The 72,089-nt window shown below is 38.0% G+C and overlaps 4 protein-coding genes across 5 annotated transcripts; 1 reads left to right on the forward strand and 3 right to left on the reverse strand.

Moving 5' to 3' along the window:
- Positions 1 to 1,610: 1,610 nt before the first annotated feature.
- On the reverse strand, positions 1,611 to 2,594 carry LOC113350192. Its single transcript, XM_026594296.1, has 3 exons — positions 2,304 to 2,594; positions 1,827 to 2,189; positions 1,611 to 1,706 (listed from the first exon to the last, which is right to left on the reverse strand). The coding sequence occupies exons 1-3, from the start codon at positions 2,592 to 2,594 to the stop codon at positions 1,611 to 1,613; spliced, it is 750 nt and encodes a 249-aa protein (XP_026450081.1).
- A 17,948-nt stretch (positions 2,595 to 20,542) lies between these two features.
- Positions 20,543 to 22,268, forward strand: LOC113332470. Its single transcript, XM_026579007.1, has 6 exons — positions 20,543 to 20,693; positions 20,785 to 20,878; positions 20,995 to 21,112; positions 21,205 to 21,265; positions 21,849 to 21,912; positions 22,038 to 22,268. The coding sequence occupies exons 1-6, from the start codon at positions 20,622 to 20,624 to the stop codon at positions 22,076 to 22,078; spliced, it is 450 nt and encodes a 149-aa protein (XP_026434792.1). The 5' UTR covers positions 20,543 to 20,621; the 3' UTR covers positions 22,079 to 22,268.
- Positions 22,269 to 22,905: 637 nt separating this feature from the next.
- On the reverse strand, positions 22,906 to 25,172 carry LOC113299156. 2 transcript variants are annotated; one of them, XM_026548132.1, is made up of 3 exons: positions 25,145 to 25,172; positions 24,741 to 24,977; positions 22,906 to 23,361 (listed from the first exon to the last, which is right to left on the reverse strand). In XM_026548132.1, the coding sequence occupies exons 2-3, from the start codon at positions 24,918 to 24,920 to the stop codon at positions 23,188 to 23,190; spliced, it is 354 nt and encodes a 117-aa protein (XP_026403917.1). In that variant the 5' UTR covers positions 24,921 to 24,977; positions 25,145 to 25,172; the 3' UTR covers positions 22,906 to 23,187. The 2 variants fall into 2 exon arrangements, with proteins under 2 accessions (XP_026403917.1, XP_026403908.1); XM_026548123.1 differs by lacking the exon at positions 25,145 to 25,172 and having other exon boundaries at positions 24,741 to 25,129.
- A 14,351-nt stretch (positions 25,173 to 39,523) lies between these two features.
- Positions 39,524 to 42,393, reverse strand: LOC113350204. The gene is made up of 5 exons (XM_026594314.1): positions 42,241 to 42,393; positions 40,812 to 42,069; positions 40,472 to 40,696; positions 40,082 to 40,227; positions 39,524 to 39,973 (listed from the first exon to the last, which is right to left on the reverse strand). Exons 1-5 carry the CDS (start codon positions 42,391 to 42,393, stop codon positions 39,524 to 39,526), a joined length of 2,232 nt encoding a protein of 743 aa, XP_026450099.1.
- Positions 42,394 to 72,089: the final 29,696 nt, after the last annotated feature.

A 72,089-nucleotide genomic window follows, 5' to 3' on the forward strand; every position in this document is an offset into this window, starting at 1 on the left:
TATCAAATGGCTTTACCCTTTTCAGGATGTCAGCGCATTAAATTTGGTTTTACAATTTTAGCCCTGAACTAAAATCCACCATCAATATTAAGTCCCTGCCTAGCACGTAATAGTTGCACTATTGCGGCCTAGGCATTAGATGGTGACAGTTTGAATATTAGAACGATTAAGCTAAAGTAAATAAATATTTTCCGTAGAGATGAACACCACCCTACGCCTCAAACGTCTCGGAGCTGGTCAAATCATTCCTTTTTAGATATCTAGTGGCTTTTCCGACCTTGATTAGGGTTTGAAAGAAAGCACAACTTGGTCGGTGTTGAATCCTTATTCTAAACCTCGCCGCAGTCGATTTGGTCTTCCTTTACGGTTTCCTCGACATATATGTACATGTAGGGATTTAGAACCACCCTTTACCGTTTCGTGATAGGGTTTTCTTGCAGAAACTCCATCTTTTCATCATGTCCAACAACAGTGGATCGTCTTCTTCATACCAACCAGGCTCTTCTGCTAAGAGTACACGGCTTGCATCTGAGGAATGATTCCGAGCCATCTCTTGATTTTAAAGACGCTATTTTTTTCCTTTATTTTACTTCTGTTACTTTTATTTCAGTGTGAACGAATCCCTGAGCTTCGCGATGGCTCCCCTGCTCGTATCCTCCGAGTTAAGAAGATCATGTCGGTTCGTTCTTCTTTTCTCTTTCCTTTCCGAACAATTGTTTGTTCTTCATGATCAGGTGAATAAACCCCCCTTTTCGCAGAGATATCCTACTGGAACATGTGTGACAGTGATCGATGATGACGACTTAACCAGTGCTCTTCCTTCAAACTCAAACACGCCTACCCCCAGGGACCTTGAAGATGCTGATCTGGGTATCTCATCTTATGAATATCCCAACGCAGGCCTTTCATTCGATATCCACATGAGATGTTTATCTTCCAGTTACCAAACTGTCGGTGGATTATTAGTGTGGAAGGAGTTTGTGCCTTTATACACAAAAGTATGGAGAAAGTATGGCCATATCGCAACCAGGAATGTAGTTCGACACTGTTCATTTGCTTTGGTTACCACAGTAAACTTCCTTCTTCCCATGATTGCTGAGATGGAGAATATCTCTATCCGCAACGTTGCTGAATCAAACCTCGAAAAGTGTGAGAACATGGAGTCTACCTGCGAATCCATGAAGTTCAACGTGGGCTGGTTGCGGCAGCGTCTTGACATCATCAAGGTTGATCGAGCTGGTATCCTCGTGAATGTAGTTCCTGCTGCGAAAGCTATCTTGGAGGAGGAGAAGGCTCTGGCTGCGGAATCAGAGAAGGTGGAGCAGGAAATTCAAAATTTGAAGAATAAGACAGAGATACCAAACTAGGTTGAAGATGATACTCTCAAGGAACTATAATATGCTGGATGGCCTCTTCTAAGCTGCACTCTCTTATTGTCAATGGTGCTCACGTCATATGTTTTTTTGAACATTCTTGAGAAATGAATTGCATTGGTTTTTGGTAGGTGGAAGGAGTTTTTCATTAATGTATCTTTGAATAAATTGATAATTCAGACGTGTAATGAAAAAATGCATGTATTTCCATGTCATGAGACAGCGGCGGGACAATGATCAAGCATGATATGCCTTGAGCCATTTTCCAATGATGACTGCTTCTAACTTGCCTCCATCCACCTTAATGATCTTGTAGTAGCCGTTACCGTAAGCCTTGGTAATCGCATAGGGACCTTCCCATTTTGGAGAGAACTTTGGTGCAGACATGTCTTGTTTAATGTGCTTGGCCGTCTTTAAGACCAAATCTCCTACTTCAAAAACACGTGGCCTTACAGTCTTGTCATATGCCCTGGAGATCCTATTTCTGTACGCCTGAGTATGTTCCTCTGCTTTACCTCTTCTGGAGTCTAGAGTGTCTAAATCGGCGATTCTGGAGTTCGATGCTTCAACTTCATTCCAGTGGACCCCACTTGCTGCTGCAATCCTGGCTGACGGGATCTTGATTTCTGCTGGGAGGATCGCATATGCGCCGTAAACGAGCGAATATGGAGAAACTCCAATAGAGCTTCTAGGTGTTGTCTGATACGCCCATTGCGCCATCGGCAGCTGTTCGTGACATTCTCTAGGATTGTCATACACTGTTCGACTGAAAATCCGAATTAGTGTTTTGTTGGTGCTCTCATCTTGTCCGTTTCCCTGGGGGTAATAAATGGTGGAGAAGACTTGTTTAATTCAATATCCCTCAAGCAACTCTCGTCCTTGTTTGTTGGCGAAGGGAGTGTCGTTATCAGTGACGATATGCTTAGGTACGCCAAACCGACAAATGATGTACTCTTTAATGAAAGCTGCAATCGTTGCTCTTGTAGTCCCTCGTAGAGGAATGGATTCAATCCATTTGGTAAAATATTCTGTCGCAGTTATGATATACTCGTGATGCTTTGATGACGGCGGATTGATCTTCCCAATAATGTCAAGTCCCCAGCTATAAAATGGCCATGAACTGCTTATCGAGTGTAAAGGAGTGGAAGGTGCATGAACGAGGTTTCCATGAATTTGACATTTGTCGCAGCTTTGAACAAATGCAACCTCATCATCCTCCATGGTCGGCCAATAGTATTTCTCGTGTATCTGGAGAAACAGTTTCCTCTTCCCTTGATGTTCCTCTTCATGCATTTATTTCAACATAATTGGAATCTCTACCTCAGCCAGGCACCGTAACAGATCGCCTCCAAAGCTTTTGCGATACAGGATCCCTTCGTGAAATACGAATCGCTTCGCCTTTTGCTTCATCTTGACAGCATCCTTTTGATTAGAAGGAGTTACCCCATCATGGAGATAACTAATATACGGTTCTCTCCATTCCCTAGCATGACTTATGTTGAAAACCTCCAATTGATGTGGCGACACTTGACAATTAGAGCAAGACTTTTGGAGTAAACGAGATTGAGTTTCCATTTCTGGCCAGTAATAGCCCAGGCGTTGAAGACGACGATAGAGTGTTACCACCAATGTTTGTCCGCAAATTTCATCGTGAACGCGGTTAAGCTGCAGCTGTGCTTCTTCATATCCGAGACATCTTGATAGGGAACCATCCGGGTTTCGATGATATAGCATACCGTGAAGCATGAAGAAGTTCCGTAGGGTTTTGAGACTTACCTTTCCTTGAGAAAGCGAGTTGTCGAGCTCTTGAATGATCGGAGTTCGCCAATCGCAGGTTCCAGTGTCTTTGCATTGTGAAAGCCATGTTGATTCTACCGTTCTCCTCTTCACCGTCAGGGTTTCTTCCAAACCTTCAAACTGCAATTTGGATGCCAGCGTGGCTAAACAATCGGCGTATCTGTTGTTGTTGCGACCAACATGGGTTATGGTTTCATCAACAAAGTAGTTTAGTAACCTTTGCGCCTCTGATCGATACGGGGCCAGTGTTACCTCCTTCAACGCATATACTCCATTCATTTGATTAACTAGTAACTCAGAGTCACCTCTTATTTCCAGGCGTGTGGCCCCTTCTTGTTTGGATAATGACGGTCCTATGAGGAAGGCTTCATACTCTGCTGAATTGTTGGTACATTGAAAGTCCAGCTTGAAGGAGTGCAAGAAGACTTCACCAGTTGGAGACACTAGGACCACGCCTGCCCCTCCAGTGTTATTGCTAGGGGTGGCAGAGCCATCAAAATATAACAGCCACGCTTCTTCTTCGACAACGGAGATGTCTGGAAATTCTCCAGGAAGGTCTTCCGTAATGCAGCAGTGCCTTCCCCGGGGAATGCTGCTAGTAAATCTATAACTGCTTGTCCTTTGATAGATCTTGGTGATGCACACGTTAAGTCTAACTCGGACATTTGGAGAAGCCACTTGGCCGACCTTCCCATTAAGGCCAGTTTTGAAAGCAAAAACTTCGCATGATCAGATTTAGATACAAGTACCTAGAGGTGTAAATTGGGATGTGCCAGCACGAGCACAGCCCAACACAACACGCTAAAATATGAGCACAACCCAGCACAACACGTGACTCATCCCAGCACGGCACAACACGTTAGTTAAATGGGATGGGATGGGCTGGGTTTGACTAATTGGCACAGTAGCGCAGCACAACACACGGCACGGATTAGCACGTGGCCCAGTCCAGCACAACACGTTAAGAAAGCACGTCATAACATGCACAAGTACACCATATAACAAGGAATAATACATCACATTTTGTGTATATTTCACAAAAGAGTCACTATTCTCGCTAGTTTTTGACATTTTATGTTGGCTTATTTTTATAACGACACATATAATACCTAAATATTTGTAAAATATATTTCAATATCGTTTTTATAATGTCGTTACCTATATTTGACTAGAACATCATTAGTACAAAAAAAGGTTTGGATAAGTTTGCCTTTGTTAGTGGTGGTCAGGATTTGTCCTGCAAAGATAAATCAAGGTTTGTGGTTCTCCTGACCACCCCCTACAACTCGCACGCGTGGCATTAGTTCCAATATTATGAATGAAAAATGAATAATAAAGTCAAGATATGGATTTTCAAAAATTATAACGAAGAGGTTCGAACTCATGACCTATTGTATCATGAGAGTGGCCTCTAACCAGTGTTCCACCTTGATTGGAATTAATAGAAAAGATAAATCAACGGTGGTGGTTTGTTCAACTTAAATATCATAATTGCTTTATTAATTAGTGTTTCACTAATTGGACATAATAAATAATCTATTTATTATAAAGTGTTCTTTAATTAGTGTTTCACTAATTACTCATAATAAATGACTAATTATTTTTTAATTATAAATGTTTTTTAATTAATTATAATATTTATTTCTATTAATAAGTAATTTTGATAAATAATATCAATAAACATTTTTGGCGACAATGAGTAGTAGAAGAGGTGGAGGCCGAAAGATTAGTGGTGGTTAAGGGCGGAGCCAAGCACAATTATATTTATTTTGTTCTTTTATCGTAAAATGGGATACAAAGTCCATTTTTCACATGTATCTAACTTTCCAAGAATTTTTTCTCCCTCTTTCCTCAAAATCCTGGCTCCGTCCTGATTTGTGGTGGAAGAAGTAGTGACGGTGAGTGCTGGTGAGTAGTGATGGACAATATTAATTTTATGTTGTCGTTACAACATCATAACATCGTAGTGTGGAAGATGTGGTTGGTTGTTTTTAACACTTTTGATAAATGAAGGTATCATATATTTCATGGATGATATCATACAAGACAATATTTTCATGATCGTAGTTGGATCACCCAAACGGTACCCCCGTTATCTTTGGTACTATATCGTATAAATCATGATTTTTTAATGTTAAAATAAAATTGATTGCAATACAAAAAAGAATATATACACGGAAAAAAATAATGAAACTAATCAATTGACGACATTTTGTTCAATCTAAACCTCATACATGGCATTTGTGATTGAAAACTAGAATTGCATCCAACAACCTACATGAGGTGGGCGGCAGTGATGGTGGAAGTAGTGGAGTCAAAAATTGACATTGAGGAGGCTTACTTTTAAAAAAATAAAAATGTAAACTTTGGTGGACTAAACCATAAATATATATGGACAAAGTACTATTTATAAAATAAACTAAAAAATTTATGTAGTTGTTAAAAATGTAAGGGGTTAGAGCCAGGTTAGTCAACTCTTGGCTCTGCCACTAGGTGGTGGTGGATAAAAAAATGGATTCATATGGTTTTATGGTGGTGGCGAGTATTGGTGAACAAAAACATATTATGCTAATTTCGTAACGCCAATATGTAACACTATATTATAAAGTATAACACGTGGTTGATCATTCTAATGTTAAAATAAACTCGATAAAACACATGTCCATTTTAAAAAATTGATGCAATCAATTGCCATGTTATGTAATAACTAAACGAACGACACGAATCAAGATCAGAACATATGGAATTATTTATTATCGATTTGTCTATGTAAAGAGTGGTCGGGATTTGTCCTTGGAAAAGATAAATTTACTACTGGGGTTTGTTCAACTTAACCATTTTTTAGATGTTTAATTTTATTAATTAGTGTCTCATTGATTGTTCATAATGATTAATTAAATTTCTATTATAAATGTCCCTTTAATAATCTAACATAAATACATGATTTTATTAATAAATAATTTTACTAAAAACTATATTAATTCTAACGGTGGAGGGTGTGTGTGAATGGTGGAGGTGGTAACATTACTATTGGTGGAAGAAATAGCGGCGGCGGATGGTTTTTATGGTGGTGGGTGTTGGTAATAGTAGTGGATAATAATAATTTTTGCTTTTTAGTGAGTTTTATTGACCGAGTAAAAAAAAAAACTTCACAAAACATGCGACATTGTATTGTGAAAGATGTAATTGGTTGTTTTTAGCATGATTGATAAGCAGAAAAACTAAATATTTCGAGGATGATACCGGAACGTATAAGACAATATGATCATGACTGTTGGATCACCGAGACAGTATCCGTACTATATAAAGGCAATTGGTGTACCCGCGTAAGAGAGCATTATCACTCTCTCAAGTACTATTATATTCTTTTTCCTGAAAGACCATAATGTCGAGTTGTTTCGCGACAACTACCTACAAAGACAACAACGTACTTTCACTCAATTCCCAATATAAAACCTTATTGACCGGGAAAATGTATTTGCATTCTAAAATATTTGTTTGAAAATCATGTTTGTTCATCAAAATCATCATAAAAAACTCTAAATCATATATCTAAATTTTGCCTCCGATGTTTATATAATATTTTTTATATTTTACATTCTCAAATCATGCGACCTCTTGATTAAAAATCAACAATATCAAATTACGGGTCAATCGTTCACTGGGTTAGAAGGTATAGTAGATACAGATGGGTAGATCACACAAAGCAGAAAATGACTGAGAATAGTTCAATAATTTGGTCAAGAAATAAGGTCAAAAATTTAAGATTAACTTTCTATAGGACTAATTAGATCGGCTTCGATGGGAGCCGATTAAAATATGAATTAATAATAATTTTCACGTAAGACAATTGCAAAACATAGTTTGGCTAACTCTGCCTCAATTGCTATGTAAAGAGTGGTCAAGATTTGTCCTTCCTCAATTGCTATGTTATGTGAGAAGAAGGTGATATCTAAGATTGAGGTACAATTCAAATCTATTAGATTCATACCATTTACAGCTGGACGCCTTAAACTGACGTGTTGTTATTATTATTACAGTTAAGGGATACATTGACCACACTTGCGCAAATAGCTCACTTCGCAAATGATTGGTGTTGCATGTACTGTCAAATTAATTAAGGAAATAAATATAGTTTCCTTAGTTACAACATATTTTCCATATTCTATTACAATTTTAAAGCCCTTATCATCTAAAACACCACAAGAAAAAATATTTTTGCAGATGTCCGGAACATGAAGAGATTCATTCAAAGTGAGAGTCTTTCCAGAAGTGAGCTTGAGACCAACTTTGCTTTTTCCTACCCGAAGCTGCAGATGAGTTACCCATATAGAGTTTCTCGCCTTCCCCCACCTTATTATGAGAGGTGAACATATCACTGTTTCCACAGACATGTTTGGTAGCACCGGAGTCTACCCACCAATCTCTCACATTTGTTACCAAATTTACTTCAGACACCGTGCCAGAAAATTCATCCTTGTTGTTTTCAACCAAATTAACATTATTTTTCTTTTAAGGTCCTTACGGTTTCTACAGTGAACCACCATATGTCCAAGATTTCCGCAAGCATAGAAATCATCCTTAAGGCCAGAAGCAGTGCCCGGAGTACTTTGGATATAGTAACTTAGACGCGATGTAAGACTTATATATATTTTTTTTTTTGGTTTTTCCACAATCTATTTATTTAAGAAAAATGAACATTGCAAATACATAACATCAGCAAAAATTGGACAGATTGCGTTTGACAATAATGGCTACTGATGGTCCGGAAACGGCAAAAGAAATGAATTGTTGGGATATACAACGGATTACTTGATACGAATGAAAGAGGTATAACTATTTCGATTCTGAAATCACATAAAGTTCACAGTAGAAGATAACATCAAGTTTAAAGTTAGTAACAAACATAATATGGCTAACTAAAATGTTAAAAACAAACATGATATATAAACTTAGAAAGCCGTGGGACTTGAAGAGGCCAATTTTGAAAACTAAAATCTTAGAAAGCAACGATCCACAATACCATTTTTTTTTTATAAATATTCAACGTAGAAGATGTCAACTTTTGGTAAAGGATCTATTGGCAACCTATTAATTTGAAATAGGATCAGGGAGTACAATATGTGTTCAAGGTTCTTTATGAGGTAATGTGTCACCAGATTGTATTCCAAGTAAAGGTAGGAACATATAGAAGTGACAAAATGTCCAAGACTTTTGAAGTTACCAAAGCCTTCGTTAAGACGAACTACTGGGCACAATACTTTGTTGAAGATTTAATGGCAGAGGTTCGCATATATACAATCCCTTCAAAAAGGTAATGGGTACACATTTTAAACATTGTCATCTAATGGATGTTGAAAAATTACAGGAAAATCATGTCACATTGGAGAGTTTGTATCATCTGTTCGATGCAAAAAAATACTATTCTATGCCTATTTGGAGGATCGACAACATGACCGTGATAGATGAGTCAGCTGGAGCGAAATAGGAGCACGGGGAGACTTTATGGACGATATTAGTTAGTTGATTTCACTGAGATGAGTGTTGCTGACGATATATTTCCAAAAAATATTTAAACTTCCATGTTCACGTAGAGCATTATCTCATTATAAGCAATGAACCTAAATAAAAAAGTGTCTGGAAGTTAAGATTATATTTCTTTCGTTTGAGAAAATCTCCGGCGGTAAAATATTAAAGGAAGAAAACAAGAAAAAAAGTGAGGAAAATCCCAACTATTTTTATGACAAACCCATATTAAATCATAAGGAGTTCATAAGTATTCGGGACACAAATTACACAATATATTAAAAATGAACCAACATCATGGCCCGTGCCGTTTCGGCACGGGTTAAGGGCTAGTTAATTTACATGGCAATGATCCAATTTTATATATTTGATGAGTTATTTCTTTTTATTGAATAAACTTTTTAATTTTATTTGAAACAATTTCAAATGATATGTTGTCTATTTAAATTCTTGTGATAATGTCTAACTTAATATATAATTTAAGTGATTTCAAATTGTTTATAGAACGTGTGCCAGCACGGCACAACGCGTTTATTCGTTTGATGTGCCCGTGGGATGTGTTGTGCCTAACTTTTAACTAGTAAAGCACAACACGACACAGCACGTCTAAATCATTGGCACAACAAAACACGACACATGGCACGTGAAGCACGTGATTTCGTGTGCCGGGTCGGCACGTTTTACACATCTACAAGTACCACCTTGTTGGATAGCAGATAATGTCTGAACTTCTGAATGGAATGAATTAGGGCTAAGCATGCCTTTTCTGCCTTGGGATATATGAGTTCAGCATCTCTCAATATTCGACTGAAATAGTATACAGGATGTTCGATTCCCTCGTCATCTTCTTGAGCCAGCAAAGCCCCGACGGCGGTATCACTGAAGGCAGTGTAGAGACATAGCGGTCTTCCTTGGACGGGAGACTTCATGATGGCTGGAGACGACAATATTCGTTGAATCTTCCGAAACGCTTCCTGTTGTAGTGCAGTCCAGACGAAAGTTGCTCCTTTCTTCAGCAAGGGGGTGAATGAAGCAAAAAGCTGGGATAAACCATGTATAAAACGTCAAATGTAGTTCACTTTGCCCATGAAGCTTTGGAGCTCCTTCGCAGTTCGCGGTGGCGGAATCGTGAGGATAGCTTGAGTCTTGGATGGGTCCACTTTGATCCCATCAGCAGTTACCTGGAATCCCAGAAATTTTCCTGAAGAAACGCCAAAAGCGCATTTTAAAGGATTCATCTTCAATTTGTATTCACGACACCTTTCGAACACTTGTCGTAGGACTCATGCGTGGTCCTCCCGAGCTTTTAATTTGAATACTATATCATCCACGTAGTCTTCAACTTGCTTATGCATCATGTCGTGGAAGATTTCCGTCATAGCGCGTTGATACGTTGCACCGGCGTTCTTTAAACCAAATGGCATTACAGTATAGTAAAAATTTCCGAGAGGAGTTTGAAAAGCTGTCTTACTTGCGTCATGCTCATACATACTTATCTGATTGTAGCCCCTATATCCATCCATGAAGGAGAACATGCAGTGTCCGCTGGCAGCATCTACTAGCATGTCGATGTTAGGTAGAGGAAAATCGTCTTTGGGGCAGCATCTGTTCAAGTCTCTGAAATCTACGCAGCACCTGATATGTCCGTTTTTTTTTTCACCGGAACCACATTAGCCAACCAGGTCGAATGATGAATGGGTTTAATGAATCCAGCAGCTAGCAACTTCTGAATCTCAGTCTTGATTTGCTCTTCTACCTCGTGCCTGAATTGCCTCGGAGATTGTTTGACCGACTTGGATCCAGATATGACATGTAGATGATGGGTGACCAATTTTTCATCTAAACCGGGCATTTCTTCGTACGTCCAAGCGAATATGTCCTGGTATTCTTTGAGAAGTTCCTCGAGCTTCGTGCGTTCATCCGTACACAAGGTTGAGCTGATGGAGATAGGCCTAGGAGATTCCTCATTCCCTATGCTAACGATTTATAGCTCATCAGTTGTGGAGTTGGTGCCATCCTGCAACTATCGTGGAGCATCTGGCACTTCTTCTTGTGGCCCGTCATTGTTGTAGCATTCCGTTGGGCGGAGAGACTGGGTAACATTCTCCCCTGCTAATTGGTAACAACGTCCTCGGCACACGGTTTTCCCTTTCTGGTCACGGCTTGCCACAAAAGTTCGTTCCCTCTAGTGTGAGCGTGGGTCGCGGCTTCGCATGATGAAGAAGAATTGGGACGCCTTGTCATCAAAGATGCATCGTGGGGCTTAGCCTTCAATGATGCAAGTCGGTACTCCTCCTGGATTGACGCCCACGTAGGGAGTGGGATGCAATGAACTTTGTACAATTCTTCACGCGGAGCTTCTCTTGGTTCAAACAATTCCACTCCACATATTGGTGCGTTAGGAGACAATGATGCAGGAATACAAACGACTTCTTTATTCAGCATAGTCTTCAGGCATTGGTGATATGTCGAGGGGACGATTCTATTGTCATGAAGCCATGGTCTCCCCAGTATCATATGGTAATACGGCTCATATTCTATGACTTCGAATTTCACCTTTGATTGGATGGGCCCTATAGATAAATTCAGATTGACATACCCGTACGTGTTGGTTTGGTTTCCTTCAAAGTATGTCATCTTGGTAGGCTGTCGCACGATCTTTCTTGGGCGAACCTTGGCCGTCTTGAGTGTATTGAGAGTAATCACATTCGAAGACGCTCCCGTGTTGATGAGGGCCCTCTTGAACTATGAATCCTTGATGCGTGCAGTAACGTGTAGGGCCCGATTGTGACCTTCTTCCGCCATCATGTCTTCTTATGTAAATGTAACATTATTCACAGACATCTCTGGTGTTTTTGAGGCTTCTGGATGCAAAGGAGTTAAATGCACATCCAGGGCTATCCGGTTGATTGCAGCAAACGTCTCCGCCCACTGATTCTTCGAAAGGTGAAAGTTCGCATAAACTTTCCACTAGAGAAGCTGCTTCCTGATCCACCGGCCTATGGTTCATAGTGAAACTATTGACTTGAGGAAGATCGTTGCGAGGATCAGTCCCCAGTGTAGAAATCTCAGTGACAGGAGAACCGCTCATATATGATGTCATCTTGATGAGGAGATCGATTATGCCGTTTATTGTTTATTTGATCAGGTCCATGTTCTTCGTGTGAATCTCTTTCACCCATGCTAACTCGATCAATGTTGGGATTATTTCAGTTACACCATCAGATATACCATTGGGAAAAGGAGTATCTTCATTGGGGGAACTTCGACCGGGATTTGAAATTGTTGGGGGAGTCCTAAGACCAACCATCTTGAAATCAACCAAATGGGATTGGATATTGAAGAAATTGACTTTAAAAATGAGAGATTAATCTCCCACTGTTGTCGCCAATTGTTTATGGGTAAAAATTATTTCTGCTGGTTTTGGTAAATTTGGGTGTGTGTGGATGATAAACGAATCTAAACCCAAAACAAATGCACTGCACGGGAGTGCTTTTTTATTCGAGAGATCAATCTATACAATTCTGGCCTAAACCAAGAAATGGCCGTTCCAGACTTGCTTCGGTCACAAAGTGAAGGAGATGGGGTTGATCTTAGGGAGGGAAGCGAAGAAGGTGTTGAGATTATGAAGGTGTTGGTTGTTTATGACTTGTATCAGAATGATGAACTGGCTTGCACAATGAAATCTATCAGTTCTGGGTGTTCTCTGGATACTGAGGACAACACTTGGTTTTTTCTGTGTTGTGTTAAAAATAGATTGAATAACCTATTTATACAAGTCATTTGAGCGCAAACCTCATCTCGTAGGAAGTGGAGGAAGTTGAGTGATGGAGTAGTGGGGTCGTGTAGGTGATTGTCACACGATCACGCCTTTGCCCACTTCCCTCATCATCGTTAATTGTTCATGCCTCCTGACACGTTCTCGTAATGGGCGCGTTGCACGCCGCACGCTTTAAACCGCCAGACTAATACCCCAGTAAGTATCCCCAGTTTGTGACATGTTTGATGTCTCGAATGAGTGGGTCGAGTCGTGGGACCCGCCGCAAGAAATATCATATGGTGCTATTAGGTTAAATAACTAAGTTATTTAAGGATTTGATATTCATGAAATATCGTGCATGCTCATGCATCGTTTTAAAGCAACCATCTCAAAACAATCGATATGCGTAAAGCATCGCTATTTTAAAGCTTGATCGAGTAAGTCGCGGATTAAGCATCTTAATAAGACAGCACGTCCAACCATCTTCGAGTGATCGTTTGGAGGCCGCGTAGGCGGGCCACCATCTGGTCGATCACTCCCTGTGGTGGAGTGGCCGACGGTAATCATTGAGGCGCTTCATTGATCGCCTAACTTTTAATTCAAGCCGTCCGGCCAAGCTGGCAAAGTTGGACGGACGAGATGATTTACGGCACATATTTGCTGCCGTTGATGGATTTTAAGGTTTTTTTAGAGGTGCACAAACATCCCCTCTTTGGCTTGATCGAATTCAAGCATGGGCGCTAATTTTGGTGGGACCGACCGGGAATGCGTGGAGACGGCCCGCTGGCGTGCATGCCTACATCTCTCGGTCCCACAAAGATTCGATCTAGGCCATTCAATTTGACCGACAAAGATGAGTGGTCGTGATCGATTTGTGACAGAAATTCATTGCCGCAAAGGGTTTGAAAGCCGTGTGGCATACCGCTTTTGGGCGTGCGTTTTGAGGCGTCGGGCCCTAATCTGCATAGGATGGTCACACGAAAATGTGGGCCCATGGTAATCACGTTGACATCCTTGGGACCTCTTGAGTCTATATCTACACCCTCCGTTTAGGCTGGCGAAGATGGACGGTCATGATCGAACTACGACAAATATGCATTGTCGCAAACCCTAATTAGGGTATTAATCAGTCACGCATACGTGACTTTGGCCAAGCGGTTTGGCATGTCGTGATACTCCTTTGGAGAGATCGATCATGTGGGACCATGTTGGGCTGACGGTGAACGCATGTGCACCTTCCTGACGGTCCTAAATGCGATCTAAACCATCCAAATAGGCTGGCTAAGTTGGATGGTTGTGATCGATTTAAGACACTAGTGGAATTCCGCGATCCTTAGAAGCATTACGCCTGCCATGGTTTGAGCAATCGTTTCATTGCTCCATGGCCTCGCCGTGAGAAAACCGATCGGGTGAAGGAGAAGTGGGCCCGCCAACGTGTGCGTTAGCGCTTCCCTGATCATTCATGGGATGATCTAATCCGTCCAACCAGGCTGGCGAAGTTGGACAGTTGTGATGGCTTTAAGACTGTCCTGAACAGTCTTGCTCGTTCGAGCCTCTCCCAAAACAGCGCGGCCACCCTTTTGAGTTGGCATTTGACGGCGCTGGGGAGTATGGTGTGATGTTCGACCAACTAGGGCATAAGTGGTCCCGCCGGTGGTCATCACAGCAATTGCCTATTTTTTCCATGATTTGGCTAGGCTTGTTAAATTGCGCGGACAACTTGCGTGGCCGCGATCGTTTCTGAGACTGATATGGACAATCCAGATTTCCCTTAAGGAAATTAAGCATGCTCGATCGGGCTAACCAAAGCGCGTCGATGTGGGATTCTCTTTAGAGAGTGATGTAACCTATATGGGTATTTTGTGCACATCTCAATATTGGCACTTTGGGAGATTCATGTTACTCTGCTGAGAGTAAACACTCAGTCGTCATGTCATGTCAATAATGAGAGTTCGGCTGAGAACAACACAGAAAATACTAGGCAAATCATGCACTAATTAATAATGCTAAAAAAAAATCACAAAATATTTGGGATTGTTGTTGCATGCACCATTCTGGGTGAATTTTGTGTATTTATTGAATTGCTTCGAATAAATAAAGTGAAGAGGTTTTCTGCACTCATCACTTATCAAACGGCTTTACCCTTTGCAGGATGTCATCGCATTAAATTTGGTTTTATAATTTTATCCCTGAACTAAAATCCACCATCAACAGTTACTTTGGTAATAAAGCATTCAATATTCATCGTTAGATGAAAACCTGATTAGATTCAAGCTAATATCTTTCAATCGTTAGATTGAACTTAGCTTGTTACACACAAACGAAATGTTCCTTCATTTAGATATAGGTAACTGTACCTAAATGTGTACACTTGGTTGGATCAACAATAGTTAACCGAAGTTAGCCATATGAACACTTTCATATCAACCTTGTACATCTTAATCACAACCAGTTCAAATGACTCAAATGAAACTTGTTATAGAGTTGTTCAATTCTCATAGAAGTATATAAGATACAATTGAAGCAAAATCGATTTTGATTCACTCGAATCAATTCATGAACATTATAGTCACGGTTTTCAAAGATTGCATTCCTTATTATATAAATGTATTTGTTCACAAATAAACCGATTTTAATTAACCTGCTCAAGTATGCAAACGGGTACACAAACCTAGAGTTCCGGACTTGGTCTGTCCGCCCGTATGTGAACGGGTACGCATACTGTCGTTCACGATCAACATCAGTTGAATTAGTATGCGAACGAGTACGTATACTAAATTCCGGGACTTGAACTGTTAAGCGAGTACGTATACGGGTATGCATACTAAGTTCCCGGACTTCAACTGTTAAACCAGTACGCATACGAGTATGCATACTATGGTTCTCGGACTTGGAATAACTTGCAACAGTTAGCATACAAGTACGCATACTGTGATGTATCCAATCAATGGTTAATCGTTCTAAACTCCATTTTAATCATTGAAACATTCTTAGAAGATGGGAATATCTTTCTCACACAAACTATTAGCTTCAAAGGAATTTTCAAGTGATCAATAGATCAATACGAAATATTCCGAGTCTACATCAAATGACTGTCTCACACAAATCATGTAAGATGTTACCAGGCGATTTTCACATGACCATCTTTTGACTTTCGTCAAGAATAAAAGATGAACATGGTTAAAGATAAATCTTACCAACACATATTTCGAGAAATATGTAAGCGAGTTAAACTCAGCTCGAAATATCAAATGTGTATCAAGTAAATTCTATATAGCTATACGAATTTTGTCTCAATAGGAGATAAAATAGAATTAGACTTCTAAGTGATAGATGATTTCAAGTTTTCACATACATTTTGTTGATAAAGTTCCACAAGCTCCCCTTAGTAGTTCTTCATCTTCAATCGATGAATGTCGTGAAGTCTAAAGCTCAACTACACATTATATCCCAACCCGAGACATAGCTATAAGTAGACTAGAAATCAAGACTTATAGTTTTGACAACTAAACTTGACAAACAAGCTTGAGATAGCAACGCTTGCGAGTTCGACCGGGCAGTGCTCTAACAGTTGCCAACTCTTGGTCTGTTAATGTTGTGGGTTCTCCGGCTTTTAAACTAAGAGATAAACTTTTGAGCACCAAGAAAGGAATTAGAGACTGGAATAGATACTCATTTGGTAATATTCAAACTAATATATCTACCACTAGAGATGATCTAGCTGAAATTTAAACTTCTGATCCTACTAACTCCGACTCCATCTTTAGACTGTCTTATTTGTATAATTTGGAGGAGTTATATTGGTAGGATAAATCTATGAAAGTTTGGTTCATGGAAGGAGATAGAAATACTCCCTATTTCTATAGAGTTATTATGTTCAGAAGAAAGATAAATGTTATAAGTTGGATAAAAGATTCCTCTGGAACTACCCTAACTAATAGAGATAGTGTTGGAGACTCTTTTGTGGAGTATTTTGAAAACCTCTATACTTACCATCCAAACAATTTCAGCATGAAATCCCTGTGAAGTTTTCTGCAGAAAATAATGAACATTTTAATACTCAACTCACTGCAAAGGAGATTAAGAATGTTGTGTTCAAAATTGGGGTTGGGGTTGGGGGGGAGCTCCAAGACCTGATGGGTTCACTGGATTATTTTACCACAAGCACTGAGATATTGTGGGAGTAGATGTGGTTGATATGACACGGACTAATTTATTTACTGTTCATATGGAAAAAGTTTTTAATCATACTAATATTGCTTTGATCCCAAAAGTCCCTATGGCTTAGTTTGGTGCGCAATATAGACCCATTGGTTTATGTAATTTTGTTTATAAATTCCTGCCTAAAAACTTAGCCAACAGATTAAAACCTCATATAGATATCTTAATTTCCCAAAACCAGTGTGCTTTTATCCCTAAGAGAAGTATTTCTGATAATATTCTTCTTGTTAATGAAGTTATCTATACAGTTAACCATCTTAAAGGAAGACAGGGTTTGGCTGTCATTAAATTGGATATGTCTAAAGCTTATGATAAATTGGAATGGTCCTTTTTAGAAAAATTTCATCTGAAAATGGGTTTGAATTCCCACTGGGTCAAGCTGATTAGCCAATATATCTCTACCGTGTCCTACTCTATATTATTGAATGGTTTCCATACTGGTCTTATTACCCCTAAAAGAGGCTTGAGACAAGGGACCCTCTGTCACTTCTCTCTATATTATTTGTGTTGAGGCTCTCTGTGCCTACATCGACTCTTTAACTAGGAAAGGCTTGGTGGAAGGAATTAGAATCTGTAAAAATTCTTCCAAAATCACCCACTTGTTGTTTGTTGGTGATTCTATGTTCTTCTCTAAAGCTACTGTTAAAGATTTTCAAATTATAAAATACTATCTGCATAAGTATTGTATGGCTTCTGGACAAGAAATAAACTTTGATAAATCTGGTATCTTTTTTAGTAAAAAAATGTCTGATCATTTGATGGACCAATTGTCTAGCATCCTGAATATTCATGTTAGAGACCTAGGATAAAAATACCTTGGTAAACCTATTGATTTTCAGGCCTTTAAGATTCAAACTCATATGGGTGTCCTGCAGTCTGTGGATGCCAGGATCACTAATTGGTTTCATAAGCTTCTTCCTAAGGATGCTAGATTTACTCTTGTTAAACATATAGTCCGAGCCATACCTTTGTATCAGATGGGTGCTTTTCTTATCCTTGAGTTCTTTTGCAGGAAATGGACTCTCACCTTTGCAAGCCTTGGTGGGGGGAAACTCTAGACCCTAAGGACTGAAAACTTTATCTTCTTGGCTGGGATATTTTATGTTCTCTAAAGTCTGAAGGTGGTCTAGTCTTTAAAAAAATGAATTGAATAATCTTGCCATGTTAGCTCGAAATGCTTGGAAAATCATTGAAAATCCTACTTGCTTGCTTGGCCTTACTCTTAAAGCTAGGTATTTTTGTACAACTGATTTTCTAAATGCTAAATGCCCCTAGTAATTGCTCTTGGACTTGGAGATGTTTGCATATTATCAAAGAGCTCATCAAGCCATTCATTTCCTGGATTGTTGGGGATGGCAAGTTTATAAAGCCTTGGTATGATAAGTAGATCCCTGGCCTTGGATATGCTAACCCTAATCCTTTGGTTCCCTAGACCCTAGTGTTAAAGGCTCTTACTTTATTAACCATGAAACTAGATCTTGGGATATTACTAGACTCAACACCCACTTTGATAATGCTTCTGTTAAGAAGATTATCACTATTCTCTTAACCTAGTTGTGCACTCTTGATATGAGGGATTTGGAGCTTTCGAATAATGCCAGATGTCGAAGAAAATCTGCCTACTTGGGAATTAGAGGGTTTAGATTCTCCCCTTGTAGTAAACTTTAGAAGTGCATTTGGAAACTTAGAGTTCCACACTGTATTCAGATGTTTGTTTGGAAAGCTGTTAGGAATGCCTTACCATCTAGAAACTTGCTTCACATAAGAATGCCCATGGCTTCTTTTGACTGTACTAGATGCTCTGATCCCCCATGAATCTATTATGCATGCTCTTGTTCTTTGTCCTTTTGCAAGTCATGTTTGGGTGTTTTTCTTCTCTATGTGTGAATACTTATTCTTTTCAAAATTGGTCTTTTATTGCTTGGCTTTTGTACTGCCTAGTTGATCCTACTTCTTGGTGATTACCATTGCCTGTTTACTGTAATTCTTTGATCTATTTGGAGTAGTAGGAATAATCTGGTTTTCAATGGTAAAAAAAAACAACCAAGCAGCTGTTATCAATAAAGTTATGGCCATGTTACTGACTAGAAAACCCATAATCCAGATACCTTCTAGTATTTCTGTTATTAGATGTGATAGACGAATTCCTCCCCCTGCTGGTTGAATAAAATATAATACTGTGTTTTTGATGATCTATATCTGGAAAATGGTGCAGGATATGTGATGAAAGATTTCTGTAACAAAACCTTTGTGATGCACTTGTTTTTGATGTTCACTCTGCGGCTGAAGCTGAAGGTAGAGCAATATGGGTTGTTCTCAAGAAAGTTGTGGAGTAAAAACTCACTCATATCGCCATTGAGAGTGGTGCAAAAGACTTGATCAACCAATTTTTTGCTGGTCTGTTTGACGGTGATCAAAGCACAGATGCTATTTTAAAAAAAAAATCCCTTTTTTTGTCTCAATTAAAAGCTTGTATTCTTACTTTTCAACCACATCTTTATAATTATGTGGCTCATGCTTTGTCTCATTGAGTCAAACCGCCAAAGTGAACTATTCTTCCATGACTGGTCTGCAGACTCTGTACCTATAATCTGGCTTGGACCGATTGTGGAGGAGGATCATTAGCCGCTTTGAAGGCGGCCGATTAAAAAAAACAAAAAAAAAATGATTATTAGGATCTAAGCTTTATATCGGTGGATCTTGGGAGATCCGCGTATTTCTCTTTACACATTTACTCCTTTGCTCCTCCTAAAAAAAGGAAAAAAAAAACTGTGAATTTAGGGCAACAGAGAAAATCAAATCATCAATGATACAATTGAAGAATCTGTGTTGGGATCCTAGTCCCACATTGGTTAGATGAGGCTTAATTAGTAGTTTATAATTCAATGTGTTCCCTCATCTAGTCTACCGGTTTTCGAGTTGAGTTCTACCCATGGGCTTATGACGAGTTTAGGGTCGGTACCCTAACAATTGGTATCAGAGCCAACCACCACGACCCATGCCCGCTCCACGGAAGGGGTGACCTATAGGCTAGATTAAAGTGTTGGGACACATATGTATGGGCGTAGTTGTCACCCGCATTGAATACTGATAGGGGAGTGAAGCCGCCATAAGAGAAAGGACTACCTTCGGGTCAGTGTCGATAGAGTGGGCCAACGAGGACGTTGGGTTTGGAAGCGTGGTGGGATGTTGGGATCCTAGTCCCACATTGGTTAGATGGGGCTTAATTAGTAGTTTATAAGTCAATGGGTTTCCTCATCTAGTCAACCGGTTTTCGAGTTGAGTTCTACTCATGGGCTTATGACGAGTTTAGGTTCAGTACCCTAAAAATACGAGGACAACCATCAAAGATAGCAGTATCGGCAACCACCATTAATAAAAAGAAGAAAATCTAAGAATGCAGCAAGGGTGATGAAGAATCTGGAAGAAAAAAAATCAAACATGAACTACATTTGTGTGTTCCTTAGAGGAGCGGAGGGGCTCATGCCCCTTTTGGAGCATCCGGCTCCGTTCAAAATGAGTTATCATGGGAAGGCTTTTGTCCCTTTGGGGAAATATTTCAATCTAATTGACAGAGGCAGCTACTATAAAACCTGCGTATTCCTCCCTCGATCAACCTCCACTTTCTTGTTACAAACAGAAATCCTTCTCCACTATCGGAACCCTTCTTTCTCCTTCTTCTTCCCTTTTCACAGCTTTCAGCCAACACCCATTTTCTCTTCTCCTCCTTCCCTTTTCTTCTTCTGCCACCAAAAATCTTTAGTCTAGTGCACATTAGGTTCACAGAAGAATTCTGAACCAAACACATTCATTCATAGGTACTTTTCAGGTCGAATTAGACTTCGGTTCTTGGTTTCTTGCACAATACTGACACTTCTGAGTTCTTATCAGAGAAAACGACACACTGTGATTCAATTCTTGCACAGAGACGAAGATTATAGAGAATGACCACCATTCGAGAGGTGCGCTGTGATGATCTTCTTGAATTAACCCCTCTGACGATCGGTCAGACAGTTGTAAGAATTTCTTTTCTTGAATCTTATTATTTTTCATTTTAATCAATGAATGAATGAATTTCCAACTGATCATTGAATTATGTTGTTGTAGATGGCACCTTTGAGAGATTTAATGTCCATCATTACGGAATTCCCTGAGTACTCTCTTGTTTGTGTATCTCCTGGCAATCGAATTACTGGTTACGGTAAGTAATTCTTAGTTTGGGTTCTTGATATATCAAACTTCACTCGGTTCTTGATTAATGGGTGTTTATTTGTGGAGAGTTGAGGGGTTAAGCATCAACACTTAGTTTTTTTGTAGTTGCTGCATATAATACAGGAGAAGGTGCCGAAAGGCATTGCGCTATAAATGAGATACATTACCTGAGAGCAGAAATGTTTCTGATGTTAATGAAAGCAATTGAGGAGAGGGCTGAGGAGTAAGTTTTATCTGCTGGTGTACATGATCATGTTTGTTAAGCTTAATTTTGTTTCTAAGTTGGAATCTGATGGAAACAATTGTTCTGAACAGGCATAAGGTATTTTATGTGGAAGTAGATTTGCTCTCGGAATACGACGAAGTGTTCGTTGGAGTAAGCATCTCATAACTGTGGTCAATTTCTGTATGTTACGAGCATGCTTTAGATGGTACAAGATTGGTCAATTTGCGGTATTTAATTGCACGCCTTTCGGTTCACTATGTTTTGATTGACACTACTTTTATGTTAACCTTCTATTGTTGGAGTTTTAGTAGAGTAGTAAGCTTCATTTCCCATATAACAAGACTGTGATAATGCTGTAGATTGGTGGCATCTAGATGAATAGTACCCGGAGCCTAGATTGGGCGATAGCTTGTTGGTGACTGGCGCATTCCTCTGAATGTGCCAGTAATTAAGGAGCGCCAAAACCTGCATCTAGTTACATGAGTTTCCAAAGTTGGCTCAAACTCTCACTGTCTAGGACAATGTATTGAATATTTACTCTTAATCAAATTTTACGGAATATTTTTTTGTTTCTTGAATCTTGAATCAGAGGACAATGTATTGAATATTTACTCTTAATCAAATTTTACGGAATATTTTTTTGTTTCTTGAATCTTGAATCAGTGATGCTTTCAGTCATGACTATTGCTGATGCATATGCTTAAACAGTAAACCTTACCAATTTTTTCTTCAGATGGGGTATACTCGCCATAGGGAATATTTTGATGTCATTGGGGGAGAGCTAGTAAATAAGAGTAGTGAGTCTCCTTCCATAACCTGAAGTTCAAAATTAGACAGTATTTGCCAGCTATGATTTCGCATTCACAATAATCACTTGCATGTAAATAATCTGAAAGTACTCTATGTTTCTTTGGTCATACAGTACTCAGGAAAAATTTGTCAGGTGGAGACTTGCATCTCTAAACAAAATTACAGCAGAAGTATGACAAGTCTGGTGCAGCAGAAGCTACAACAATCAGTGGCATCTAAAACTGGATTCTCGGTGCCTTCTTCTACTAGTCTTTCAAATGGGATTTGTGTCAATAATACGCATAAACTTTAAATAGCGACAGTGGTATACAATAAACATGATAAATAGTACGTCAAGGTGAAAGCTGAGTCTTCGCTCATCCTGTAATTCACTTATAGAGTTGTTTCAGAAGATGCGGTGTTAAGTAGTCTTCCATATCTAGAGGAACTGCTGGTTTTAAGTGAATCTATCACTGTCTTCATCTTGTGCTGGTGACTATACATTTGTTGAGGAAGAACTTAGAAGTAATGCCTGATAACTTAGCGGTGGCATTCAAGCCTAATAAATCTCGGTTGTTACTACGTGCATTTTTTCTGTGAAATACTCGTCATGTATCAGTATGTTTGTATCTTTCTGCAACATGTCTCGCACCTATTCTTGTAAGTAATTTTTTTTTTCAACTGGTGGTAGCATTCTTTATAATACTAAATAGATTTTTCCAAATCTCTAAATTTCGTTTTCATACCAAAAATCTACTGACTTAGATCTTACATGCCGCATTGTACTGTAACTGGATCCGCAGGCTCTAGTGGTCGGTCTTGAAACACAGTTATGAATTAGTATCAAGAAGTCCAAACATGTCATCCAGGGCAGGCAGACCTTTCTTGCTCCAATCGTTACAAGTACAAAACATCAATTTGTGTGTAAAAAATGTAGCTGTGTACTGGTGTGCTGAATTGATGTTTTCATGTTGCTAACTGCACAAGTTTGGTGTCTTTTTGGGAAAAATATGTTCTTTGGTTGTACCGTTTCACAGTAGCGAAATTGTCTTCTCACATCCATCAACCTATAAATAGTAACAGAACAAACTACATACATTTTTATTTTAAAGATCCAACAAATAATGAAATGACACTGTCTATAAACTAAACTTCTTTGAATCTTTTATCTTCCCTAATATCCATAGCATCCTGTAGTTATTAAACAAGCTAATAATATAATACTTCTATGAGAGATTTGAAGTTCCACTCTTTTGTCGTTGCATGTTATTTGAGCCAACTCCTCATTTCTTTGCCTTAGCGAACCTGAGGCAGCGGTACTTCTCACCACTGACTGTGATTTCTAGAGCTCCATCCTGGTTATCTTGATTTGATGCAGTGCCCATTAGTACACTCTTCTCTTTCTCTAGGTTTTCCTTTTCCATTTTCAGTCTTGCCTCTTGTCGGGCAATCTCAGCCTGTAATGTAATAAAGTCCAAGATATCCACACATCATTAGCATTTAGATGTAGTGCAGCAACAACACTACTAAAAACAGAGAATTTTACATATATTGCAACACGAGAAAAACATGTGAATTGCCCAATCAAGAGCCAGTGGCGATCTTAAGTTAACTACAGCTTAGCTTTATAGCTTAGTCCGTAGTACACACACAGGGAATATCACAGTAAGACAGACCTAGCTACTATGTTCGTGAGTATGTGAAGGTTGAAAAAAAGAAGAAAAGTGTGTCAAGGTCGGAAAAAGAAAGAGAGTGTCTCTAGGCATATGTTTTCATAATTCAGTTGCTAGGTAAAGTCTCAAGCTAATATCGCTGATAACAGAAACGGAGCCCCTTAACCAAACTTGGTCAGCAAAACAAATATAAAAGGAACGCCATGACTGAATACACTGGCGAAACATATCTAACATGGATACACAATTATACTGTACAACCAACTATATGGCATACAACTTTAGTTGCCCCCATGATGATGGGTGTCAAACTTAAATGGCTAAAATTTGGATGTTTTAACCAGTAATACAACTGTCATTCCCAATAGAATGATAAGTTAGACATACATGACTGTGAATTGATAAACCACTTGATACCAATCAAGAAACCTAGAACCATGACCTTGCTGACAAAGCAACAACTGTGTTTCGACTCGCTACAGAACCTCCGGTCATTATTTTTGCTTTTGAGGAATAACCATTAGAGAACTAAAAACAACATGAAAATAAAAGTTCAAAAGAAAGTGTGGAGAGAAAATACAGGAGACGGAGTAATAAAGATTATGGAGGCTCATTACAATTAGGATCTAAACAACGGTTCCTTGAGGCTTCTTGAGACGGCAGAAGGGCACCAACAACCCTTGCAGCTGCCCAAGACTTCTCTTACATTGTTTCTTCAACTTTTACTGGTCAGTTTTTTATTTAACCTCAGTCTTTCATCAGATTCTATTGTTCAAGCTACAAACAGTAAGCATTCAGCGTGACATGAGATGTCTCTGGAATCGTTAGTTTTCATTTTTCACTTTGATAACTAGTGACATCCATGCCAATGAATATGTCATACAAAAATGATCAGGTCGGTGACTTAGGATGGCTGAGAGATCCTACAAATATGCCAATTAGCCCCATCTAAATCCCCATTTAGGATGTCAACACTCCAGTAGTTCTCGGGTTCATGAATCATAATCCCATTGAAGATCAATCAGCATAACTAAAAGGAATCAATACTTAATCCTCAAAATTTCAACAAAAAAAGAGCACTCAAAAAATAAAAATGATCTAAATTCAAAAAAACAAACAATCAATTGATAAGAAATGAGGGGTTTATTAGGGTTTATACTAACCTCACGACGAGATAATTCAGCTTTCCAAGCAGCTTCTCTTTCAGCAACTTCTCTCTCTCTTTCTTCTATATAACTTTGCATCTCTCTTTCTTTCATAACTCTATCTTTTATATCTGCATCTAGTGCTTCTTGTAGTTCTTTCACAAACTTATCAACCACACTTTTTATTCTCAAAGACATACTTCCTTCTCTTTCTTCAAAACTCAATATCCACCATGATATTTAGGGTTCTGTTTTCTGCAAATACCGAGAAGAAGAAGATTCAAATACTTAATTTCAAGGCAATCAATCAATCAATCAATCAAAAGTGTGCAAAGTAGAGCAACGAATCCAGATGAAAGAGAAATAGAGAAGAAGAGGTGAACCAAATTCTTTTGATTCCCTCCTCTCTTTCTTGTTCTCACTTTCAAGTCCCAACTCCGCAATAGTAGTTTTCTACAAACCGACGCTTCTTGACTGCTGTATCGTTACAGCACCAAATAAAATTGGCACAATGCCTTGAGATTTGCTCACATCTGTCGACTAAGAATCGGACGGACCGGATCCACATCTTTTAATCTGGTTCCGATTCAGTTCAGAGATTAACCAGGTAGAACCGGACCCTTGCAAAGCGGTGAATCAGCTAGACTCTTCTTTTTTTACCAAAACAACCCGCTTATATTACACAAAAAAATCTTAATGGACCGCTGAAAAAACCACGGGATTACAGTTTTTTTAGAACAATTTTTTGGGACCATGGTATTTTTGGGGGCCATGATTTTATTTTGCATTAGAAGTAATTTTAGGTCACCCCATATTTAGTTATTTATTTAATACCTAATCTACCCTCTTAATTAATTTTAAGTTATGATTAGTGAATGATTTGGTTAAAAACAATTAGTGAGATTAAATTAAAAGATGGGTTTATTATTAGTTGAGTAGAATTATTGAGAGAGTAGAGTTAGAAAAGATGAAGGAGAAAAACATGGAAAATAAAAAAAAAATCCAATTCACTAAGTTTGAGTATTCAAATGATGAAAACTCATCTGATTCTTCATCTACATCCTCTCCTAGAATATTTGTTAATCTTCAAAATGATCCGGATTTGAACTGGATTTTGTTCAGTTCGGTTACTTTATATGAAGAAAAAGTAACCGAACTCATCTGAAGCTGTAGTTCGGTTGCCCCGTGAGATGAACAAGTAACCGAACTCATCTGAAAGTGTAGTTCGGTTACTTGTTCCAAACACGCAGGTTACCGAACTCTCAAATAATAGAATTTCTAGGAGTTACAGCGTTATGTTCGGTTGGTTCGCAAACTGCATGCACTTTTGATCTAACCGAACTTTACGTAATATAAGAGTGTATAAGTTTACAAAGTTCAGCTCTTTCGCAAACTTGAACCTAACAGCTAACCAACCGAACTCTGAGTTCGGTTTCTACGATAAAATTGTGAAGTTACCGAACTTAACAAACAAAAAAAATGTGAAGTTCCAGCGTCTATTGGCTAAGTTCGGTTACTTTGTAGTTTTAAAAGTTTTTGCGAACAAACCGAACTCTATTGGCTAAGTTCGGTTATTTTGGAACTCAACATAGTGGCCACAACAACACAGTTCGGTTAGACTGGATTTGTTTTTTTTCGGTTCTAAGAGTGGAGTTCGGTTACTTTGTAGTTTTAAAAATTTTTGCGAAACAACCGAACAGAGAGTTCGGCGATTTAGTTTTAAATCCAATAGAGCCGAAATGTTCTTCGTGTTCTTCATTTTCAAGAAGTTCGGTTAGTAAACTAGGGTTTTTGGAAAATCGGCCTAACCGAACATGGCTCTGTAACTCTTAAAACCCTATTTTGATGATTTATATTCGATTGAAGCAATCAAAATCAAATTAAAGTGAAGGGTTTGTTGGAAAATACCTCCCGAGTGGTCCCATGGCAGAATCAGGTTGCGGCTGGCGTCTTTTATACTCGATAAAATTATTATGTAACCGAACTTAATTGTGATTGCATTGATGTTGTTACATTTCTTAAATAGGCGGTGGCGGTGGTGGTGGGAGGAGGTGGTGGTAATCGGTGGTTGGTGGTGGTGATAATCGAAGGTGGTGGTGGTGGTAATCGGCGGTGGTGGTGGTGGTGGTAATCGGTGGTTGGTGGTGGTGATAATCGGAGGTGGTGGTGGTGGTAATCGGCGGTGGTGGTGGGAGGAGGTGGTGGTTATATATATAGGTGGTTATTAGGTTGGTTTTAAATTAAATTAGGTTAAGGGTAGGTTAGTCATTTCAACGTTTTAGGACACCCCTTATCACTATAGGAAAGGTGGCCTAATAAAACCATGGTCCCCTCAAAAAAACCATGGTCCCTAAAAAATCATTCTTTTTTTAATGGTGGGGCCTTAAAGTGTTCCCATGCTAATCCCGTGTCTGCGAGGCCCACAATTGATGTGAGACAACGGTTTTTCTGTGGGTTTTTCTAAGCGGTCCGTGAACAACCACTGTGTATTAGATAGAAACATTTCTTACATCATGATCCTAAGTAAGGAACTAATAGTTTAGGTAGAACAAACCACCATTCCCCACAAAGAAAATGTTTTCAAGCAGCTTTTGCTAAAGCATTGAATGTCTTATTACAAATTTTATAAACAAAACCACAAGACTATAGTTCACTGATGTTACAAATATTTACACATTTTTTAAGTAAAGGGACACTCTGGCATGTAGGAAGACTAGAATGTTGCTGCATATAAGAACCGATATTGACATTATGAGTTTCAAAGATAACCTTTGTCCAGCCGTTAGCTTTTACTATTTTCATTGCTTCTAAAAGAGCTCAACTTTCTGCATGATGGACATCAATAGCTTTTTTTACTGTTCCTTTTACCACGACATATTTTCTTGCATCATTTCTTACTATTATACCAATATCAGCCAGTAAAACATGAGGATTGAAAGAAGCATGAATATTGATTTTCAACACATTCAGGGGAGGAGGATGCCAAACACTATGTTCTGAAGATCTAACCATAATAAAATGAGGAACAATATCAGATGTAATGTCTAAAATGATGAAGATTCGTATAAAAACTAACTAAATAAGGATTAGGTTTAACATTATCAAAAATAGTTCAACATTTATGTTTCCAAGTGAAATGCATTATGAAAACTATAATATGGATACTTGTGACTGCACTGTTGATGTTGATAGGAGAATATGAATGCTGTCAACTCTAAATCCAAGAGAGAACTGTTGAAAACTGCATTATGGTAGAATAATGATGTGGGAAAAACTTTCTCCAGATAGCTTGAGCAAACGGGCAAAAAAGAAACAAATGATCAATATCTTCAACTTGATTCAAATGACAGAGCACACAAATCTTGTCAGATCCATTCATATGTCCAAATAATCTATCTCTAACTGGGAGAGCATTATGAACAACTTTCCAAAGAAAAAGTTGATATTTATGAGGCATTTTGAGTTTTCAAAATTTCAGACAGAACTGAAAGGATATATATATTGAACCAGTGTTGTTATTATCCATTTCATAAAGCATTTTATATGTCGAAGAAGTTGTAAAAACACCAGCATCATGTACTAGACTTAGTACAATTAGATCATCAATCAATGAAGAAAATTAACTCTGATTCGAAGAATCAGCCTCATATTTTAATTATCAAAATTCATTAGTTCTTACAAGCTCAGGGAAGACCAATTAAATACATTCTTGGATCTAAACCAACCAGTACACTAGTAACACATGGAGAAGACGGCTAACTAATTAACTAACAGAATCTCAAAGCAGCCGTTGAGAACTAACGGATAGTAACTGATGAGGCAGACGTGGAGCAGGATGAGGGCCACCAGCCAGAATAAGGAATAGGCCACCAAGAGGGTATGACATTACCTTCCCCTTTAAGACATCATTGTCCTCAAGGATAAAAAATCTGGAAAATGAGCTCTAATACCAAATAGGTCTTCCCAAGTAGCATTTTCTGGAGAGGAGTTGGTCCAATGGATAAGTAGTTGTTGTACTTCAGAACCATTCCTGATGATAACTCTGGAGTCCAATTGATAATGTGGAACTACCACCAGCTGACCTTTATGATCCACCACAGGGAGAGTTGGAGAAGGTAATGCAGAGTGACCAATCTTCAGCTTCAACTGAGACACATGGAAGACAGGGTGAATCCTAGCTTCAGGAGGAAGTTTAATTTTGTAAGCCACCTGACCAATCCTCTGCAAGACTTTGAAAGGACCATAATACTTGGCAGAGAGTTTAAAGTTCTTTCTCAAGGCAATGGAGACTTGCCTGTAAGGTTGGAGTTTCAAATATACCAAGTCTCCAATTTCAAACTGCCTATCAACCCTTTTCTTGTCAGCATAGAGTTTCATCCTCTCTTGATCTTTTGCTAAATTCTCTTTAAGAGTCACCAAGACAACATCTCTTTGCTTCAAATAGGTCTTAACATCAGCAACTGAAGTAGTGATAGTGGAAGGAAAAGCCAAATGAGGAGAGGTATAACCATACAAGGCTTTGGAGGGTGACATTTGTAAGCTTGTTTGGTAACTAGTATTGTACCGCCATTCAGCTAAGGGTAACCAATAGTGCCACTTCTTTGGTTGCTGGCTATTCATGCACCTGAGATAGGTTTCTAAGCAAGAATTCACCCTCTCAGTCTGGCCATCAGTTTGAGGGTGATAGGCAGTGCTTAGATTGAGGCTGGTACCCAATGCTGTGAATAAATCTTGCCAAAAATTTCTGGTGAAAACTTTATCTCTGTCAGACACAATAGAAGTTGGCAATCCATGCAACTTGAAGATGGTATTCAAGAATACCTTAGCAACAGATGCAGCAGTATAAGGATGAGAGAGACCTATGAAATGATTGTACTTTGTCAGCCTATCCACCACCACTAATATCACGTCTTTGCTCTCACTCAAGGGAATCCCTTCAATAAAATCCATTGAGATGTGTTGCCAAGCTTGCTCAGGAATTGGCAATGGCTGTAACAGCCCTGTTGGAGAGTGTTTGTTCCTTTGACAAACATCACAATTGCTGACAAAGGAGAGGACTGCTTTCTTCATGCCGGGCCAGTAAAAATAAATTTTAGCTCTGATGTCAGTTGCCTGGATTCCATATTTCCCTCCAATAGCTGAAGAATGAATAGAAGCAATAATAGTGTGTCTCATATCATTGGCAGTACCTACATAGACTCTGTTCTTGTACCTCAAAAGTCCCTCCTGATAAGTGAAATCTTGTACTGCAGTGGAGTCAACCAAAAGTTGAGGAATTAAGTGTTGAGCCTTAGAGTCATTGATAAGTGCTTAATTTACATGTTTAGAATGTCAATTCCATACTTGTTTTAGCTATAATTCTTGCATATTACTTGTTATTATGATTATTTTCTAGTTTATGTGTCAAATGAGGTGAATCATCCCAATAAGAGTGAAAAAAGGCTACAAAAGAGTTATAAAGTGAATGCCTCAAAGATCCAAGTGTCTAAAGCCGAAAGAAACGGAAGAAGTGCGATGAAAAGGAGCAAAGAATGTCGAAAACATAAGAAGGACTAGAAGATCAAGTTCAACTCATCCAAATTCGGTACTTCTTATCACCATCTTGAATAGAATTCAATTATGAAGAGAACGGCGAAAGAATGAGGTCATTCCGAGTTCGGACGAAGAAGTTGCGGCCAAAACAGTCGAGATGTAAAACTGCAATCTACAGCACAACTTTCGGCATTGCTATGGGGTATTCGACAATGCCGACTGAGACAAAGCTATGGGGTCCCTTTTGACATATTTTGACTTCCAAATCAAGGAAACACGGTCCCGGATGGATTCTAATACCTAGATCTCATAAAAACTATATAAGAGGACTTCCAAAACAATTAGAGGGGATCACATCTCATATTATACTTTTGTTCTACATAAAATATTCTAGGGTTTACCCCTTTAGGGGGAAACCGGATAATTGTGTAATCATGAGTTGCTAAACCTTTGTTTATTAAGGATGAATTCAATGTTCTAGACGTGAAGCTTTATTATTATACAAGTTTGTTCGGAGTTTTTATCATCATCGTTTGTCTTTCCTATATTTAGGGTTTATGAATGATTCTTAGATTGATTTGGGAGGCCTAATAGATTAGTATATTGATTGTTCTAAAGCTAGTAGAAGTTATGAGATAAGTAATTGTCGATTGACTCTCTATACAAGTAGACATTGCAATACCTTGCAGAGGGATTCTGTGGAGCTATTGCGAGTGAAGATAACTTCAGCAAGTGGACCTTGATCTAAGAGTTCAACTACTGGGATCAACCTAAATTCACAAAGCTTAAAGCATTCGATTGGATTACACCTTGAGTGATCTACTACTTGGTGGTTCGTTGAATAGAATCTGGTAGTCGAGAACTTCCGTATCCAGTGATAGAAGGAGTTTTGGAGATAACACTGATCTAGTTGTTTTCCTACGGTTGGTGATGAATGGTTCTAACGAAAGATAGATAAGTATTCTAATCCAGTTATCGCTTGGTAACGGCGAAGGATTCCTTGATCATCCCTTTCTTTTCTTATTTGTTTATTTTTATTTATCTTACAACCAATCCCCCATAGTCTTTTACTTTGTTTTGCTAATTCAAATAACCTATCAATTACACAGCTCTCTGTGGGAATGATCTCTTACTACCGCTATATTACCAGTTAATTAGTGGGAAATATCTTGATTAATTTGTTGTGGTTACGACACGCATCAAATTTTGGCGTCGTTGCCGGGGAGCAGTTGCTAATTTATTTGTTATTTGTATAGCTTGTTTTTGTTTTTTTATATTTTTTTCTTTTGTTCTTGTGAGTCGTCATGTTTCCTTACGAAAATAACATGTACAGAGCACAAGACCCAATCATCATATTATAGTGGTAATCAATATGGTTTTCAATCTCATTCATATAACAACTACCAACCATACCCTACGGAGCCTTATGGATACTCCCATATATATCAACAACCTTATGACGGGTATGTAAGTGAGCAATTACAGGGATGGAAGGATAGTTATACTTCTAATCAGTTGTTTTCTAGTAATGTGCAGATGACAAAGAGTTTGGAACTAAATAATACTGAATCAAGATATACTCCTCTTTATAGTGTTTTTCCTTCACTTAAAGATGAGATAATGTCTAGAAACTCTATTGAGCATCAAGATGACAGAAAACGTGTCAATGTCAGAAAGCTTTTTAAGCGACACGAGCAACTAGAAAAATACGGTGCATCACAAAAGACTCTTGATGAAATTAACAAGGTCATAGAATTGGAATTTGAACGTCGTTTCGATATGGACGATTATGAGGAAGATTCTGATGATGAGGGTGTTGAAGAGATGGAGATTGAGAATGAATCCAAATTGATTGAAGTTGTGGAAGACCCAGTTGAGATTAGCAAGGAATATGATGATGCTGAGATTTTAATTGAAGCAGAAATTAAGAGTTCGATAGAGGACCGCGATATACTTGAGGTAAATAATTCAACAGAAATAAAAGATGAGGATCGCGAACAATGTTTGTCTAATCTTTTACATAATTCTATATCTATTGATCCTTTCCATCCAATTAAAGTATATTCTCAAAGAGTTGTTAATCCATCTTTTAGGAAAATAGCTCACTTAGGATTAGAGTTGTGTGCTTCCAAAGTTTTAACGGATTATTTTGCTTCTAAGTATCCACCACTTGATGTGTTTGATTCTAGTATTGTGCAGGTTCACCAAGCTAAAGAACCTTTTGAAGTTCCCAAATTCTATGTTCTCTATCCACTTTCAAGTGTAGAAAGGACTAAGTGTAGGGGAAACTTCAATAAAGTGATAGCTTCCATATTTATATCTAGTGCTAATATTTTTGTGAAGTTGTTACTAGAATTGCAGATTGTTTTCTGGGTGGACTACCATATTTTCAGATTATTGGTTTATGGACGATAACAAGAAGGTCAGGTTGAGGACGTTAAACTAAGCGCTGCATGGGAGGCAACCCATAGGTTTTCTATTTCTATTTTTTTTGTATTTATTTTTCTTCTTTTGCATATCATATTAGGATTTCCCACCTTAATTTTACTTAGGACGAGTCAATTACATTGAGGACAATGTAAAGTTTAAGTGTGGGGGAGTGTTTGGATATTTTGCATATAGAGTTTTTAGCCTTTTTGAGTCAATTTTTCAATTTTTTTTGCATAAAAACCTTCAACTTGTAGAGATTTTAGAGTCACTAGCATACTTTTAGGTATGTTTACATAGAGAATTCTGACCGACATAACTGAACTTGGAAGTGTTAGGTAACTACGTTGGATTTCTTGCTTGTTAGAGTGTTAAATAATGGATTTAATCACGCCGGTGATGCAAATTAGGAGCAGGGAGAAATGCATTATTAGAGTTGTTGATCAATCATTAGTGGAGACTACCTATTTTCATATCAACTGAGACACCAAACCAGATTTCTTTGTAGCTGACTAAAGAGCTTTCTTTTGAGTGTGTGTCACCGTACGTTAATTCCGGGTAGTATGGTGAGCTACCCAACCTCCCACCAATATAAGCACTACTCTTTGATCTCTTGAGTGCTAAGTTTGTCAATCATGAGGGTGACGTCTATAGATGAAAACCACCTTCTTGTAGTTTGATTTGCAGTTAGCACCATTCTCCCTCTTGCCAACAACAGGTCCATAGAAACACCATCATCATCAATAAGCGGAGCGACATCAAAATCTACAAGGAAAGTTGAGACGTTTGAGGTTTACAAGCAACAATATAAAGAAAAGCAAAAATTTCGTATCCAACTAAAGCAACATACAATGAGCAGATTTATATATACATGTTGAAGACTTGCAATACAATGGTCGGAATTCTATATCTAAGTATGAAAACTTATTTACAAGAGCGGAGATTATCATAAGATGAGAGTTATTGAAGTTTATGATACAAAGACAATACAAGTTGTGAAGATTCAAGTGGTAAAGTACTTCTTTCATGGCCATGTTAATTTTGATTTCATTTTTATTTTTTTAGTTGCAATCTTAAAAAAAAAAAAAAAAAAAAAAAAAAAGAGAAAATACAAAAAGATTTTCATTTAGGTTGTTATTTATTCAATAAGGTCATGGGGAAGAAAAATATATAAAGAAGTTTCAAGCAACAAGGAAATAGAGGAAAAGAGTTACAATTGTCAAAGTTTTATGAAGTTCAAGAGTTTATCATCTATAATTGAAGACCAAGAAGATGAAGAAGACGACTTGAAGACTACGTTTCTATTGGATGTTGTGGGAGTAGTGTTATCATCATTGCAATCAGAAGTGAAGGTGGTAAGTACTCTCATCCTCGATAATAATGGTTTATTTCCTTTCTTAAAGATCATCAGAAAAATATCTTTATTTTCCACGATTTTGTGGAGTCTCCGGAAATAATTCGGAAGGTCTCCTTCCCACCATTCAATGTGTGTAGGATTATTTTTTCATTCCTACCTGCACACATGTGAGACCCATAAAAAAGCCGTCTTATTGAGTGCAATTATCATAAAATCCTTTTAAGTGAGGCAGAAGTCGAGGCGAAATGCTTATTAATCGCTCTCAAACACGCGTTCTCTCGTTATGATGTGGTTATTTCTCACTCAACATTAAGAATGAGAATATGTTCTTTGGTATTTCTAACTTCTTATTACTAGCATGCAGAAACTCTATGTCCTCATAGATCTTTGGATGCTTGGGAAGCTGGAACGCTTTGAAGTTGGAGTAGGTTTTGTGGGTATATCTCTTGTAAGCACTCACGAGACTATAACTCGTCCATTAGGGACACCTAGGGGTTTAAAGGCTTGTTATACGCGCTAAGAGTAACCGTATCCTCGACGACATGGAGTTGTTGTACTTTAGGTAGTTTGTTCGAGGACTAGCAAACGCTAAGTGTGGGGGAATTTGATCAGTGCTTAATTTACATGTTTAGAATGTCAATTCCATGCTTGTTTTAGCTATAATTCTTGCATATTACTTGTTATTACGATTATTTTATAGTTTATGTGTCAAATCAGGTGAATCATCCCATTAAGAGTGAAAAAAGGCTGCAAAAGAGTTATAAAGTGAAGTTCTCAAAGATCCAAGTGTTTAAATCCGAAAGAAGTGGAAGAAGTGCAACGAAAATGAGCAAAGAATGCTCAAGATCATAAGAAGGACTAAAATACCAAGTTCAACTCATCCAAATTAAGTATTTCTTATCACCATTTTGAACAGAATTCAATTATGAAGAGAACGGCGAAAGAATGAGGTCATTCCGAGTTCGGATGAAGAAGTTACGACCAAAACAGTCGAGACGTAAAACTGCAATCTACAACACCACTTTCGGCATTGCTTTAGCATACCGAAAGTTGTCGTATTTCAGACAGAGAAGGTGTATTTTTGAGCACAACATTCGGCATTTCTTTGGGGTATTCGACAATGCCGACTGAGACAACCCTATGGGGTCCCTTTTGACGTATTTTGACTCCCAAATCAAGGAAACTTGGTCCCCGGATGGATTCTAATACCTAGATCTCATGAAAACTATATAAGAGGACTTCCACAACAATTAGAGGGGATCTCTACACATCTCTACATCTCATATTATACTTTCGTTCTTCATTAAAAACCTAGGGTTTACCCCTTTGGGGGAAACCGGGTAATTGTGTAATCATGAGTTGCTAAACCTTTGTTGATTAAGGATGAATTCAATGTTCTAGATGTGAAGTCTGATTTATTAATACAAGTTTGTTTGAAGTTTTAATTATCATCGATTGTCTTTTAAATATCTAGGGTTTATGATTGATTCTTAGATTGGTTTGGGTGCGCAACTAGATTATTCTATTAATCATTCTATTGCTAGTAGAAGTTATGAGATGAGTAATCGTTGATTGACTCTCTACACAAGTAGAAATCGCGAGACCTTACGGAGGGATTCCGTGGAGCAATTGCGAGTGAAGACAACATCAGCAAGTGGACCTTAATCTAAGAGTTCAACTACTGGGATCAACCTAAATTCACAAAGCTTAAAGCGTTCGGTTGGATTACACCTTGAGTGATCTACTACTTGGTGGTTCGTTGAATAGAATCTGGTAGTCGAGAACTTCCGTATCCAGTGATTGAAGGAGTTTGGGGATAACACTGATCTAGCTGTTATTCTACGGTTGGTGATGAATGGTTCTAACGAAAGATGGATAAGTATTCTAATCCGGTTAACGCTTGGTAACGGCGAAGGATTCCTTGATCATCTCTTTCATCTTATTCTCTTTTATTATTTTTATTTTACTTTCAACCAACACCCCTTTCACTTTGTTTTGCTACCAAATAACCTATCAATTACACAGCTCTCTGTGGGAATGATCTCTTACTATCGCTATATTACCAGTTAATTAGTGGAAAATATCTTGATTAATTTGTTATGGTTACGACACGCATCAAATTTTGGCGCCGCTGCCGGGGAGCCGTTGCTAATTGATTTGTTATTTGTTTTAGCTTGTTTTTTTTATTTTTGTTTTTTAAGTTTCTCTATTTTGTGAGTCGTCATGTTTCCTTACGGAAATAACATGTACGGAGTACAAGATCAGACATATGATAGTGGTAATCAATATGGTTTTCAATCTCATTCGTATGAAAACTACCAACCATACCCTACGGAGCCTTATGGATACTCTCATACATATCAACAACCTTATGACGGGTATGTAAGTGAGCAATCAAAGGGATGGGAGGATAGTTATGCTTCTGATCAATTGTTTTCTAGTAATGTGCAGATGACAGAGAGTTTGGAACTAAAAAGTTATGATACTGAATCAAAACCTACTCCTCCTCATCATGTTTTTCCTTCACTCTTTCCAAAAGAGGAGATTGTGCATAACGGTGGAAAGCGTGTTAACGTCAGAAAACTATATGCGCGATACAACCAACTGGAGGAAGTCGGTGCATCACAAAAGATTCTTGATGAAATTAACCAGGCCATAGATATGGAATTCGAACGTCGTTTCGCTATTGACGATTTTGAAGAGGATTCCGATTGTGATGATGAGATTGCTTAAGAGATTGAGATCGAGAATGAAACCAAATTGATTGAAGTTATGGAAGACCCAATTGAGCTTGGAAAGGAACATAAAGATGCTGAGATTTCGGTTGAAGCAGAAATTGAAAGTTTGATAGAGGACAACGATATACTTGAGGTAAATAATTCACTAGAGATAAAAGATGAGGATATCGAACAAGGCTTGTCTAATCCTTTGCGTAATTCTATATCTATTGATCCTTTCCATCCAATTGAAGTAGTTCCCAAAAGAGTTGTTAACCCAGCTTTTAGGAAAATACCTCACTTAGGATTGGAGTTGTGCGCTTCCAAAGTTTTAACGGATTATTTTGTTTCTAAGTATCCACCACTTTATGTGTTTGATTCTAGTATTGTGCAGGTTCACCAAGATGAGGAACCTTTTGAAGTTCCTGAATTCTATGTTCTATATCCACTTCTGAGTGTAGAAAGGACTAAGTGTGGGGGAAACTTCAATAAAGTGATAGCTTCAATATTTATATCTAGTGCTAATATTTTTGTGAAGTTGTTACTAGAATTGCAGATTGTTTCTGGGAGGACTACCAGATTTTTAAATTGTTGGTGTATGGCCGATAACGAGAAGGTCAGGCTGAGGACGTTAAACTAAGCGCTAAATGGGACGCAACCCATAGGTTTTGTATTTTCTATCCTTTTGTTTTTATTTTTATTCTTTTGCATATCATATTAGTATTTCCCATCTTGATTTTACTTAGGACGAGTCAATTACATTGAGGACAATGTAGAGTTTAAGTGTGGGGGAGTATTTGGATATTTTGCATATAGAATTTTTAAAATTTTTGCATAAAAAACCTCCAACTTGTAGAGATTTTAAAGTCACTAGCATACTTCTAGGTATGTTTACATAGAGAATTCTGACCGACATAACTGAACTTGGAAGTGTTAGGGAACTACGTTGGATTTCTTGCTTGTTAGAGTGTTAAATAATGGATTTAATCATGCCGGTGATGCAAATTAGGATCAGGGAGAAATGCATTATTAGAGTTGCTGATCAATCATTAGTGGAGACTACCTATTTTCATATCAATTGAGGCACCAGACCAGATTTCTTTGTAGCTGACTAAAGAGATTTCTTTTGAGTGGGTGTCACCGTCCGTTAATTCCGGGTAGAATTGTGAGCTACCCAACCTCCCACCAATATAAGCACTACTCTTTGATCTCTTGAGTGCTAATTTTGTCAATCATGAGGGTGTCGTCTATAGATGAAAACCACCTTCTTGTAATTTGATTTGCAGTTAGCACCATTTTCTCTGTCGCCAACAACAGCTCCATAGAAACACACCATCATCATCAACAAGGGAGTGACATCAAAATCTACAAGGAAAGTTGAAGACGTTTGAGGTTTAAAAGCAATAATTCAAGGAAGAGCGACATTTCATATCCAAGTAAAGCAACATATACATGAGCAGATTTTTATATACATGTTGAAGACTTACACATAAAGAGCAAAATTTTATATCCAAGTATGAAGACTTATTTACAAGAGCGAAAAAAAAATCAAAAGATGAGAGTTATTAAAGTTTATGATACAAGACAATACAAGTTGTGAAGAATCAAGCGGTAAAGTACTTCATCCATGGCTATTTCCATTGTTAGTTTTGTATTATTTTTCTTGTCTTCAAAAAAAAAAAAAAGACGAGAAAATTTGTTATATTGTTTTATTTAATAAATCCTTGGGGAAGGAAGAAAAATCTATAAGGAAGTTTCAAGCAACAAGGAATATAGGAAAAGAGTTACAATTTTCAAAGTTCTACGAAATTCAAGTGTTTATCATCAACAGTTGAAGACCGAAGATGAAGACCAAGATGAAGAAGACGAGCCGAAGGAAGACGTCTCTAATGGATGCTGTGAGAGTGGTGTTATCATCATTGCAATCAGATGTGAAAGAGGTAAGTACTCTCATCCTCGCAATAATAGTTGATTTCCTTTCTTAGAGATCATCAGAAAGTCTTTATTTTCCACGATTTTGTGGAGTCTCCAGAAATTATTCGGAAGGTTTCCTTCCCACCATTTAACGTGTATAGGATTTATCTCTTCATTCCTACCTGCACACACGTGAGACCCATAAAAAAGGCGTCTTATTGAGTGCAATTATCATAAAATTATTTTAAGTGAGGCAGAAGTCGAGGATAAATACTTATTGATCGCTCTGAAACACGCGTTCTCTCGTTATGGTGTGGTTATTTCTCACTCAACATTTAAGAATGAGAATATGTTCTTTGGTATTTTTAAATTCTTATTACTAGCATGCAGAAACTCTATGTCCTCATAGCTCTTTGGATGCTTGGGAAGATGGAACACTTTGAAGTTGGAGTAGTTTTTGTGGGTATACCTCTTGTAAGCCCTCACGAGACTATAACTCGTCCACTAGGAACACCTAGGGGTTTAAAGGCTTGTTGCACATGCTAAGTGCAACCGTATCCTCGACGACAGTCATCAGTGTAACTAAGGATTAAATCTTGTGCCCACTTGGGTGTAGTAAACAGTAAGTAGATTGCAGTTTGAAATGTCATGTGATCTTCTGGAAAGAGCATCAGCCACTTTGTTCTCCACTCCACTTTTATATTTGATCTCATAAGTCAAAAACCAACAGTTTCATTAACCATTTTTGTTGAAGTGTAGTAGTAATTTTCTGATCCAGAAAACATTTAATGCTCTGGTGGTCTGTCTGGATGAGAAACTTGTGACCCTGCAAATAACCTCCACTTCTTCATTTCCTAGACTATGGCTAGTAATTCTTTTTCATAAGTAGATAAGGCCAATGCCTTAGGACCAAGTGGTTTACTGAAAAAACAGATGGCTCTGCCCTCTTGCATCAACACAACACCAATACCAACTCCACTGGCATCAGTTTCCAGTACAAATTGCTTGGAAAAATTTGACAAGGCCAAGACAGGAGCACTGACCATTGCATCTTTGAGATTAATGAAGGCCTGAGTGGCTGCTGGAGACCATGAGAAGGAATTCTTTTTGAGCAAATCTGTTAGAGGTTTGCTTATGGAACCATAATGCTGCACAAACTTCCTGTAATACCCTGTGAGTCCCAAGAAGCCTCTCAACTCCTTCGATGTGCTTGGTTGAGGCCATGTGGTCATGCTAACAACCTTAGCTGGATCAACAACTACCCCTTGAACAGTGATAATATAGCCAAGATATTCAAGTTCAGTCTAAGCAAAACAACATTTAGAGAACCTAGCATACAATTTATGTTGCCTGAGCAATTGTAAGGTGACTTCCAGGTGTTGAAGATGAGTAGATAAATCAGGACTGTAAACCAATATATCATCAAAAAACACCAAAATGAATTTCCTAAGATAAGGTTGAAAGATTTCATTCATCAAGGCTTGAAAAGTGGCAGGGGCATTAGTGAGCCCAAATGGCATAACCTTGAATTCATAGTGTCCATGATGGGTTCTGAATGCTGTTTTAAAAATATTAGAAGGATGAAACAAAATTTGGTTATACCCTGATCTCAGATCAATCTTAGTAAAGACTCCGAAACCAAATAATTCATCCAGCAACTCATCTATGATTGGAATTGGAAATCTATCCTTAATAGTGATGTTATTCAATTTCCTGTAACCCATACAAAATATCCATGAATTGTCTTTTTTCTTCACTAAGAGAATGGGAGAAGCAAATGAACTATGACTGTTGCATAATACCAGTAGCAAGCATTTCCTTTACCAATTGTTCAACCATAAATTTTTGGATGTAGGGACATTTATAGTCTCTCTGGCTTGGAGGAATTGAATTTGGCTTGAGTGGAATGGTGTGGTCCAATTTTCTGGTAGGTGGTAAGTCAGTGGGTTCTTGAAATACATCCTCATAAGAATGTAATAACTGAGATATGGCCTGAGAAATTGGTTGGGAGATAGTGGTAGGAGTGACTGAAAATAATTGGCCAAACAAGCCATGAGTGTTTGAAAAATTCCTTAACAGCTTGGCTTCTCATCATCATGAGAGAAGAAGAATTTTTGACACCAGTTAAAGTAATCGTCTTACCTTGATGTTTGAAAGAAATGCTGATTTTGGAAAAGTTGAACATTACATTACCTAATCTTCTCAGCCATTCTGCTCCCAAAACTATATCACAACCACCCAAGGGAAGTAGTCTCAAATCTCCACTGAATTGGTAATCTTGCATAAACCATTGTAGTTGAGGAAAAACTCCATAACTGACAGTCCTTTCTCCATTAGCCACAGTGACCAACAAGTGTGCAGTAGAATGGATGTCACAATGCAACTTGGTGGCTAAAGCAAAGTCAATGAAGCTATGTGTACTCCCAGTATCAATTAGTATATAAATTTTCTGCTTCTTAATAATTCCTGGAATTCGAATTGTGTCACTAGAGATGGTACCAGTGAGAGCATGTAAGGAGATTTCAATATCAGATTCTACTGGTGTGTCAACTGCCTCTTCAAAAACTTCTTCCTCTACTGGTGCACTCTCCATATCAGAAGCTTCAACACTAAGCATGAATAATTGTTGTCTCTTACACCAATAACCTTGTTTGTAAGGTTCATCACAATTGTAACACAAGTCTTTAGCCCTTCTAGCTTGCATTTGCTCTTGAGTTAATCTTCTAATAGGAGGTATAGTGGAAGAATTTGTGGAAGTATTGCAGGTATGAGAAGTAGGAAAAGGTTTGAAAGTGGATGGTGGGGACTTAGGTGTAATGGGAGTGGTGATAATGGGTTTTGGAGGAAATTGACTATGAGAGAAAGCTCTATTTGTAGAAAAAGAACTGGTGATGGGTTTTGAAAATGGCTTAGTGGTTTTTCCATAAAGGGAGCACTTCTGTTCCTCTAGACGAGCTAATGAAAAAGCCTCCATGAGAGATTGAGGATGAAACATTAAAACAGAACCACGGATTTCCTCCTTCAGACCACTAATGAAACTCAGTATAAAATAATCCTTTATAAGATATTGGTTCTTGGTTAGCATAAAAGCCTTGAGAGTTTCAAATTGTTCAAAGTATTCTTCAACAGAATTAATCTGCATCAGTTTGTTGAAAGCTCCAACATAATTATCATTAAAAGGGTTTTCAAAACGAGTACAGATACCAACACATAAGTCATTCCAAGTAATAGTAAATTTACCGATCTGAAAATTTAGGAACCATTGATCAGCTCGACCATCAAAATGAAGAGAATCTATACTTACTCGTTGTCCATCATCAGTTTTATGGATCTGAAAGTAACGCTCACATTTTTGAATCCATCCTCTTGGATTTTCACCATCAAAGTGAGGAAAGTCGAGCTTCGGCAGACGATAAGAGTTATGGTTATCTCAGTGAGAAATTAACGACCCAAAATGAATTTCACCATGATGACCATTAGATCCATAAGCTCTATTAGATTCACCATCACGGGGATACGCAGGAATCTGATGTTTAACTAGAAGTAATAGTTCAGATAGCTGAGAATTTACCTGGGCAATTAGAAGATCGTTAGTTTCGAACTTCTCTTTGATATGAACAAAATTTTCCTCCAGACGATGGTCTAATTTAGACAATTTGTCTTCAATAGCAGAAAATTTCTCAGTAGTAGTTTCAGATAATTCACGCACAGTCGTAACGCCCATCGTAAGGTCAGAACGGCTATGATACCAATTGTACTAGACTTAGTACAATTAGATCATCAATTAGTGAAGAAAAGTAACTCTTATTCGAAGAATCGACCTCAGGTTTTAAGTATCAAAATTCATTAGTTCTTACAAGCTCAGGGAAGACGAATTAAATACATTCTTGGATCTAAACCAACCTGTACACTAGTAACGCGTGGTGAAGACGGCTAACTAATTAACTAACAGAATCTCAAAGCAGCCATTGAGAACTAACGGATAGTAAATGATGAGGCAGACGTGGAGAAGGATGAGGGCCACCAGCCAGAATAAGGAATATGCCACCAAGATGGTATGACACATCAGTATACGTCCAGATAAGAATATCTTGTGGATCTAACGAATGGGAATACTAAGGATGGAATTCACCTGATCAGTAGTAAATAGTTGACGCATAAGAGGGATATTCCACTGCACTGAATTAAAATCAATCAACTGAGATACCCAATGATATTTACTCAGATTCAAATCATCCCATTCTTGAATTTCCGTAGACATAGATGGAATCCAATTAAAGGTCCAGATATGGATAGTAGAGCCATTTCTAACTTGCCATTTAGCATATTTCATAATTATTTGAAGACCAAGACAAATACTCTGCCAAATCCATTTTGAAAAAGCGGAGGTACAACAACCACACCCAATGTTTCGATTAACAATCTGTATGGACTAACTCCAATATACTTTCAAGAGAATCAACTAGACTCAATCTTAATAAAGTATATCAAAGAGTTATATCTTTCTTTCTTGATTCAGTTCTTACTCAAGAAAATAGCAATCTACGAGTCTAATTGAATACAAGAGAAATCACTTAAATGGTACCAAAGACCAATGTTCAAGTATAGATCAATGACAATCAACAACCAAAGGTCGGATTTCCCAATTGATTGATTCAAACGCACAACCTGTGATATTCCAATTATATAACAAAATATAATGCGGAAAAGAAATAACACAAACACCAGAAGTTTTGTTAACGAGGAAACCGCATATGCAGAAAAACCCCGGGACCTAGTCCAGATTGAACACACATTTTATTAAGCCGCTACAGACACTAGCCTACTACAAACTAACTTCGATCTGGAATGTAGTTGAACCCCAATCAATCTCACACTGATCCAAGGTACAGTTGCGCTCCTTATGTCTCTGATTCCAGCAGGATACTACGTGGTGGGCCCTGGAAAGCGTATAAAATTGAAGTGAAATGAAAACGGGCCTACAGTAATACCGCAAGTGCACGGTCGTCAGTTGTAGCTCGTGCAAGTACGGATCGATCCACAGAGATTGGGAGTGTTTGGAGTTTCTAGCTATTTGGGCTCTAAATTGGCTATTGGGCTTCTAATTGTGCTTTGGGCTTAGTGGGTTTTTGGATTGACTGTGAACTTATGGGCTTTTGATCTTTTGAGTTGCACTGGGCTTTGGGCTAACAGTGAATTGGGCTCAATGTAACAGTGAGCTTTGGAGCAGCAGCAGACAAGGCTGGGCTGGAGAAGAAGCAGCAGCAGCAGTGGTGGCTTCAGCAGCAGCAGAAGCAGTGCACAGCAGCAGCAAAAGCAGTGCACAGCAGCAGCACACCAACAGCAAGTAGTAGCAGCAGCAGAACAAGGCAGTGAATGCAGTAACAAGAACAGGAGAAACACAAGAGAAGAAAGAGCAAATAGTGGCAGTGAAACTGTGATATTTACAAAGCAATGAAGATGGTAGTGAAATAATGAGGCAATGGATGATAAAACAATAAACACAAGGTAACAGTGAAGTAAATTTGACAGTACAATGAAACTACAAGCAGAGAACAATGGAACCAAGGCCTAAGCCAAGGGCAGTGGAGATGGTGAAGGTGAGCAAGAACAAAAAATGAAAGGCAAAGTTGGGAGCCTAGGCATACAACTAGAGTGGGAAGAGAACCAGCTTGCTCACAGTCACTAGTGAGCACTAGTTTCTCCCCACTGCTCAATCAATCCAATGCTTCAAAGGCTTTAGCCTAACATTCACACAAAACAGTAAACATCACAGAGATAACATAGTAACATACACAAATCAGGAGCATTTACAGTGAAATTAAACAGTGCAACATTCTAATTAAACTATCCTAACATAGATTAAACAATGAAACATTAACAAAATTTACAAAATAAAATTAACAGTAACACAGACAATTAACAGCAAACACTAAGAATAAAATTGAAAATTGAAATTAACTGAATTTGAAATTAAAACTAACCTAAACATGGAATTAAACAATAAAGTATGGAATTGAAATTTGGACAGTGGCAGCAAATGAAGAACCCTAAATTAACAGTGAAATTAAATTAACCCAATTAGGGGGTGTCTCGGCTAACCAAGAACAAAATTTAACATCCTACATCACTTCCCTTTTATAGCTTACAACAAAATACAAAACCCTAATTCGAAACCCTAATTTTTTGGGGAAAATCAAATTCGACATACCCATGTGTGAATTCTGCTCGACCCATGCCCTGTTGATGTTCTACTGCTCCTCCTCTAGCTCTTGTTGCGTTGTTGGCCTAGCCCTAGACTTCTGTGAACCCTAGCTTCTCTCACTATCGAGTTTGCAGCATCAGGACTCGATGCTACAGACGAGAAAGGGAGAGACAAGGGTGGTGATTGACTCCTGAGTTTGTCGGGGGAAGGTGGTAGTGGTGGTGTTCGAGGTGGAGATGGAAGAGATGGTGGTGATGGATTTGCAGAGCTCTGCAAATTTTTGGGAAGAAGGGGAAGAACTCGATGGAAATGGGATTAGGGTCTGTTTGTTTGGGGTGTAGGTGTTCGGTTGCTAGGGTGTGAAACAGGTGCAGCGGAGTTTGATGATCTGCGACAAGGAGCGATGGATGGGAAGATGGTAGGTGGATCCAACGGCGATACGGAGGTAAGCGTGGAGCGACCGTCGGATGAAGGGATTTAGCAAAACGGACGACCCAAGATGGAGATGGGCGTTGCGATGTAAAGCGGGGGCTTCGGAGTTTGATGTGCGATGATGGAGCGACCGTAGGATGCTGAAATACTTCGATCTGACGGCTGAAATCCGAGACGGGCTTGGATAGTGGAAATGTGTTTGAGTAAGGGTTTTGGGCCTTGGGTATGCCAAGCCCATATCTTCTTTAAGGACAATTCTTCTTCTTCAAGCCCACTTCTAGCCTTTTGGTCTTGTGCACAACATTCTTCGCGGCTTTCTTGTGTAATTCCTCCCGGCTTTTCACTACTTTTCTGCTCTTTTCCGCTCTGCTATTCATCCAAACTTTATTTATTACCTAAAAATGCAAAATTAAGTAAGAAAAATATTTATTCTTGAAAACAATGAAAATACAGAATATGGGATAAAATGTAGAATTAATGCACAAAAGATGAGTTAAATGCCAAGAAAAATATATAGAAATATGCACTTTTTAGCACTCATCAAATACCCCCAAACCTGAATTTTACTTGTCCTCAAGTAAAACAAAACTAAGGAAATCCTACCTATACCACTGTCGCTGGTCTCTCGAATGCATTTAGCGTATGCACTAAGCCTTTTAAACCACTAAGTGTCCCTAGTGGACGAGTTGAAGTCTCGTGAAGGTTTGCTTAGAACGTACCTACAAAGTTCTAGGTCAAAATATAAGCTCAGATTCCATCAAATGTGACATGTGCAAGTCAGTTAAGCTCACAGCAAAATGGAGATGTCAATCTAGCTATCGAAGGCACAATCCTAGCACTGATAACAAATAAGGACATGTGATAAGAGTGTAAAGTGTATCTACACATGTGTAAAGAAAGATCGGATGTTATGACTACTAATCACCAAGAGATAGTTTCTCAGGCTAAGAACCAAGGTCGAAATCTAGCTAGCTGTCCGGACTTTACGAGAATTGTGAATGAGTAGGAGGTGTTTCACAATTACTCGCGTTGTACATCAATGGCATACACCCTTCCTTGCTTATTACAATAAAACACAAAAGATGACTATTTACATGACTCTTATTTACATTGACTACTCTCTTTTATTTTTGGAACAAGAGAGGATGGAATTGGTAAACACTTGATTTTTTTTTTTTTCTGTTTTTTTTTTTTTTTTTTTTTTTTTGATTGTTTTTTTTTTGAATAATACATCATTTTTTTTTTGATACAAGGAAACACTTTTGATACATAAAAAAGAAACAAAAAATTACATGACACTTTGCAAGAGGTAGCCCTTTTTGATGCACCCAGTTAAATTCGATGGTTGTCTTTCTTAATGTAACCTCCACCTTCTATCCCAACCAACCAAAGAACAAGCTAGTCAAGTTTCGTTCAGTATTCTAAAGTGATTGGCAATCGTGACTTCCTATCAAACACCTTGAAGATCGAGGCCATACATGTATTGGTAGATCGTGCGCGTGCAAATTTCTTATCACTATGTGAATTGTGCTAGAATCAGGGTGCCTAAATATCTAGACTAAGACTCCTAATAATTACATATTTGCACAAGAGTCAACATTTCAAGGTAAATGAGCTCCATTTTTATGTTTTTTTCAATTTTTTAATTTTTAAATTTTTTTTTTTTTTTCATTTTTCATTTTTTTTTTCAAAAAGAAGGAGTTCTTGTTTTCAATTATGGCATATTATCAAAGTATCTACTTTTCACCCCCAAACCTAAACTAAACATTGTCCTCAATGTTTCAAAATATGAACAAAATTAGATACAACATATGAAGAGGATCATGTTGAGTAGAGAAAAAGGAAAGAGAATACCCGATTTCGGCGAAAGCAATATTAGAACTCCGTTATTCAAGGCAAAAATCCATCATATGTCAGCCGAGATCATATTGGATTAGCAAATATATACAAAAAACAAAAAGGGTTTTTAAGAAATTTTATCTACTGGATTATATACAAAAATTCACCATACACTAACAATCTAAAGAGTTGAGGATCAACCCAAAAGACAAAGTGTAGAGGTTTCAACAGCTTCACACAATAATAATGATAGGCATGCAAGTGAAGCTGCGAAACAAAATGAGCTACCACCAAACCTGGATTTTTCAACGGATAAATTTTGGAAACAAAATCTCGCAGTTTTGGGGGTTCATCATGTACAAGGTCTAACTCGAAATGAACTTGCTAGGGACGGGTACACATGCTAATTCCAACTGTGGTTCCTCAAATGTATTATACTTAGATGCAAAATAGTCCAAGAGGACTTGGGAAGCACACAGTTCCAATCCTAGATTAGGGACTCTCAGAAAAGTCGGTTTGACAATATGGGTACAAACCAAATCTAGGTTGGGTGGAAGGCCATCAGATTGTGACTTATGTAGGACGATAGGCACATCATTACTAATCACATCAACATCTCCTAAGTCTTCTACACGTGTCACAACATGCTTACCATGCTCACACAAATCAGAATCATCAACATCATCAGAAGAATTATTCTCATGCATCGGCAAATCAGGGAAACATCACAACGTGACCCAGGTAGAGAATCAGACACAACAATTATATTTTCATGCATATTAGTGTCACAGAAGATTCATATTACCTATCATCTTCATAGACAGATTGCACATGCTCAAATCATATCAACATCATGTATGAATATAGAAGAAACATCATTCATGAAGGTCGAGGCGAGAAGCCTAATGTTTTAACCCAAAGGTTCCACAACATTTTCAGCATAGACATTTTTCTAACATATCATCATAATCATCATAATCATCATCATGGTAGCATGCATATTGGTCCTCATTAACAGTGGTGGTGTCATTAGTCGATTCATGTTCCTCTAAATTAGGTTCATATTCAACATTATTTACATGAATGGGACTAGACACTTCATTAGGGACAACATACATTTCCTCATGAATTTCCTCCTTTTGTAGGTGAAGCAAAATCTGATCTATATGCATGAATTCGTGATGTAGATCTATCATAGTCTTGCTTGCAGAGTCTTAAAGCTTCTGTGGTGGAGTCTAAATTCATGGGAGTACCAAATTCTTCATGTTCAAATTGTGGTGAATGGTACATGTGTGCATGGTCATTAGGGTTTACAAAATATTGATCGCAACCCTCAAAGGATTGATTATGGTCCCAATGACTACCATTCTCACAATTTATGGGCATTTCATACCTTGGATTTTCTCTAGATTGCCTAAAATTATGCAAAATATGACAATTCTCAACAGGGTGGTCTAAACTACCACATGCGGGACATGCATAGATTTCAGGTTGCCTAAGAAAATTAGATGTGACAGATTCCTCATGTGATTGCATTTCTAAAGCTGTGATTCGAGCTTCTATTTGATCCATAAGTGATGATTGTGTGAGTGAGGCTCTAGCAGAATGTTCATTTTCACGTTGCGATGAATGATGCATGTATGAATAGTCATTAGGGTTCATGTATTGAGGCTCGGGACTTTGAAAATGTCCATTATAATTCCTATAACTATTGACATCATGGAATGGGAGGATCACAATGTGAATTTGGCCCGTAAGCAAGTTCTCTAAGTGTTTTTGTTTCCACTCCCCGAAGCAGGCCAAAATCTAGACATGATTGGCTCAAAAGCTAAGTAACTATGTACAAAGCTCAGAATTTGGTTTTTAAAGGGTTTGGATTTTTGGGAAAAATTTGGTTTTGGTGGGAGACATTTTTTTGGTTTTTTAAAATTTTGGGAGCAAGTTTGGTTTTAATGGGTTAAAGAAGAAAAAATTTGGTTGTTAAAATGGGAGCAAGTAAAATTTGGTTTTTGAATGGGAGAAAAGTTTTGGTTTTTGGAATTAGGAGCAAAATTTTGGTTTTTTTTTTTTTTTTTTTTTTCAAAAGAAAATAAAATTTGGTTTTTGAATGGGAGCAAGCCCACTGTTGGTTTTGTGTTTGCTTTGGCTCAGCTGGTTTGAAAACGTTTGGTGAAACTGAGTCCAAAATCTCGGCCTAGAATTTGGGTACTCGGCCCACTAACGATTTAACCTAGCGTGATCGGTTACAAGCTCAGCTGGGTTTAAAAACCCAGAATACAAAATACCAGTCCAAATTAAACAAGCTCACAAAAATTAAATACAAGCCCACAAATTAAACAAACAAGCCCACAGAAATTAATTACAAACCCAACAGAAAATAAAAAGCCCAAAAATTGGCTTTAATATTACAAGCCCACAATTAAAAATTGGAAGCCCACAATTCGGGTTCTCTGAATGGGTTTACCTTTTTAGCACAGCCCAGCTGCTCTGATATTGTTGCAAAAACCCAGTTGGGCTTTGGTTCTTTTCCTTGGTGGCGTCCCAGCAGAGGAAAACAGGTTCAGAACAGCAGGCCCAACAACAAATGAAGTGAAGCAGATGCAGATGCAAATGCTATGCAGTGAAATGCAAAAATAGCTAATAAAACTACAAGAAAAACACAACACCAATTCCCGGCAGCGGCGCCAAAAACTTGGTGGGCCCTGGAAAGCGTATAAAATTGAAGTGAAATGAAAACGGGCCTACAGTAATACCGCAAGTGCACGGTCGTCAGTTGTAGCTCGTGCAAGTACGGATCGATCCACAGAGATTGGGAGTGTTTGGAGTTTCTAGCTATTTGGGCTCTAAATTGGCTATTGGGCTTCTAATTGTGCTTTGGGCTTAGTGGGTTTTTGGATTGACTGTGAACTTATGGGCTTTTGATCTTTTGAGTTGCACTGGGCTTTGGGCTAACAGTGAATTGGGCTCAATGTAACAGTGAGCTTTGGAGCAGCAGCAGACAAGGCTGGGCTGGAGAAGAAGCAGCAGCAGCAGTGGTGGCTTCAGCAGCAGCAGAAGCAGTGCACAGCAGCAGCAAAAGTAGTGCACAGCAGCAGCACAACAACAGCAAGTAGTAGCAGCAGCAGAACAAGGCAGTGAATGCAATAACAAGAACAGGAGAAACACAAGAGAAGAAAGAGCAAATAGTGGCAGTGAAACTGTGATATTTACAAAGCAATGAAGATGGTAGTGAAATAATGAGGCAATGGATGATAAAACAATAAACACAAGGTAACAGTGAAGTAAATGTGACAGTACAATGAAACTACAAGCAGAGAACAATTGGAACCAAGGCCTAAGCCAGGGCAGTGGAGATGGTGAAGGTGAGCAAGAACAAAAATGAAAGGCAAAGTTGGGAGCCTAGGCATACAACTAGAGTGGGAAGAGAACCAGCTTGCTCACAGTCACTAGTGAGCACTAGTTTCTCCCCACTGCTCAATCAATCCAATGCTTCAAAGGCTTTAGCCTAACATTCACACAAAACAGTAAACATCACAGAGATAACATAGTAACATACACAAATCAGGAGCATTTACAGTGAAATTAAACAGTGCAACATTCTAATTAAACTATCCTAACATAGATTAAACAATGAAACATTAACAAAATTTACAAAATAAAATTAACAGTAACACAGACAATTAACAGCAAACACTAAGAATAAAATTGAAAATTGAAATTAACTGAATTTGAAATTAAAACTAACCTAAACATGGAATTAAACAATAAAGTATGGAATTGAAATTTGGACAGTGGCAGCAAATGAAGAACCCTAAATTAACAGTGAAATTAAATTAACCCAATTAGGGGTGTCTCGGCTAACCAAGAACAAAATTTAACATCCTACATCACTTCCCTTTTATAGCTTACAACAAAATACAAAACCCTAATTCGAAACCCTAATTTTTTGGGGAAAATCAAATTCGACATACCCATGTGTGAATTCTGCTCGACCCATGCCCTGTTGATGTTCTACTGCTCCTCCTCTAGCTCTTGTTGCGTTGTTGGCCTAGCCCTAGACTTCTGTGAACCCTAGCTTCTCTCACTGTCGAGTTTGCAGCATCAGGACTCGATGCTACAGACGAGAAAGGGAGACAAGGGTGGTGATTGACTCCTGAGTTTGTCGGGGGAAGGTGGTAGTGGTGGTGTTCGAGGTGGAGATGGAAGAGATGGTGGTGATGGATTTGCAGAGCTCTGCAAATTTTTGGGAAGAAGGGGAAGAACTCGATGGAAATGGGATTAGGGTCTGTTTGTTTGGGGTGTAGGTGTTCGGTTGCTAGGGTGTGAAACAGGTGCAGCGGAGTTTGATGATCTGCGACAAGGAGCGATGGATGGGAAGATGGTAGGTGGATCCAACGGCGATACGGAGGTAAGCGTGGAGCGACCGTCGGATGAAGGGATGTAGCAAAACGGACGACCCAAGATGTAGATGGGCGTTGCGATGCAAAGCGGGGTCTTCGGAGTTTGATGTGCGATGATGGAGCGACCGTAGGATGCTGAAATACTTCGATCTGACGGCTGAAATCCGAGACGGACTTGGATAGTGGAAATGTGTTTGAGTAAGGGTTTTGGGCCTTGGGTATGCCAAGCCCATATCTTCTTTAAGGACAATTCTTCTTCTTCAAGCCCACTTCTAGCCTTTTGGTCTTGTGCACAACATTCTTCGCGGCTTCCTTGTGTAATTCCTCCCGGCTTTTCACTACTTTTCTGCTCTTTTCCGCTCTGCTATTCATCCAAACTTTATTTATTACCTAAAAATGCAAAATTAAGTAAGAAAAATATTTATTCTTGAAAACAATGAAAATACAGAATATGGGATAAAATGTAGAATTAATGCACAAAAGATGAGTTAAATGCCAAGAAAAATATATAGAAATATGCACTTTTTAGCACTCATCACTACGCACTTGATTCCCTTAGATGATCTCACCCACAACTAAGAGTTGCTACAACCCGAAGTTGAAGACTTTAATAAACAAATCTGTATCACACAGAAAAGTCTATGGTAATAGATAAATCTGTCTCCCACAGAAATACCTACGAGTTTTGTTCCGTCTTTTGATAGATCAACGTGAACAGGAACCAATTGATAACCCGGACTTATATTCCCGAAGAAAAACCTAGTATTATCAATCACCTCACAATAATCTTAATCGACATGGCAAAAGAAGATATTGTAGAATCATAAACGATGAGACGAAGATGTTTGTGATTACTGGTTCCGCATCGTTAACACAACAAATTAATTACTTCTTTCCACACAATTAACTAGTAATATAATGGCAAGGAATTCGTTCCCACAAAGAGCAAGGAGTTTCTAGTTGTTAAAAGTAACCGAAATGGTTTTTTGTTTTTAGATTTTAAATTAAAGTAACTAATAAAAGAAAATAGTAATACTTTGCTGTAAATAATAATAAATATTAGTTTAAAACAATAAGGAGAAAGATGACTAGGGAATCATTCACCGTCACTGAACCGAAGCTTAACTAAATAAAATTTTATTTCTTGTTGAATTTATATTGTTACCAACCGTAGAATAGCAATAACCTCTGCTATCCCCTGGATTCCTACTGTCACTGGATATGGAAGCGCTCGACTACCAGATTCTATCCAACCAACCCACAAAGAATAAGCTCTCAAGGTGTAAATTAGTCGAATGCTTTATACTATGTGAATCAGGTTGATCCTAACATCAAACGCATAGGCTCGGTCTGCTTACTAGTGTTATCTTTACACACAATTGCTTAACAAAATCCCTCTGTCGGCTCTTGCGATTTACTACTGTGTAAAGAGTTGATGTGACAATTATACGTATCATACAACTCTAAACTAGTAGAAGAAATATTGATTGGTTAATTTAATTGATCATTTTAAATAACCATTCAATATTCTTAGACATTAAAATTAATAAATATACTCAACAATAAAATAAAACTTGAAATAAACGTGGTTAAAGAAAATAATGCTTCATGGTTCGGGACTTTGAAATCATCCCTAATCAATTAAAAATTTAGCTACTCATAATTAGAAAAGCACTAGCAAACAAATAAAGAAGAAAGAGTTAAAATGGAACTACTCTCTCTGTTTCTCGTTACAAATAAAAAATGGCTCAATGAAGAAGTAAGGAAGCAGTGCCGTAAGATGAAATTTTCCAATGTCTTTTATAGCCAGCGAACCCCCTCCACCGATCCATAAAACCCGCAGTGGGAACGGATAAAAACTCCTATCCGCCTCTGTCACTTCCTTCGAGGAAACCCCGCTACTGATAACTGTACCAAGTCAGTAATACAGGTTATCTGTTGGGAAACTAATTATTTCTGCTACGATGTTACTTGGAGTAAATTAATAAGATGTACAAGCCTTCTCATTGGACCAAGACGTAGTGGGACCTTTGTAAATTGATGTGCCTTCTTTTAACTCCAAATGTACGTCCAGCTTGATGTTTAGTGATACAGCAAATCACTTTCTCCAAAACTTGTGGGACCCGCAAATTATGTCAGCACCAACAACAGCAAACCATCTTCCCTGCCATGATCATCAACCCGAGCTCCAATGGTAGAAGCGTCTCCATCATTACCAATCAAACCGCACGTTCGTGATCATCAAGAACTTCTCCATTACTGCCATCATCCCAAAGCTCCGAGCTTCGTTCTCTGTTCTTTTGATCAAAGCTCCATCACGATCACTCCATCTTCCGTCAGCAACAATTAATCACCAATGGCAGCTGCAAATTCCATCACTGGCCCATAGCACTATCGCTGCCATCGAACTCCATTACAACATCTTCTCTTCATCAACAACATCATCGTCTCCAAGCTCGGGTTTAATGGCAGCAACCAATAATCCACTGCCAAACTCGAGTATGGCTGATTTATCGAAATCGGGCTAGTACCCATGCTTTTTGTCGTCCCCAGGAATCTAGCGATGTATTCAAATTCGAAAATCATTGTTGGTCAGATCCATCACCATCGTGATCATCATGATGACCACCATTAAGAACAACTCATGTTCTTCATGTTCATAATAAGGAAGAAGAAGATATGCCCGGAGTAATAATCCAGGTACCTTTACCAGTCTTTGAATCTTGACAGCCTCTTAAGTAAAAAACCGTACTTCCTTTAGCAATTCCCTTGAATGAGTTCCACTTGGTCTTTGACCATTCTCCACTTGTAGCTAGCTTCTTTTGTTGCACAATTAAGCACAAATTCACTTCTTTTCGGATGATTCACCTACTGAAAGACAAATACAAGAAAATAAACGTAATATACAATAATCTGCAAGAAAACCAACAAATACTAGCATGGAAATGACACCAAATATAAGTGGAATATGCACTTATCAAATTGCCCCACACTTGGCTTTTGCTAGTCCTCGAGAAAACTATCTAACCTAATATAAGACAAATATTTGTCGTTGAGGACCCGGTTGCACTTAGCATGTGCAACAAGCCTTTAAACCCCTAGGTGTCCCTATTGGACGAGTTATAGTCTCATGAGGGCTTACGAGAGGTATACCCACAAAACCTGCTCCAACTTCAAAGCGTTTCAGCGTCCCAAGCATCCAAAGAGCTATGGGGGCATAAAGTTTCTGCATGCTAGTAATAAGAAGTTAGAAATACCAAAGAACATATTCTCATTCTTAATGTTGAGTGAGAAATAACCACGCCATAATGAGAGAACGCGTGTTTGAGAGCGATCAATAAGCGTTTCGCCTCGACTTCTGCCTCACCAATAGGGTTTTATGATAATTGCACTCAATAAGACAGCTTTTTTATGGGTCTCACATGTGTGCAGATAGGAATGAAGAGAGAAACCCTACACACGTTGAATGGTGGGAAGGAAACCTTCCGAATTATTTCTGGAGACCCCACAAAATCATGGGAAATAAAAATATTTTTCTGATGATCTCTAAGAAAGGAAATCAACCACTATAACAAGGATGAGAGTACTTACCACCTTCACATCCGATCGGCAATGACGAAAGCACCACTCTCACAGCATCCAATAGAAACGTCTTTGGCTCGTCTTCTTCATCTTCTTGGTCTTCGTCTTCGACTTCAACTATTGATGGTAAACCTTGAACTTCATAAAAATTTGGCAATTTGCAACTTTTTTCCTCTATTTCCTTGTTGCTTGAAACTTCTTTATAGATTTTTCTTCCTCATGGCTTTATTGATGAAATAAATCCTAAATGCAAATATTTTTGTATTTTTGTGTTTTTTTTTGTATATATATTTTTCTTTTTCTTTTTTTTTTTGTATTTTTTTTTTGATAAAAAGATTGCAACTACAATAAAAATAGAATAAAATAAACATGGCCATGAAAGAAGGACTGTACCACTTGAATTTTCACAACTTGTAATGTCTTCGTATCATAACTTCAATAACTCTCATCTTTTGATTTTCTTTGCTCTTGTAAATAAGTCTTCCACTTGGATATAGAATTATGCTCATTGTATTGTTGCTTATAAACCTTAAACATCTTTAAATTTCCTTGTAGATTTTGTTGTCGCTTCCTTGTTGATGATGATGTGTTTCTATGGACCTGCTGCTGGCAAGAGAGAGAATGGTGCTAACTGCAAATCAAAATACAAGAAGGTGGTTTTCATCTATAGATGTCACCCTCATGATTGACAAAATTAGCACTCAAAAGATAAAAAATAGTGCTAAAAATGGTGCGAAGTTGGGTAGTTCACCATTCTACTCGGAATTAACGTACGATGACATACACTCAAAACAAAGATTTTTTAGTCAACTACAAAGAATTGAAGGTCTGGTGCCTCTGTTGATATGAAAATAGGTAGTCTCCACTAATTATTGATCAACAACTCTAATAATGCATTTCCCTCTGCTCCTCATTTGCCACCGGCATGATTAAATCCATTATTTAACACTCTAACAAGTAAGAAATCTGAACGTCGTTCCCTAACATTTCCAAGTTCAGTTATGTCCGTCAGAATCCTCTATGTAAACATACCTAGAAGTATGCTAGTGACTCTAAAATCTCTACAAGTTGAAGGTTTTTTTTATGCAATAATTACAAATTTTTTTGAAAAATTCGACTCAAGAAAGTTAAAAATATGCAAAATATGGAAACACTCCCCCCACACTTAAACTTTACATTGTCCTCAATGTAATTGAGTCATCCAAAGTAAAATAAGGTTGGAAATAAAAATATGGTATGCAAAATTAAGAAAAATAAAACATAAAGATAGAAATATAAAACCAGTGGGTTGCCTCCCGTCTAGCGCTTAGTTTAACGTCCTCATCCTGACTTGACACACATTCATATTACTCCTCCATAGGGACCAAATCACGAAGCTCAATCTCATCAACATCCACTTTAGTGAAGTTCTCGTAGTATGGCTTCAATCTATGGCCGTTTATCTTGAAAATTTTCCCAGTTTTGGGACTAGAGATTTCAACTGCACCATGAGGAAAAACATTAGTAACAACAAATGGTCTTACCCATCGGGACCTTAGCTTGCCAGAAATAACTTAAGACGAGAATTAAATAAAAGAACTTTTTGCCCCACAACAAAACTCTTTCGATAAATCATTTTGTCGTGAAATAACTTCGTCTTTTCCTTGTATATACGAGAGCTCTCGTAAGCATCGTTTCGTGTCTCCTCTAGCTCACTGATTTGTAGCTTTCTTTGTTTCCCAGCTTCATCATACTCCATGTTGTACATCTTTACCGCCCATAAATATTTATGCTTAAGTTCAACCGGGAGATGACAAGCTTTTCCATAAACCAACCGATATGGAGACATACCAATTGGTGTCTTGTACGCCGTTCTATATGCCCAAAGTGCATCATTAAGCCTGAAACTCCAATCTTTTCTTGTAGTATTCACAGTTTTCTCCAAGATGGACTTTATTTCACGATTTGAAATTTCAGCTTGCCCACTAGCTTGTGGGTGATACGGCGTACCAACCTTGTGTGTAATGTTGTACTTCTTGAGGAGAGCATGGAAGGATTTCTTGAAGTGCGACCCTCCATCACTGATAACCACTCTTGGTGTACCATGTCTAGAGAAAATATATTCCTTCACAAACTCACAAACAACTTGAGAATCATTAGTATGGGTGGCTTTAGCTTCCACCCATTTGGAAACATAATCGACAGCAAGAAGTATATAATATTTTCCATTCGAATTAACAAAAGGTCCCATAAAATCAATACCCCACACATCGAATATTTCTACAACAAGAATCGGTGTGAGTGGCATTTGATTTCAAGCACCTAGATTGCCCGTTTGTTGACATCTATCACAAGATTTACAAAAAGCATATGCATCCTCAAAGAGGGTAGGCCAATAAAAACCACTCTCAAGGACTTTGAGAGTCGTACGTTTAGAACCAAAGTGACCACCACAAGCATAAGAATGACAAAATGATAGAATTGATTGAAATTCAGAGTTAGGTACGCACTTGCGGATAATCTGATCAGCACCGTATTTCCACAAGTAGGGCTCATACCACACATATTGTTTGGATATTTTCTTAAGCTTTAGCTTTTGAAAATTAGACATCGTACTAGGTACTTGCCTTGTAACCAAATAGTTCACTATATCAGCGTACCAAGGTGTTGATTCTTCAATCGACAAGAGTTGTTCGTCTGGAAAACTATCTTGTAGGGGAAGTTTTTCTTCGGAAATAACAAGTCTGCTAAGATGATCAGCAACAGTATTCTCAACACCTTTCTTATCTCTGATTTCAATATTGAATTCTTGTAGCAAAAGAATCCATCGTATGAGTCTTGGCTTAGCCTCCTTATTTTTCAGTAGGTACTGAAGTGCTGCATGATCAGAATATATAATCACATTGGTACCCACCAAATAAGCTATGAATATTTCTAATGCAAATACCACAGCCAATAACTCTTTTTCAGTGGTCGAATAGTTGATCTGAGCCTCATTTAGGGTCCTTGATGCATAATAAATTACATGTAACCTTTTGTCTACTTTCTGACCCAAAACAGCTCCGACTGCATAATCACTTTCATCACACATTAACTCGAACGAAAAACTCCAGTCAGGTGACTTAATAATTGGTGCAGTAGTCAACAATTCTTTCAATTTGTCAAAGGCTTCCTTGCACTCCTGGTCGAAGTTAAAGGCAACCTTCTTTTGCAACAATTTGCACATCGGCATTGAGATTTTGGAGAAATCTTTGATAAACCGCCTATGAAAACCTGCATGACCAAGAAACGAGCGAACCCCCCTCACCGAAGTGGGGTATTGTAAGTTTCTAATCAAATCTATCTTTGCTTTGTCCACTTCGATCCCTTGAGAGGATACGATGTGACCAAGCACAATTTCATGGTTTACCATAAAGTGGCATTTCTCCCAGTTTAAAACAAGATTAGTGTCTATGCATCTTTTAAGCACAAGTTTAAGATTATTTAAACAAATATCAAATGAATCACCATAAACACTGAAATCGTCCATAAATACCTCAATGATGTTTTCCACATAATCAGAAAATATACTTACCATACATCTCTTAAAAGTGGCAGGCGCATTGCAAAGACCAAACGACATCCGTCTATATGCAAACGTGCCAAAAGGACAAGTAAAAGTCGTCTTCTCTTGGTCCTCTGGTGCGATAACGATCTGATTATATCCTGAATAACCATCCAGAAAGCAATAATGAGAATGTCCTGCTAGCCTCTCTAACATATGATTAATGAAAGGCAAAGGAAAGTGATCCTTGCGGGTAGCCTAATTGAGCTTTCTGTAGTTTATGCACACTCGCCATCCTGTTTGAACTCTTGTAGGAACGAGTTCATCATCTTGATTTCTGACAACAGCGACACCCGATTTCTTAGGAACCACCTGTACCGGACTAACCCATTTGCTGTCAGAAATTGGGTAAATCACTCCCACACTTAACAATTTGATGATCTCTTTCTTTACGACCTCCATCATTGGGGGGTTAAGCCTACGCTGAGCATCACGTACTGTTTTGACATCATATTCAATAAGGATTATATGCATGCACATGGCTGGACTAATGCCCTTGATGTCGGTAATTTTCCAACCAATAGTCGTTTTGTGCTCTTTCAGAACCCTAAGCAAGCGTTCTTCCTGTACTGCTGTGAGATTCTTTGCAATAATGACTGGAAGATCTTCTCCATCACCCAAGTTAGCGTACTTTAAGTGATCAGGTAGAGGCTTCAACTCTAATTTGGGTGCCTGCACAACAGAAGGTAAAGGAACTTCATCAGTTACAGATAAAGAAATGTATGAGAGATTACCTGTTTGAGCTTCTTGTAATGCCGTTAAAGCACCACATATATCAGCAAACTCCTTGGGAATATCAGTGTCCAAGTTAGGAATGCCATGGACATCCAAAACAATGCTATTTTGTAGCACGGATTCGAGTTCGTCTTCGTTGTTCAAATCGAACATTTGTTGTGCTAACGAACCAATAACATCAATAGAAAATGCAGATTGGATATCACTTGGATAACGCATAGCTTCAAAGATATTGAAGCGTATTATCTCTTTATCAAATTCCATACTGAGTGTTCCAGTATCGCAATCAATCTTCTTCTAGCAGTCTTCATAAATGGTCTCCCGAGAAGTAATGAAGTAGACGAACAATTGTCTTCATCCTGCATATCCACAATATAAAAATCAATCAGAAAGATTAATTCATTCACTTGCACCAACACGTCTTTCACGACTCCCTTAGGATATATGTTAGACTTATTAGCCGGTTGAATGATAATCCCCGTCTCCTTTAAAGGTCCCAGATTCAAAGAATCATAAACATCGGCTGACATCACGCTTATGGAAGCTCCCAAATCAAGCAAAGCACGTTCAAACCGTCTCTCACCAATAGTAATCGACACTGTAAAACCACCAGGATCTTTGCATTTCGTTGTCATCTTCTTCAACAACATAGCTGAAGCGCTTTCTCCCACCTGAGTGACCTCGTTAGCAATCAACCTATCCTTCCTTGATCACAAATCCTTCAGAACCTTGGCATACCTGGGTACCATTCTGATGGCCTCAATAAATGGAATGTTGATGTGCACCTTGCTGAAAATATCCATGATCTCCTTGTCTAGAGCTTGCTTCTTTGACTTGGAAAAACGACTAGGAAAAGGAGGTGGTGTAGTAAAAGTAGGAACCGCGTCCTTAGGTTGGCCGGTTGAAGTTGGTTTTTCCTTTGGAACAGTGTCCACCTCTACTTCCTTTTCTGAATCATGACTAACCTTTTCTTGTTGTTTTGGCTCTTCTGTCTGCTTTCCGCTCCTCAAAAGTACTGCATTAACATTCTCTCTTGGATTCACAAAAGTTTGTGATGAGAGCTTTGTTGATGCTTGCGCCTTCAGTTGATTAATCTCAGTTGTCATTTGTCCTATATGAGTATGTATATATCTAATCGCAGAGTCGGTCTTCTGTTGACTCTGTTGAAACATCGATGAGAGACCTTGCATCATAGTAATCATCTTCTCATATGCGTCATCCTTTGGAACTTGAGGTTGCGGTTGTGACTGAGATTGGAATTGTGGTTCTTGAAAACCACCTTGCCGAGCATATGGATTAGGAGCTGCAGCTTGCTTGTTTGCGTAGCTGAAATTTGGGTGATCTTTCCATCCTGGATTATAGGTACTAGAGTATGGGTTATACCCTGGCCTCTGATTAGGGAACACAACATTCACCTGCTCAGACTCTTCTTCGTAAGAAGGGATAATCACTGCTGCCATCCGCTGCACTACCTTTTCGATGTTGTTTATCCGTTTCTCTGATTGTGCAGACTCTCCTATCTCGCTAACTCTCCTGACACTAGAGTTATTTCTGGTGTAGAATTGTTGAGCGTTCGAAGCCATGCTCTCAATCAAACTAGTTGCATGTGAGATTGTCTTTTCAGTAAGTGAACCACCAGCAGCTGCATCAATCAAATTCCTCTGTTCTGGAAGTAATCCTTCATAAAAGTATTGGATAATAAGTGTTGAAGATATGTTGTGGTGAGGACAGCTTGCCAACAACTTTTTGTACCTCTCCCAATATTCATAAAGAGGTTCTCCGGTAATCTGCAGAATGCCACTAATCTCCTTGCAAACAGCGGCCGCCTTGGAAGCTGGAAAATATTTCTCCAGAAATAGCTTTTTCATTTCAGTCCATGTTGTAATACTCCCTGGGGGAAGATAACACATCCATTCTTCTGCCATATCTATTAAAGAGAACGGAAAAGCTTGAAGCATTGCCGTATCATTGTCTTCGGTACCTTGACTAAGACTTGTCATCTTGTGCTGGAATTTTTGAAGATGACGGTTTGGATCTTCACCCGGAAGTCCCTTGAACTTCGGTAAATGATGAATCAGACTCGACTTCAGCTCCACTGTGTCAGTTAAAGTAATACACAATGGTTGCACATCTAAGCATGAAGATGTTAACTCTCGTAGCTTCTTCTCCTGAGGTGGAGGTGGTGGAGGATCTCTCTCGTCGTCTGTATTAACCATCTCTTCAGTAGATGATTCTTGTTGCGACTGTTGATGTTCTTGCAGTACTTTTCCCCTGCGAGTTGTGATTCCGCACCTTTCATAATCCCACCGTTTAGGTGCCAGAGAATAAGTATCTGAAACAAGAAAAACTAGAGTAAAATCTAGAAAATATTAAAATACAAAATAAATGTCAACTAAAATAGATTTTTTTTTTATAATATGAACAGAAATAAATATTAACAGAAAATAATATTAATACATATTGAAAATAAAAATAAAAGTAAAATAGCAATAATAATCTAAATAAAATTAAAATAAATATTAACAAAAGATAAAGATTAACAGAAAATAAATATTAACAGAAAATAAATTAAGGAATAACAACTAAAATTAAAAAAAAGTTAAAGAAAAATCTAAAAACAAAAGTACTAAATTAAATTACTAAAAGAAAATAGAACAACTAAAAGCTACCGACTGCTCCCGGCAGCGGCGCCAAAATTTGGTTGCGCGTCATTAACACAACAAATTAATTACTTCTTTCCACACAATTAACTGGTAATATAATGGCAAGGAGTTCGTTCTCACGAAGAGCAAGGAGTTTCTAGTTGTTAAAAGTAACCGAAATGGTTTTTTTTTAGATTTTAAATTAAAGTAACTAATAAAAGAAAATAGTACTTTGCTGTAAATAATAATAAATATTAGTTTAAAACAATAAGGAGAAAGATGACTAGGGAATCATTCGCCGTCACTGAACCGAAGCTTAACTAAATACAATTTTATTTCTTGTTGAATTTATATTGTTACCAACCGTAGAATAGCAATAAGCTCTGCTATCCCCCGGATTCCTACTGTCACTGGATACGGAAGCGCTCGACTACCAGATTCTATCCAACCAACCCACCAAGAATAAGCTCTCAAGGTGTAAACTAGTCGAATGCTTTACACTCTGTGAATCAGGTTGATCCTAGCATCAAACGCATAGGCTCGGCCTGCTTACTAGTGTTATCTTTACACACAATTACTTAACAAAATCCCTTTGTCAGCTCTTGCGATTTACTACTGTGTAAAGAATTGATGTGACAATTACACGTATCACACAACTCTAAACTAGTAGAAGAAATATTGATTGGTTAACTTAATTGATCATTTTAAATAACCCCTCAATATTCTTAGACATTAAAAATAATAAAGATACTCAACAATAAAATAAAACTTGAAATAAACGTGGTTAAAGAAAATAATGCTTCATGGTTCGGGACTTTGAAATCATCCCTAATCAATTAAAAATTTAGCTACTCGTAATTAGAAAAGCACTAGCAAACAAATAAAGAAGAAAGAGTTAAAATGGAACTACTCTCTCTGTTTCTCGCTACAAATAAAAAATGGTTCAATGAAGAAGTAAGGAAGCAGTGCCGTAAGATGAAATTTTCCACTGTCTTTTATAGCCAGCGAACCCCCTCCACCGATCCATAAAACCCGCAGTGGGAACGGATAAAAACTCCTAGCCGCCTCTGTCACTTTCTTCGCGGAAACCCGCTACCGATAACTGTACCAAGTCAGTAACACAGGTTATATGTTGGGAAACTAATTATTTCTGCTACGATGTGACTTGGAGTAGATTAATAAGATGTAAATCCTTCTCATTGGACCAAGACGTAGTGGGATCTTTGTAAATTGATGTGCCTTCTTTTAACTTCAAATGTACGTCCAGCTTGATGTTTAGTGATACAACAAATCACTTTCTCCAAAACTTGCATTCCCACCACTGTTTCTTTGTCTCCCATTTACGTGATAACTTAACAAAGAAAAAACATTTTCCTTTTGTAAATGAGCCCACTTGATTGAGATGGAGAGAAAAATCAGCCACTCTTTCTCTTCAGTTGCACCACGTGAAGTTGAATGGGACCCGAAAATTATGTCAGCACCACCAACAACAAACCATCTTCCCTGCCATGATCATCAACCCGTGCTCCAATGGTAGCAGCGTCTCCATCATTGCCGATCAAACCGCACGTTCGTGATCATCATGAACTTCTCCATTACTGCCATCAGCCCAAATCTCCGAGCTTCGTTCTCTGTTCTTTTGATCAAAGCTCCATCACGATCACTCCATCTTCCGTCAGCAGCAATTGATCACTAATGGCAGCTGCAAATTCCATCACTGGCCCATAGCACCATCGCTGCCATCGAACTCCATTACAACATCTTCGCTTCTCTTCATCAACAACATCATCATCTCCAAGCTCGGGTTTAATGGCAGCAACCAATAATCCACTGCCAAACTCGAGTATGGTTGATTTATCGAAATCGGGCTAGTACCCATGCTTTTTTTCGTCCCCAGGATTCTAGTGATGTATTCAAATTCGAAAATCATTGCTGGTCAGATCCATCATCATCGTGATCATCATGATGACCACCATTAAGAACAGCTCATGTTCTTCATGTTCATAATAAGGAAGAAGAAGATGTGCCCGGAGTAATAATCCTGGTGCCTTTACCAGTCTTTGAATCTTGACAGCCTCTTAAGTAAAAAACCGGACTTCCTTTAGAAATTCCCTTGAACTTGACTGCCCCTTAACCGGAAGGTGTCCCTTAACATTCAGTTGGGATGCCAATAGCACTTATCCTGTAAAATGACCATTTTGCGCTTATGGTCTTCCAAGTTCTTGTTTTGCTCATAACTTCTTCATACGAACTCTGAATGACTCCGTTATTTCACCATTGTCTTTGTCTTCTCGTCCTCTACAAAATGAAAAGTAGAAATCTTGTACTTGAACGAGTTACACTTGGTATTTGACCATTCTCCACTTGTATCTAGCTTCTTTTGTTGCACAATTAAGCGCAAATTCACTTCTTTTCGGATGATTCACCTACTGAAAGACAAATACAAGAAAACAAACGTAATATACAATAATCTGCAAGAAAACCAACAAATACTAGCATGGAAATGACACCAAATATAAGTGAAATATGCACTTATGAATTACTTTTATATCTTTCCTATCAGAGATATCAATCTCAATCCAATCGTTATGATTGTACTCCAGACGATAGAAACAGCAAGATCAGATCACACAACTACAAGAAAGTAGTATCGGTCTGGCTTCACAATCCCAATGAAGTCTTCAAGTCGTTAACCTACAGGGTCTCGGTAGAAACCTAAGGTTAAAGGAGAATCGACTCTATCTTATACAACTAGTATCACACAGGAGGTGTGGGGATTAGGTTTCCTAGTTACTAGAGTTCTCCTTTATATAGTATTTCAAATCTGGGTTTGCAATCAATGTAAGCTTAGTAACAAAGCATTCAATATTCACCGTTAGATGAAAACCTGATTAGATTCAAGCTAATATCTTTCAACTGTTAGATCGAAAACTTAGCTTGTTACACACAAATGAAATGCACGTTTTAGGCTTGTGTAACCGTACCCAAACATGTACATTCGTTGGTTCAACAGTAGTTAACCAAATGGTTAGCCATATGAGCACTTTCATATCAACCATATTCTTCTTTACCATAACTAGTTCGAACGACTCAAATGTACTAGTTAGAGAGTTGTTCAATTACTTAGATCTTATAGAAGTATACAAGACACAATCGAAGCAAAAAAGATTTGATTCACTCGAATCGATTCATGAACTTTATAGCCACGGTTTGCAAACTTGCATTCCTTAGTTAATATAAGTATAAGTTCACGAATAATCGTTTTTAGAAAATAACAAACCTAAGTACGCGGACTAGGTACGCGTACTTAAGTACCCGGAATAAGTTTGTAAATAGTTCACAAACTCCAGCAGATTTTCGCGGGAAGAGAACCTCCGATAATACGTGAACTCTGTTCCGGTTTTCCTGAGCAGCAAAGTACGTATAGTTTGGTTCAAGGAATAAGGACTTATACATGTATGAGTTACCACACAATGTCAATGGTTATACAATCTAAACTCTCATTTCAATCATTAAAACATTCTTAGAGGACGTTATATATTTGTTATTCACAAACCATTTTTAGTCAAAGCCATTTTCAAGTGATTGAAACTTAACATGACTTTCGTCACTAGGTAAAGATGAACTTGGCCAAAGCTTACCAACACATATTTCGAGAAATAGATAAGCGAGATAAACTCGGCTCGAAATAGCAAATGTGTATAATCAAAGTCTATATAGCAAAACGACTTTTGTCTCAAGATAGGAGATAGAGTAGATAGACTTTTGAGTGATAGATAAGTTCAAGTCTCCACATACCTTTTAATCGATGAAGTTACACCAGTTCCTTGAGTAGTTCTTCGTCTTGTATGATGATCGCCATGGAGTTCTTGAGCTCAACTACACTTTCTATCCTAGTCCGAGACTTAGCTATAGTAGACTAGAAATCAAGACTTATAGTTTTGATCACTAACATTGACAAACATGCTTGAGATAGCAACGCATGCGAGTTTGACCGAGCAGTGCTCTAACACATTTAGCATATTACTCTCGAAGCTGTGTTGAGTTTTCCATACAGATTGCCCACGAAAAAGTTGGTGGTGTAGTTTGGTACCCCTAGTGTTTTCACTAGGGTTTCAATAAAAGTGCAACCAACTTGACCGTCTTCTGTATATAGTATATGTCATGTCATACGTGTGTTAATCTTCAAGAATTTAGGGTTTTACATTTATTTAAATGCAAGTTTCTGCCCTCTTCATCTCTGAATCTTATGGATCTTAGCAAAAGCTTTAAATAGAATCACGTCTATCACACATGTCTGACAGTAATGCATCGTCCCAAAAATCTCCTTCCAGGCACAGAGTTAAGGCATCCAGACTGATAAGAGATATTCCTTTCTGCTTCTTTATTTTCATGATCGGTAACTAATCTATCTTCTGCAGGCGGAGCAAGTTGATCGTATTTCTTATTCTTCTCCTTATAATCTGAGACCTAAGAAGACCATCAAAATTCTTGCTCGTTTTGCTTCTGCTCAGGCGGCTGTCACTAGAGCAAAAGTAAGTATTTTCATCAACATTGTATTCAGAATTTTATATTGAATACCAACCCGTTTCCCTGCCATGGCAGGTCGACATCCATGTTGATACTGAAAAGAAGCAGGATGAAAAGACTGTGATTGTCACTGATGATGATGAGACTCCCATCGGCTCATCGGCCAACCTTGCTGAAGTTGAACTGGGTATCTCTATCCATGAATATACAGCTGCTGGACTTCCTTTCGATCTTCACATGAAGAACTTATATTGTGATAGCTAGCACGTAGGTGGTTTCATTCTACCCAAGCGTTGTGCAATATGTACACCAAGATCTAGAAAAGGTATGGACGTATCGCCACCACCGAGGTATGGAAAAAATTTCCACAGACTCTCGTGACTGTTGTAGTTGGATTATTACCTGTAGTCGAAGAGATGAAGAAGCAGAATCTTTGTGATGTACGCAACAAGGAATTGTACAGGTGGGATAATATGATTTCCAACTGCGAAGCCCTCAGGTTTAATGTTGGTTGGATCCGTCGTCGTCTCGAGATCATCAAGATCGACAGGGAGGCTATCGCTGTCATTGTAATTTCCTCTGACAATGCTATCATAGAGGAAGAAAAGACTCTGGCCATGGATTGTATAAGGGTGGATAAAGCGATTCAAGACTGAAGTATCAAGACTGAAAACTACCAAAAGAGGCTTGAAATGGTACATTAGGAACTACTTGTTGTTGGATGGGCTGCTTTAGAGTGTTTTGATCTCTACATTTTAGAGTGTTTTCTTGAATAAGGTTTGATTGATTAGTGTGGAAATTTTTCTCAGATTGGTGCAATCTGTTTTTTTAGTTTTGAATGATCAATTGAGCATTTAGGAAATTTCTCTTTGGAGGAATAAAAATTACACTCTAAAATTTAAATAAGTGTCGTCCTACAATTAGGCATAATATGCTTTGAGACACTTTCCATTGATTATGGTCCCTTCAACACCTACTTTGACATCCAGGATTTTGTGACATCCGCTAGGTGCTGTCTTAATGAATACATAAGGATCTTCCGATTTTGGTGCAAATTTCGGAGCAGACATGTCTTGTTGAATATGCTTTGCAGTTTTCAGTACTAAATCTCCTATTTGAAAAGTTCTGGGTAAAAACCTCTTGAACATTGAACACATTAGAGATGTTCCATTCCTTAGGTAGATCAATGACATAAGCATTTCACTCATTTTCTTCAAAACTCTAAAAGCACTTACTTCTTCATCTTAGTCTTGTTATATGTACCAACCGGAAAACGTTCTTTGCGTAGATGAATCATGACTAACTCTCCCTCCTGAAAAGTTTTGAATATTTATGCTTATCAGCAGCATCCTTGTATTTAGCATTAGACTCTTCAAGTTTTGTTTTAACCTCATGATGTAGTTGAGAAGCTTGCTCCAACAAATTATCAGCTTTGACATTGGAATTATGTAACTTAGGAAGTACAATCAAGTCTAATACATGATTATGGACCTTTGAATAAACAATTTCAAATGGAGTTTTACCTGTGGATCTGTTTACTGAAGTGTTGAATGCAAATTCCATGTAAGGTAGAAAAATATCCCAATGTTTGATGTTATCAATGCTTTTGGCTCGAATCAAATTTTCCAAAGAACGATTGACAACTTCAGTTTGTCCATCTGTTTGAGGATGTGAAGTAGTATTGAACTGTAAACTAGTTCCCAAACGCATCCATAATGTCTTCCAGAAATAACTCAAAAATTTTGTATCTCTATCAGAAGTAATAGACTTAGGAATGCCATGTAATCGAACTATTTCTCTGAAACATAAAGATGCAACATTAGAAGCATCGGTAGACTTTTTACAAGCTATAAAATGAGCCATCTTGAAGTATCTGTCCATAACAACCATCACTGAATCATTTCCTCTAGTTGTACGAGGTAAACCAAGAATAAATTCCATGTTAATGTCCACCCATGGAGCTTCTGGTATTTGTAAAGGCGTATAAAGGCCGGTGCTTTGAACAGTACCCTTATCTTATTGGCAAACCATGCATCTCATAACGTATTTTTGTACATCACGCTTAAGTGAAGGCCAATAATAGCGTTCTTCCATAAGTGCAATAGTTTTATCTCTACCAAAATGACACCAAGTCCACTTCCATGCAGTTCACGTATTAAATGAAGACGCAAAGAATCATTAGAAATGCAAAGACGATTACCTTTAAAAAAGAAGCCATCTTGAATGAAAAACCATCAACCCCATGATCCAAAGATCTGCATTGTTCCCAAAGTGATTTAAAATCATCATCCTCAGCGTAGATCTCTTTGATATAATCAAAGGCAAACAGAGCATCTGCAACTTGATTAATCTTTCCACTTTTATGTTTGATAGAAAAAGTGTACTTTTTAATTGTGGATAACCACCTAACATGCATACGGTTAACCTTAGCTGAAGACTGGAGATATTTCAACGCATGATTATCAATATTAATGACAAATTCTCGATGAACCAAATAGGTATGCCACTGTTTAAGAGCTTGTAAAAATGAAAGAAATTCCAATTCATAAGTAGACCACTTTTTATGGGTCTCAGAATTCTTTTCACTATGGTAAGCAACTGGATGTCCTTCCTGAGATAAAACTGCTCCAATTCCAATAATAGAAGCATCACAGTCAACTTGAAAATGCTTGGAAAAATCAGGCATGACAAGAAAAGGAGCCGAACATAGTTTGTCTTTAAGAGTATTGAAACTTTTATCAGCTTCCTCAGTGCATATGAACTTTTCTTGCTTTAAACAATCAGTAAGAGGTGCAGCAATGGTGCTGAAATTTCTGAAAAAACGTCTATAAAAAGAAGTTAATCCATGAAAACTTCTCACCTCTTTGATAGAAGTAGGAATATGCCAATCCATAATAGCTTGAACTTTAGAAGGATCCACATGAATACCCTTGGAATAGATTACATATCCCAAAAAGTAACTTCAAAGGACATAAATGTGCATTTCTTCAAATTCACAAACAATTGTCGAATAAAATTTTGAACACCTGAGAAAGATGACTGATATGCTCTTTTACACTTCTACTGAAAATTAATATGTCATCAAAGTATACAATGACAAACTTACTCAGAAAGGGTTGTAAAATCTGATTCATGAGTCTCATAAAGGTGCTAGGAGCATTAGACAAACCAAAAGGAATAACCATCCATTTATATAAACCTTCTCTTGTTTTGAAAGCAGTTTTCCATTCATCTCCCTCTCTTATTCTAATCTAATGATAACCACTGCGAAGATCAAGTTAGTGAAAATAATAGACCCTGCTAAAAGATCAATCATATCCTCATACGAGGAATAGGAAACCTATAAGGAATGGTGATACGATTCAAAGCTCTGCAATCTATACACATTCTCCATCCATTATCCTTCTTAGGAACCAGAAATGCAGGACAAGCATAAGGGATATTACTAGCTAGGTCTAATTAATCCTTTAGTCTATAAGTCATTAAATTAACCCTGTAAAATGCCATGTTCAGTAGTACTTAACCTATAATGAGATTGATTAGGTAAAAAAGCTCCAGGTATAAGATCAATGCAACGCTGAACATCTCTAAAAGGTGGTAAACTCACAGGTAATTCTTCAGGAAATAATGCATGATATTTAGATAATAAAGGTTTTACCTGAGTAGGAATTGGTACCATGGGTTTGGTGTCTTCATGAGAACTCAAATTGTGAGTTGAATGTAAAGAGCGAGAGATAGTAGCCACCAAAGCAGTAGTCTTGCAATCACTACGTTATTTAATTACCGAAGAAGACTTTGAAGGAAACAGAGTTACCCGTTTACCATCTTTGTAAAAAGTATAAGTATTCTCAAAACAGTTATGAACTTCTTTAACATCATACTGCCATGGTCTTCCAATAAAAAGATGAGTTGCAGTCATATCGATAACATCACAGAGCATAGATTTTTTATATCCAACAAAAGAGAACTCAATAACACACTGATGAGTAATACATTGTGTTGAAGAACTACTCACTCAACCTACAAAATAAGGAGTAGGATGTGGGGTAGTTGGTAATCCCATTTTCTCCACAACAACAGTTGCAATGTAATTGTCTACACTGCCACTGTCAATGATCATGTCACAGACTTTACCACCAATAAAACACTTGGTTTTAAAATATTATGTCTTTGAGAATAACATGGTTCAGTAAGCATGAGTGGACGAATCATCCCAACAAAGCGATCACCATAAGTTTCATGTAATTCAATATTTTCAATTTCTTCACCTTCATCATCATCAAAAACTTCAGTATCTTTTCACTCACTATGTATCTTATTATCTCCAATGAAACCATTAAAGTGACGACAATCAGATTAAGAATGACCAGTTTGGTTACATTTATTGCATTTATCTCCACGAAATTTTGAATAAATGTTAGGAGCCCTATTGTGAGGTGGAAATTGTTGTTGCATTCTATTAGAGAATCTGGTACTTGCTGGTTTAGTTTATTGTTGTTGAATGGATTGAGGTTCAACAAGTGATAGTAAAATAGGTGAAGTATTTGTAGTTGAAGTTGGCTGAGCAAAAGAAAAACTCACAGGTTGTTTTTGTGGTTGATAAGATGGACCATAACTGAGTTCATGTGGATCAACAACGACTGTTGATCCCCTTTCACCTTGATTACCATAATAAGAATTATATGGTCTGGCAGCTTTATAATAATTCGGTTAACGAGCTTGTCGTGGTGTTTCTTGTCTGGAAGTATTAAGTACACGACTTTCGACTTTAATAGCTTGTTCGATAGCTTCAACCATAGTAAACGCAGAATGTGTCATACCTTGCTGAATTAAGATGTTTAGTCCATCTACAAAACGTGCAACTAATTGTTCTTCAGACTCATTCAATTGGTTACGTGCAACCAAGCTGTAAAACTCAGCTACATATTCCTCCACAAGCTTATCTCCTTGTCGACAATGTTGAAGTTTGATACACAGTTGTTGCATATAATCTCTAGGTAAAAACTTATCTCTCAATAAGTCTCTCATTCTTTTCCAAGTACGTATTGGAGGCTTGTGAGATCATCATAGATTTTATCCCACCAAGCTGCAGCTCCACCTTTTAGTTTATATGCAACCAGCTTAACCTTAGAAGAATCAGGTACCTCCATGAAATTAAAAAAAGATTCTACTTCATAAAACCAATCCAACAATTCTTTTATTTGGAAACCACCATGAAAGTTGGGAATATCAACTTTCAATTTATATTCTGGCAAAGTTCCATAAGGATTTATGCTAGATTTTAATCTTTTCTCATCTTCCCACCTTTGTTCTTGCACGTCTTCAATCTTGTCCTCGTCTTCATCACTGGGAAGATTCACAGTTGCAGGCTTCTTATAAGGACTGTTAAGAAAGCTCTCAAATTGTTTTGTGAACTGAAAAAATTAAGAAATATTTTCAGGGGCACGAGTATTCTGTACAAAAGAACTTCTA

Source organism: Papaver somniferum, chromosome 1 (genome assembly GCF_003573695.1).
Source record: "Papaver somniferum cultivar HN1 chromosome 1, ASM357369v1, whole genome shotgun sequence".
Classification (NCBI taxonomy): domain Eukaryota; kingdom Viridiplantae; phylum Streptophyta; class Magnoliopsida; order Ranunculales; family Papaveraceae; genus Papaver; species Papaver somniferum.

What these genes read in the sequence shown, in the direction of transcription:
- LOC113350204 (XM_026594314.1), bottom strand. Translation starts at nt 42,393, where the DNA reads ATGGGCGTTACGACTGTGCGTGAATTATCTGAAACTACTACTGAGAAA. An exon ending in ACGATCTTCTAATTGCCCAG is followed by an intron (nt 42,070 to 42,240) that starts GTAAATTCTCAG and finishes CGTCTGCCGAAG; the next exon opens with CTCGACTTTCCTCACTTTGA. An exon ending in TGTTTTTTGATGATATATTG is followed by an intron (nt 39,974 to 40,081) that starts GTTTACAGTCCT and finishes TGTTTTGCTTAG; the next exon opens with ACTGAACTTGAATATCTTGG.
- LOC113350192 (XM_026594296.1), bottom strand. Translation starts at nt 2,594, where the DNA reads ATGGAGGATGATGAGGTTGCATTTGTTCAAAGCTGCGACAAATGTCAA. An exon ending in ACATCATTTGTCGGTTTGGC is followed by an intron (nt 2,190 to 2,303) that starts GTACCTAAGCAT and finishes TATTACCCCCAG; the next exon opens with GGAAACGGACAAGATGAGAG. An exon ending in CCAGGGCATATGACAAGACT is followed by an intron (nt 1,707 to 1,826) that starts GTAAGGCCACGT and finishes GCGATTACCAAG; the next exon opens with GCTTACGGTAACGGCTACTA.
- LOC113299156 (XM_026548132.1), bottom strand. Translation starts at nt 24,920, where the DNA reads ATGTCTTTGAGAATAAAAAGTGTGGTTGATAAGTTTGTGAAAGAACTA. An exon ending in CTGAATTATCTCGTCGTGAG is followed by an intron (nt 23,362 to 24,740) that starts GTTAGTATAAAC and finishes ATTACATTACAG; the next exon opens with GCTGAGATTGCCCGACAAGA.
- LOC113332470 (XM_026579007.1), top strand. Translation starts at nt 20,622, where the DNA reads ATGACCACCATTCGAGAGGTGCGCTGTGATGATCTTCTTGAATTAACC. An exon ending in ACGACGAAGTGTTCGTTGGA is followed by an intron (nt 21,266 to 21,848) that starts GTAAGCATCTCA and finishes TTTTTTCTTCAG; the next exon opens with ATGGGGTATACTCGCCATAG. An exon ending in AGAGCTAGTAAATAAGAGTA is followed by an intron (nt 21,913 to 22,037) that starts GTGAGTCTCCTT and finishes TTGGTCATACAG; the next exon opens with TACTCAGGAAAAATTTGTCA.